We start from the raw sequence: 72089 nt of genomic DNA on the forward strand, positions 1-72089 counted from the left end.
TGACAAAATGCTTGTAGGGGTAGATTTTCATAGGAGCTGAGCACCTGCAAATTCAGGTGAAGTCAGTTGGAGCGGTGGGTGGCTAACACCTCCAAATTCAGGCCCATGTTGGGCACCCAAAATTGAGCCACACAGCAAGTCAGTATCAGAACCTACATTTGTCTGACACTGGCTTAATCCACTGGACCACAGTGCCTCAAAGGCAAATCGCTTCATCCCTGTTTCTTTGTACACACCTCACAATGTCTTATCAGTAAAACGGAATTAATACTCATCTAACAACCTACCCACCCCATGGCTCTCTTTCTTAATGCAAAGGGAGCTCATCTGTTGACTTAAGTAGGTTTGTGAAAAAAATAATTCACTTCAAGAGAGACATGTAGACCAGATGTCAGACCAGTTATTCTAGGAAATCCAATCTAAGGCGTAAAATGACTGCCAGTTATCACATTTCCCCCCTCCAAGAAGCATATGATTACCACCGCCATATAGGTGGTGTGTGTATATATGCCTATATACAGGTATGTATGCCTTATATACCACACTTTACCCATCTGTAAAGTGAATACAGTAATGTATACCCACCTGATTGGTGGAAAGGTATTCTGTGGTTTCATTAATGTGTGTAAAGCACTACAAAAAATAAATATATATAATTGACACAGAAGGAAAAATATCAAAAGCAGTCATTGTAGTAGCTGAGTGCTGTACACAGATATGAATATATTGTTAGTGTTCATATTTTTATACACACAATAGGAGAAATAGGTGCTATTCGGATTTAGGAGGACTCATGCAGTATTTCAAGTTAATACTTTTATAGTATGAAAGATGTGTCTGTTGTATACAACAACTCAAATCAGTATACTTAAAGGGGAGAAAAGGTCAAACCAAGGTTAATTGCATTTCTTGACATTTCAGAGAAAATATGAGTTCTTCATGTAGTAAAAGCATGAAGGAGCAGCTGGCAGTACTTGCAGAAGAGCACAGAGCAGTGAAGAAACAATCAATATACCAGCACAATGGGAAAAACTACCCTTTAAGCCTAATTAGAAAGGCATTGTGAAAGAGGGGGAATTATATCATTGTAAGCACTACATTAGCTCAGTAATGATGGAAGTAACCCAACTGTTTCCTCTGTATGTGATTCTCTCTTCCTTTTTTATACCACATTCTCTTGAGAAATTAAAGGAAAGGGAACAAAAACAGAAAAAGCCTCATTAATGGCTTTCAAAGTACTTTAAAATTCAAAAGCTCAACACACAAAAATACATATAATTAACAATGATTAAGCATATTTTAAAAGATTCTCATATTAAACAATCATTTCTCCACATACTTCTACTTTTGTGTCCATGTTTTCTAAGATTTGCAGCGTAAGCCTGAACTCGGGGGGCGGCGGACAACAAAAAGCTAAAGGAGACATGAAAACAGCTGTGAAAAATTCTGTTTGTGGCCAACAGCATCATGCACTTTTGATGGGCTAACAAAATAAAAAGTGTGTAGTACTGAATTAAGAAAAATCCACAACCAGCTTAAATTCTATTCTATCCAGGTTTCTGTACAGTACTACTACTATGGTATTGTGCATGTAAACTGTACGCACCTCTGAATTTCCTAGGTTTCTTTTTGTTTTCCTCAACTCCAGATTTAGGCCCCCTAGCCTGCCAACACTTACATAAATGCTTAACTTTATGCCCATGACTGATCCCATTGAAGTAAATGGAACTATTACTGCATGTGAAGTTAAGCATATCCTTGCAAAATCAGGAAAGCTGAAAAGTATTATACTTACTGGACCCTACTCACACAAGTAAAACTATTGGAACTATTCACATGAGTAAAGCTATCTAACTGTGTGCAGCATCAAGCTGAAATGGATTTGATACTTGTAAAATAACCATTAGTCCTCTTGTGATTTAAAAAAAAACCATAAGAGAACACAAAGATACTTGTTAAGGACCAGATCTGGCACTTCCTGTGCTCCCAGAACTCCCTTAGACTTCAAGGAGTGCATGCAAGTTCAGGCATGAGGTGTTCCCTGCAAAGAAACTTCTGGCTGAAATTAGCTTAGTAGAGTTCTTACTGGTTTAGCTTGATAAGGAGGATTCATTCTGACTCATCTGGAAGAACCCTTCTGTTGCCCGTAACTTCTCGTTCCTTGTAGTATGGTCAGCAAAACCAAAAAACAGTCAGGAGAAAGCAATTGACTTCTTAGGATACACACTGGGATTGTAAGGTTGAAAAGAGAATGAATTAAAGCAGAACAATCTTTGGGAGAGGAGGTAGAAACTAAAATGAGAAGCTGGAAGACTGAGCCAATGGAGGGGATGTTGCACATCTCTTCCTCCTACAACATGTGCAAAATACAGGTAGGCAATAAAATACACAACAAGCCTTAGCCTAAAATATTGCATATTTCTATGCATTTCCTAATCGAGTGCTGAAAAGTTTGCAAATAACTACCCATTCTAAAGAACCATATCAGATTCTTTTCTGAAGGCCATTTAGTCCTGGGACAGATGTCCGCTGGTCATTCCCTACCAGGAGAGAGGAAGGATGATCCAGTAGTTAGGGCACTAGACTAGGGTTTGGGACATTTTATTTCAAGGCCCTGCTTCACCACAGACTTCCTCTGTGATCTTGGGCAAGTCAATTAATTTAGGATCCACAAAGGTATTTATGCACCTAAGCCCCCAGACTTAGATGCCTACGTCCCAGTTTTGGTTCTACTGCAATCCACAAAATTCCGCTGAACCCGTTCGGCGCCTAAACTCACTTAGCACCTAGGTTTTCAAAGTAAAAATTCCCCACGTGCCTATGTATTTGCCTCTGAGCATGTGCACTCCTGCCTCCCTCTAGGCATCTGGATGTCTATCTCCCACCTAAGCACCAGAGTAATTCATGAACTGGGGGAAGAGAGGCATTTGGCAGCCTAGGCTGCATGCGGGGCCTGAGCTGGTAGGCATGCTCATAGGCTGCCTACCAGATCAGGTCCCATTCAAAATGTCAGTGGAGAAGGAGGTGCCACCCTGCACCATATGATTTTTAGCTCAGTGGTTGATGCACTCACTTGGGAGGTGGGAGACTCAGATTCTGCCAAAGAAAGGATTTGAACTGGGGGGAGGAGGGGTTCCCACTTCTCAGAAGGCGGCTCTAACTACTGAGCTATGGGATATTCCAATGTTGGTTTCCACCAGTCTCTCCTGTGGAAGCTGCTCCACTGTGGCTAAATAAAGAGTGATTGGAGCAGGGGGACTGGACCTGTGGTCTCCTGCCTCCTAGGTAAGTGCCCTTACTACTGGACTATGGAGTCACACCCACACCCACTGGACTATGAACTCTCACCCACACTTTCTATGTGGCCAAATGACTGTTTAAGTAAAGCCACCCCCCCACACACACACTTTTCCATTTTATGTGGAATGAAGCAGGCACCTCATTCCCTCAAGAAGTGACTTAGATGCCTAAGCAGCCTGGCTCCAGGAAGTTAGTTTCCCACTGTGGATTGCTAAGAAGTGCTCATAGACTCAGATACAGACACCAAGGTCAGAAGGGGCCACTATGATCACCCAGTCCGATCCCCTGCACAATGCAGGCCACAGAATCTCACCCACCCACTCCTGTGATAAACCTCTCACTTATGGCTGAGCTACTGAAGTCCTCAAATCGTGGTTTAAAGACCTCAAGGAGCAGAGAATCCTCCAGCAAGTGACCCGTGCCCCATACTACAGAGGAAGGTGAAAAACCTCCAGGGCCTCTTCCAATCTGCCCCAGAGGAAAATTCCTTCCTGACCCCAGATATGGCGATCAGCTAAACCCTGAGCATATGGGCAAGATTCACCAGCCAGATACCCAGGAAAGAATTTTCTGTAGTAACTCAGATCCCACCCCATCTAACATCCCATCACAGGCCATTGGGCCTATTTACCATGAATATTTTAAAAGATCAATTAATTGCCAAAATCATATTACCCCATCATACCATCTCCTCCATAAACTTATCGAGTTTAATCTTAAAGCCAGATAGGTCTTTTTCCCCCACTGCTTCCCTTGGAAAGCTATTCCAAAACTTCACTCCTCTGATGGTTAGAAACCTTCGTCTAATTTCAAGTCTAAACTTCCCAATAACCAGTTTATAGCCATTTGTTCTTGTGTCCACATTGGTACTGAGCTTAAATAAATCCTCTCCCTCTCCGGTATTTATCCCTCTGATATATTTATAGAGAGCAATCATATCTCCCTGCAGCCTAAATTAGGCACCTATATCCAAGAGACAGGTGGGACTTAGCATACATCCCTCTGGTTGGCATCTCCCCATCGGTTCGCGTTGGTGGCTCCCCCCCCACACACACACATAGTGTGCTGGCTTTTGTGGATTGCATTCTTAGGTGCCTCTCTCCCCATTCATTGTTTAGGGAGCGTAGGTGCCTAACTCAGCTTTGTAGATCCCAGTGTTGTTCCTGTGTTTTTCTAGCATCTAAGTTAGGCACTGCGATTCTGAGGGTTGCAAGTCTCTTCATGGATCCCACCCTTAGGCCTGGTCTACCCTAAAAAATTAGGTTGGCACAACTATGTTGCTCAGGGGTGTGAAAAGCTGAACGGCATAGTTTAGCAGACTTAAGTGCCTGTGTACATAGTGCTTGGTCAACGGACGAATTCTTGCCTCTCAGAGAAGCAGATTACCTATGCCAATGGGAGAATCCCGTCCATCAGCATGGATCGAGTTTACACTGAAATGCTACAGCTGTGCAACTGCAGCGGTGCAGCTGTGCCACTGTAGCATTAAGTATAGACAAGCCTTAGTCTCTCTGCACTTCAGTTCCCCATCTATAAAGTGGGGATATAGCACCTCCCTATATTGAGAGTGTTGTGAGAATAAATACACTGAAGATTGTAAGGTGCTCCATAAATATCTACAACATTTTACAAACACATAGTAAGACGCTATCCCCATCTTGAAGAGCTTACAGACATCACAATATAATGCCCCAAATAAATAAATGCACAGTGAAAACCCTTACTGTCCATACTGACCGTTTTGATATTCATGGGGTAGGAATGTAATTCAGAACGCTGACCTATTTACACATCTTCATCTTAATTACATTTTCCAGAATCACTGTCACAATTACAATTTATCCCTAAAAGGTTAAAATCATAAACCTATGCATAACTCCCTTTTGAGAATTTCCTCCTTTTTTAAATCAGATCATGCTGTGTTCACAGTACAGTAATGAGCCCAGTTCCTCATTTCCACTTTTGCTGACATGGAGAGTAAGACAGCATTTAAATAATTCCACAAAGATTGGCTGTGGATGACATGCCATGATTAACCCAAAACATACATTAGTGTAAGTAATACAGGGTGGAGACTGTAAATTCTGAGTAGCATTATGTTACATGATAAAAGCTGTAAGTTTGTGGGTATATCAAACAGATTATGGAGTAAAGTGGTTTAGGAGGAGTGAGTTGTATCTTAAAACAGAAATAGCTGGAGATAGATTTTGCCAGATGTGGCCTGGCCGTATTGAGCCCACTCGTGTTTGGCTAACGCATCTGCCAGAAAGGAAGGCATCTAGTCTTGACGTGGAAACATCAAGAAATAAAGAATCCACCACTTCCCTTGGCAGATCTTTCCAGTGGTTAATCACTCTCTCTATTAAAATTGTGCACCTTATTTCTAATCTGAATTTGACTTCAGCATCCAGCCCTTAGTTATTATACCTTTCTCTGCTAGATTAAAGAGCTCTTTAGTACCCAGTATTTTCTCCCCAAAAAGATACTTCTACACTATAATCACATCACCTCTCAATCTTCTTTTTCATAAGCTTAACAGATTGAACTCATTAAATCTCTCACTGCGAGGCATTTTCTCTAGCCCTCGAATCATTGTTGTGGCTCTTTTCTGCACCCTTGCCAATCTTTCAACATTCTTTTTCAAATGCGGGCACCAGGATGGATGCATTATTCCAGTATCCATCTCACCCAAAAAATCACCTCACTACTCTACATACTTCTCCTCTGTTTATACATCCATTAGCCCTTTCTCCCAGACATGCGAAAAGACAGACAAGATGCTTCTCAGGATATAATACTATTCTGTAGGTATGTAGTTCCTTTTGCTCTAGCATTTGGCTGTTAAAAAAAACCAAAAACAAACAAAAACCACCACACATTGTTTGAATGGGCACATTTTACAAATTGATTCAGATCACTCTGTATGACTGCCCTGTCCTCGTCATCATTTACCCATTCGCCTATCGTCATGTCATCTGCAGCAGTAATTTTATGTTAACCACCAGACCACTGATAAAAATGTTGAATAGCATTGGGGCTAGAACTCACCCTCATTAGAAACCCCCTTTTGCATTGGTGCAACTGTGTCCCCTCTGGCCAGCTGGGTTGAGGTCCCTGAGCTCATTCAGTCTGGTGGGGCTGTCAGTCTATTCCTAGTGCCCGGGGTCTGAAAGGCCTCTCCACTCTTAAGTTCATCAGGGGGTTGGTAGGGGAACCCCAGCCCACCCAATCCACTGGGTTCCAGCTCAGGGCCTTCAAGTAAGATAAGCTTGTTTCCTGCTGCCCTGAGCTCCTTCCAGCCTCCCCCAGTTTCTGCAGGCTCTTCAACCTGCTGGTCTGGCTGTCTCCTTCTAGGGCAGTGGTTCCCAAACTTTAACCACCCACGAACCCCTTTCATGAAATTCTGAAATCTCGTGAACCACCTCCTAAAAATGAATATTTCCAGGGATTTAAGTTTAAAATTTCCTCAGTGTGATGGATGGACTTGCTTTGCTCTGCATAGCTCTTGGAAGTTGGGAACCACTGGAGAAAATAAAGTCTCAGGTCTGGTTCGGCATGAAGTCTGTTTCTGTATTTGGTTTTCAGATGTGCATATGAGGAAAACACTTTCAAGCATAAGTATGTTGTTGAAAATGGTAACAAAACTGTAGTAGCTTTTTCTGCCAGAAGGGGGTACTCGTTTCTTAAACTCAGCAAAAAGTTGATCACTGACAGATTTCTGAAACTCCTTTTCAGTTCATAATCACAGGGGATCTCAATCAATTTCTCTTTTTCCTCAGTGTTCAATATCTGTGTTGAGAAGAGGTATAATCAAAAGGGTTGCGAATCCAGTCTTTATCACCTGACATAGCTGGGAAGTATTCCCTGAAAGTTGTGCAAAGTCCTTTTAGGTGTGCAGTTATATTGGTTTTAGTGCACTGATCCAACTGAAGTTTGTGTTCTGCCAGGAAGTCATGAAGATTACTGAAACACTCAGTTTGATTGTTTTCCAAACAACTTTCCCAGAACTGCAACTTCTTTATCATAGATTCAACTCGCTCTTGCACATTGAAAACTGTCATACTGGGGCCTTGAAGAGATAAATTTAGGTAATTAATTCTTGAGAAAATATCTGCTAAATAAGCTAGGCTCTGGAGCCAGACATTTTCTATACTGCTGGCAAGGTGGAAAGGGTGGCTGTTGAAAAAACAACAACCTAGGATTTCCTCAAACAAGCACCCAAGGATTTTGCCCCGTGAGAGCCATCTAACTTCGGTATGGATCAACAGAAAATTGTTTATACTACCAATTTCTTCACAAAGTATGTGAAATATTCTGGAATTTGTTGGCTGTGATTTTATGAAATTCACCATTTTCACTGCACTGTCCAGCACTTACTTCAGTCCCTCAGGCATGTGTTTTGTTGCGAGGGCTTGTCTATGGATACTGCAATGAGTCCAAGAGACTTTTGATGCAACCTTTTTTGTTCAAGCTACAAATCCAGTATACTTCTGCCGTCATTGATGTGGCCCCATCAGTGCAAATGCCTAGGCAATAAGACCAATCTATTTCCTTTTCTTGAAAATATGCATTAGTCAGATTGAAGATATCTTCTCCAGTTGTACGTTCTTCTAACGGTCAGCAAAACAACAAATCTTCAACCATAGCTTCATTCATATAACATACAAACAGTAGCAAAATAGCTAGATTAGCTACATCAGTTGATTCATCCAACTGTATAGCATAATATGAACTATTTTTCACTCTATGTACAATTGTAGTTTCTACATTATTTGACATGTCATTAATTCTTTGTGACAACATATTATTGGACAAAGGTACCATGTCAATCCTTTCTGCAGGCTTTTCTCCGAGCACGCAATGAATTATGTCTTTTATACATGGACCAATCAAACTCTCTGCTATGGTGTGGGCTTCTGATGCTTTTGCTACTCGGTAGCTCACGTGGTATGACGCTTCAAGTGCGTTTTCATTATCAGTACTTGCTTTGGATATAAAACTGGTAATGTCACTTTTCCGCTCAGCTAATTTTGGCTTGAAAAAAAAAATCAACAGGCTTGTCGAGTTGTGCAGGATGCCCAGTTTCTAAATGGCACTGAAATAGAGAAGATTTGAGGCTGCTGTTTGCTAGAACATACCATAAATTACACACAGTGGTTTTGGACGTTCTTGATCACCAGTGCATGTAAAGCCATATTTTATATTTTCATTTCTTTATAAGTGACTTTCCAGGACCATCATGATCATTAGATTTAGATTTTCCAGTGTGGACTTGAGGAAACGCTAGCTGAGTCTTGCATCTTTACACTTTTCTTTTTCAGCCACTTATCGACTGAATTTGTGTACAAAAGTTCTAATAAAAATAATAGAGAGAGAATGCTAACAACCAACAAACTAGAAAATGAGAAGATTCATTCACGTCTCACTGAAGCAAAACAGCACTCCAGAGAGAATTACTGAGGGACCTTAACGCTGCTACACTGGCTACAACGTGGTTCCAGCTGGTTTGGCGTGCAAACACCTTTTCTTCCGCCACCAGGGCCGTCCCTAGAGGGGTGTCCCGCGAGAGACAAATTAGCCTGGACGACTCCCCACATACAGCGTGGACCCTGCTCACTCTGCCCTTCATGCCGCCCAACTTCCCCTGTCTGCCAAGGACAGGGGTCCGAGCTGCCACCTGGGGTCCCAACTGCCGCCCTGTCCACCAAGGGGCTCAGGCTGTTGGCCCAGTGCCGGGGTCTGCGCTGCTGGTTCCGCACTCCGCGGGGCTCAGGCTGCTGGACCCCATTGACTGGGGCTCGGGCTGCCCTCTCAGAGCTCCTCTGAGCTCCCCGCTGACCACCAGGGCTCGGGCTGCTAGCCCCAACTGCCCGACCCCGCCCTCCATGGGGCTTGGGCTGCCAGCCCCGTGCTGACCGCTGGGGCTTGGACTGCCAGCCCCGCACTGACTGGGGCTCAGCTGCCTGCTCAGTGCTCCATAGGGCTCCGGCTGTCTGCCCTGCAACCGGGTCCCACCGGCTGCATCCCATGCCCAGGGTCCTCTGACCGCCATTAGGGAAATTTTTCTGGTGAACCCCCTGTAACGTTGTGCAAACCCCCAGGGGTTCGCAAACCTCAGTTTGGGAACCACTGTTCTAGGGTTTTGTCCCTGAGTGGCGCTTCAGCAGCTTGCTGGCAAGAGTTCCTTCTCCAGCTGGCTCACTCCTCTGGTAGCCACCACACTCCTCTGCTTCCGAGTCCTTTTATCCTCCCAGCTACTGTGAGGCCGCCAATCAGCAGCAATGTGTTAACTCTTTGATTGCTGGCCTGGCATGGGGTACATACACCCCATGACACCCCACATTCAATGATGATTCCCCATTGACAACTACTCTCAGATCTGTCAGCTCTTAATCCATTTAACATTTGCTTTATTAATATTGTATAGTGCTAATTTTTAAATCAGAAAGCTGTGTAGTACTAAGTCAAATGCCTTACAAAAGGCTGAGTATATTACCTTCAGTTACCTTTATCAAGTTTGCTTGATAACTCCTCAAACAACAAAATCAGGTTTGTTGGACAAGGCCTATTTTTCATAAAACTATATTGCAGGGGTGGCCAAACTGTAGCTCGCAAGCTGCATGCATCTCTTTTGCAGTTAAAATGCAGCTTGCAGAGCACCTCCCCACCCTGCACTCCCTACCTTTCTCTGCCTACCAGACTCGGGGTGGGGGAAGGGAGCTTGGGGCTTCTGGCTGTGGCAGGGTGATGGGGCTAGGGGCTTCTACACAATGGGGAGGAGGTCTTCGGGCTTCAGCCCCATGGTAGGTGCCTGCCAGGGCTTGGGACTTCTGCCCCGGGGGGAGGGGGCACCTCGGAGCTTCTGCCCTGCTGGAGGCGCCTGCCAGGACTTCAGCCCCAAGCCATGGCAGGTGCCTCCCATGGGGCAGGAGCTCCAGTAGGAGCACCCCACAGGGTGGAAGCCCCAAGCCCCAACAGGCACACCCAGCTCTCAAACTTCTGAAGATCATCATATGCAGCTTGGAGGGTCAGTAAGTTTGGCCATCCCTGCTATATTGAGAGGCATTAATTATATTCCCAACCTTTAATTAATTCTTTATTGATTGAATCCTGTATTGTCTTTGCCCATTGTCAATGTCAATATAATCAGCCTACAGTTACCCCAGTCAACCAACTTGCCCTTTTTGAATTGATACAACATAAGTACTCTTGCAGTTTTTTTGAATTTCTCTATTATTCCAAATGTACTAAAAATTCCTGTCAGCAGGCCAGATCTCTTCATCTAACTCTTTTAGGACTCTTGGGTGCAAGTTACCCGAGCCTGCTCATTTAAAAGTGTTTATCCCTCATAGAGGTTGTGATCCTCATTAATTACAATGAGCTGGAAAATATTTCATCATCCTCATGTGATATGAGTGCATCAGTCTTTTTTCCAAATGCAGAATACAAATATTATGGAGTATGGCTGCCTTTCCTGCATCACAATTAACAATTTTACTATCCCCATCTAAGAATGGGCCTATACTACGTTAGGATTTCCTTTGTTCTTCAAAAATCTAAACTCCTTTTTATTGTCCATTAGCCCTGTCAACCAGAAAGGTTCCTTGATGTCTTTAGTTTCTCTTGTTAGTTTCTACACTTCATAACTTCTGATTTGTATCGATTCCCATCTACTTCCCCTTTTACCCAAAGTTCTCCTCTTTCTTGATTGTGGAATTGACATTTTTCAAATTTATAATTTTCCTCAGTCTAGGGAAATTAGCCCTTTTAAAGCACCGAGAGAGAGTGTGTATGTGTGTGTGTATAACTAATTGGGACTGTCTTCTGTTTTCCCATATTGAATGTAATCAGGTTACAATCACTGATCCCTGGGCAACCACCAACTTCCACCCCAGTGATTACTTCATCTTTATCTATCATAATGAGGTTCAAAATAGAGTTATCTCATACTAGGTGCAATACTTCTGTAGTCATTTACCATCAGGGGCCTGATTTTCAGAAAGTGCTGAGTACCCACCTTCTGAAAATCATGGCCCTTTACTGTGCCTCAAAATTAGAAGCCAAAAAATTGAGACACCCCCCCCCCATATCACTAGACACTTTCTAAAACATTGGTCTAAATGCTTAGTTACAGAAGCAGTTTCAGAATGAATTTTAAGAAGCGTGCTCAGTCCGAGGAGAACCCTGAGGAATGGAATGCAGCCAACATATTATTAAAGGTGGATCTAAAAATACAACTCTTTTTTTTTTAATTTCAGTAATGGGAAAAGTCATAGGAATTATTTTAAGAGATTAAATATATATCCGAGGAAGGGTCACACTTTCCTAATTTGTTCAAAAGATCAAACTGCCAGAGCAATTTACAGAATGAAATAAATATCATGTTCTCTACACTCCAATCTTGTTAGAACATTCTTGTATTTAAAGCAACTGTACATTGATGCACATTAGAAGGATAACTTTTTGCAATGCTCTCTTTTTTTTTTAAGCTCTCAATAATAGTGTAAAATAGGGGCTGATTTTCAGAAGACATCAGGCAAAGTTCTAAGCTTTTAACTTTTAAAGCCTGATATTCCCGCACACCCTGCCCCCCCCCAACTCAAACAAGCTTTCTATATCTGAAAGTCCCCTTTTTTACTATTAATTAGAGTTATTTCCAAAAGCATTACAATAATCAATAAATAAATAGGGAAGCTATCCTTCCCAGAGTACTCTTATATAGTCACTCTTACACCTTATATATAGCTTAGAACCAAAGATTGTAAGACAGTTTTGATCAGGGGTGGGCAAACTTTATTAGCGGATCCGGCCCGCGAGCTCCCGCTGAGGAGTGGGGTCTGGGGCTTGCCCCACTCCAACCAGGGCGAAGGGTCAGGGGCTGCACCAGGCAGCTCCCAGAAGCTGCGGCATGGCCCCGCTCCGGTGCTCCAGCCGCGGCGCAAGGTTGGGGGCCGCACCACGCAGCTCCCAGAAGCCACTCTAGGACCTGTCTTCTATCTATGCTGATTAACAGAGAGGATGGATTCTCTTTCCAATCCCAGTAGTGCCTCCAAGAATATAAGGGGGTTTTATGGGTCTCCATATACCTAAGGGCTGCTAATCATCAACAGGAGCTGTTACAGTGTCCCTCTTCTTTGGCCGCAGTGGATGTCTGCATCCTGTAAACCCCAGGAGAGCTGAGGAACAATTTAAGGCCCTCTACATAAGTAAGACAGCAGGAAATTTCAGAGGAACCAGGTACGGGAGCAGCCTGGGTCCCATAACCACCTTTGCTCCCCCAAACTCAAAGATGTGAAGACTGAGTCTTTGCCTCCAATTATCCCAGACTTGCCTGAAGGACCGAGTGGACCAAAGTCTGAGGCTGGAATGACTATTCATGGAATAGAGTGCAGAGCTGTTCTAGATAGTGGTCTCAGGTCACTATCATCTTCAAACCCTTTTACTGGCAACATCTGATCCATCTTCCCCTATAGCCCTTAACCAGCTTGGCCATATGGGGGTTAGGAGATATCCCAGGTATGGATACTGGTTATGTGCTAGTGAAATTAAAATTGTGAAAGGATATGGGTGGAATTGAGAAAGAGACAGACACTCTTGCTTTGATTTGTCCATCCATTGGATATCTGAACCAGGTGCCTTGGAGTGTAGGAACAAATGCAGCCATGTTTGGACCCTTGGCTCAGCTATGTAAAGAGTTTGCTGGACCTAAGTATACACAAAGCCTGAAGATCCATGCACTGTTTGGAAGCATATCAATCTAAAGAAGGAGAGCAAGACCAACGTGGACTTGGAGGACTGGTGGGAACAATCAAACTAAGATATGGACCTCTAATTATTATTCCTACTAGGACAACCCATCTAGTGGATGGAATTGCTCAAGTGGATCAGAAGGCCACCAATCAGTTAATCCTGGTTGAAGTACCAGATACAGACACATTGCCAAGTGGATTGAGGGTGAAGAGAGGTGTAGCCAAAACCTCATCTCATAAGCAAGTGGACCATACTGCCCCTAGCAGGAAGATCATGCCCACATTTGACCTAGAGAAGTTGAAATTTAGGAACCTCAAGGCCTCTAGTGTGGAAAGAGAAATTGAAATGGGAGCCGGAGTGGTGCCATGCTAGCACAAAGAGCCCAAGTGTTCTCCACCTTGAGTGGGACATGGGTTGTGCCAAGGGAGCTGAACATCACATTCAGCTGAATGATGATAGACCTTTCCTTGAAAGATCAAGGTGGCTAGCACATGCTGATGTCAAAGATGTTTGGAAACATACCCAGGAGCTGATGGTTGGGAATCATCAGGAATTCTAGAAGTCCTTAGGCTGCCTCAATTGTTGTGCCCAGTAAAAGAATGGGGATGTACATATGTGCATAGATTATCATGCAGTGAATAGATATACATACAATCTAACCAATATACCACCCCTAGAGCTGATTATGTTGGACTGTGTAGTTGGAAGCTGTTGGTTTTCCATTTTGGAACTGAGAAGTGGATACTATCAGGTACCCATACAGCTGATATGGAAAAGACTGCCTTCATTTGTCCACACAGATTCTACAAATTTCAGCAATTGCTCCAAGTAATATCTGGGGCCACAACCACATTCCAGAAATTCATGGAGCAGACAGTTGGTGACATGAACCTTCTGGAAGGCCTGGTGTATCTGGATGACTTCATAGCTCTTTGTCACACTTTGGAAGAGCAGGAAGAATGCTTGTTGACAGTGTTGGACTGCTTGCAGGAACAAGGGTTGAACTATCCCTAGACAAATGCTAGTTTTGTCAAGAAAAAGTAAAGTACGTAGGGCATATCGTCTCTCAAGATGGAGTTGCTGCAGATCTGGACAAGCTGGAAGCCCTGAGGATATGGCCAAGACCCAAAACCTTGAAAGAATTGCAGAGCTTCTTGGGATTCTGCAATTACTACAGGCAATTTGTAGAGGGATTTTCTGCCTCCACAAGAAGTGGTCAGGCTCTGCATCCACATACCAACTATTACAGAGTCAGAGAACCCTTTGGAAACTAGTGGACTCCAGATTGTGAGACTGCTTTTCAGATGTGAATAGATGCACTTATGCATGCTCCTGTGTTAGCTTTTACTGATAATAAAAATATGTATCTACTACACATTGTGTTAGTATGGAAGGACTTAGAGGAGTCTTCTACGAAAAATATAAAGATGGATGGAGAGCAGCTGCCTATGCCAGCAGGAGTCTAGCACAAATTAGAGTCCTTAGCATTAAAGTGGGATGTGACGGAGAAATTCCATGATTAGCTCAATGGAGCAAAATTCACAGTCCATACTGATAACAATCCCTTAACTTACATCCTGAAGTCAGCATCATTTGGATGCCATAGGTCATAGGTGGTTAGCAGCATTGGCCACCTAGGATTTCCAAATACAGAATTGGCCAGGACACATGAACTTGGATACCAATACACTATCCCAAAAGCCACATAGAGAGGTGTCACCAGACCAGGAATGGATTGACATCCCAAATCCTGGAATGAGAGCTTTGTGTAAGATGGCCAAGAGCCCAGCCTACTGATGCCACTGTGAACCAGATTAGGGCCATCAAGACACTTGGCATCCCTCTCTATGCTCTACTTGAGCTGTAAACAAATACCACCCATCTGGACCTTACTTCCTTACCCAGATTGCATCAGCAAGACATCCGCAGACCCCAGCTTTGGGATCCTAGCCTGAAAGCGATCCTGACTGCCAAAAGACTGGGGAGTCCTATGAATACCATACAGAATATCCATCCATATATATATCAAACAGATTTTGAGACAGTAGGACTGGTTAACATTGAAAGGAGGCCTGCTATATCAAGACACTATGGATCCTCTTAATCACCATCATCATCAGCTGGTGTTGCCAGGAGAATGCAGGGACCTGGTGATGAAGTCCTTGCATGACGGAAGAGGGCATTCTGGGGTAGAGCAGACACTTTAATCTGGGCAAATAGAACCTTATGCTTACCATTTGGTGAGGGATATAGATGAATATTATAAGAATCACACCAGATGTTTAGCTTAGAAGATGTTACCCAGAGCATCTGCCCAATTAGTTAACATGCAAAGCCAGGAACCCATGGATCTGTCATGTATTGACTTTGTCCTTAGAACCTGACAACAAAAAGAACACTAATATTAGTGGTCACAGATCATTTCACTCAATACTCCCACGCATTGCCTATGAAAGATCAGCAGACTACCACTATAGCCAAGATATTATGGGACAAGTACTTTGTACACTATGGTTGGCCTGCCAGAATTACTTCGATCAGGAAACTTATAGAACTACTACAAATTGGGATAAAGAAATCCTGGACCTGTTTGTATCACCCATAAGGAGACCCACAGCCAGAACATTTCTACAGGATGCTTTTGAACATGCTTGGACTTTCAGTCCAATACAAAAGCACAAACAGAGCTAGTACACTTCACAGCTAGTACACGCTAATAACTGTACCAGGAACAACGCTACTGGATATTCCCTTTATTATCTAACATTTGGAAGGGAAGCAAGACTACCTGTGGATATTTCTTTTGGAGTGTCACCAAGATGGAGGTTGCCTTGAAACATAATTCCAACATATAAAGAAATTAAAGCAACAACTGGAGAACACTTATTGACTGGCTACAGACACAGCAGTGAAGATAGCAACTCAGAATAAGATCAGACATGACTGGTGCATAAGGGAGCAAGATCTACTCGCAGGTGACCAGGTTTTGATAAGAAACTTGGGAGTAAAAGGGAAGACCAAACTGGAAGACAGGTCATTCAGACATTACCTGGGATTCCCATATATCAGCTCCAGGTGGATGGACAGAAGGAGAAATGTCAGAACTCTTCACAGGAATCACTTGTTGCCTATTGGGCAATTGGTATCAGTCCCTGAAAGTGAGCCTGGGAAAGAGATGGCAACTATGCCTATTACTAGAAATCAGGCTGTTCCACATAACTATGATGGTCTGGCTCTGACCGAACAGGGACATGAAGATGAGAGTATCTCTGGCGATGAATCTGATTACTGGGGTTTAGCTACTTTTGTCAACCCCCCAGAGCCTAGGATCACAATGCCCTGTGAGGCGTAGCATCTATGGGTCCCCTACACTACAGCCCCCAGTGGCAAATACAGCTGCAGAGGGTAAGGTGCCCTTAGAGAGCCCCCCCCCCCAAAATAATAATGAAGGGACAGTCTTTCTCCCACCAGTCCCCTTTTTTGGGTTCTCAGAAAGAAACTTTTTTTTGCAGGTGCGGGGGGTGTGTGTGTGGTGGAAGGCTGGTTACCACAATGTTTGTGACAAAGAAGGTTAAGGCGCAAGCTTCACTATCAGGGCTGTTACCCCAGACCTTCTTCACCCCACTCCTGAGAGATGTCCTGACCAGACTAGCCCAGAGAGAGGGAGCCAAATGACATCTCCACCACCACCAACAGCTCCTGCTAAATCCCAACCACCACCTGGAATGGAAGCCTTTGTCTCACACCCCTCCCCCACTTCATGTGTTCTTTCCTTCCCCAGCTGAGTTCTTCTGTTTCCTATCACTCTCCTTTTCCTTTTGTGTAATAAGTCTGGGTTAGCCAGCCGGTACTGTGTATTTTGCATCACTGCTGTAAGCTGGTGACCAGAAGGAGGCATGGTAAACTGCATGGTGCTGGTACACGCTAGCTCAATGAGAACTAGTGTGAGTAGAAATAGCAGCGTAGCCATGAAAGCACGGGCAGGGGCAGCAGCCATGCTGGGTAAGCGTTCATGGGATTCAGGAAGGTTTGTCCTCAGTATAGCCATGCTGTCGCTGCCTGTGCTACCATGGCTACACGACGATTCCTATTCGTGCTGGTGTGTGTACGCAAGCTAGGAATCACAGTCCTAACTCCCAGTGTAGATGTAGTCTGAGAGTGAATATCAAAGACAGAAACTGCATTTTCCATCTTTCTGTTCTTTTCCTCACCTTCTTTTCTGCGGGTTCATTTTGTTTGGTCTTTTAGGAAATGGGACTGGACTTTGGCAGCAGCAGCAGCAACTACCACAGCTCCAGCCCACCACAACTAACTTTTGCTTACCCCACCCCCACAAAAAGGAGAGTTATTAGCATCTAAAAGACTGTTAAACAGTGGGGGCCATTTCTAAAAAAACTCAACAGAAAGGGAACAAGGGATGTTAAAATGAAAGCCTTATGGAATACTTTATATGTCAAACACTTTAGCTGTTTTTCCTCTCTTTTCTGTATCTTTTTTTTTTTATAAAGGTACATGGATTTTAATAATGTGTTCCCCATGGTACTCAGCAGGCTGAAGTCTCTGTATATCAAATCCCAAACCTTCTTTAAAACTGTTTATTGTCAGGCAGTTTTGGGATCAGTTTCTCTTTTTGGGCCCTTTATTCCATCTCAATTAATACAATACCTCCGTTTCTGAACCATAGGCGCCGGCTTCCTCTGGGTCTGAGGGGTGGTCAACCTCCCTACTCTGCCCCAGGTCCTGCTCCCACCCCACCCCACCCCTTCTCCCAAGTCCCCATCCCCACCCTGCCTCTTCCCACTCTCACTCTGCCTCTTCCTGCCCAGTTCTGCCCTGTCCCTGCTCCTCCCCCTTCCTCCCAGAGCCTCCTTCCCACTGCAAAACAGTTGATTGCAGCAGGTGGTAGGCACTGAGAGGGGGAGAAGTTGACCAGCAGGGCTGCCAGCGGGTGAGAGGCGCTGGGGGAAGTGGGGAACTGGCTGCCAGGGGGTGCTAAGCACCCCACTCATTTTTTCCCTCTGTGGGTTGGCACCTATGTCCAGAACCATCTGGTTCCCTCCTAAAAGAGGACGGGGCCTACTCACTCCACCTCCTCCCAGTGGCTGGCCTGCTTTTACTACTTCTCAGATCAACATTCTTCCCTTTCACCTAATTCTGCCCCCACTTCCTTGAGCCAAAAAAACCACAAAAGCTGCTCCTACTTAGCTATAGTTTACGCATAGGATCTAGTTGCACCGCAAAGAGGTCAGTTAATTTTCTTGGTAAACTAATCTAACAAAAATAATAATTTCATGACATAATACTGGATTGTGACATCTGTGGGCAAGCGATGAGACTAGTTGCAATCTAGAAGCCCTTTACCAGGTGTAGAATTAGCTTTTGTGTAAAGTTTTAACAGATGCACAAACTATGATCAAAAATATTTTACGACCATCAAGGGAGTTGATAAATTAGCTTTATTTAACAAATATTGCCAGAAATTTGCATGTTATTCAGCTTTACTGGCAGTGAATGAAACAGTCTAGACCTTCTGTCAGTTACACAGAAGTGTGGTAGAATACAAATGCTTTATGAAGAGAAGAGTGACAGATAACTTGACTTTTGAGTGGCTAACAGGAAAAAAATTGTAACCCGAATACTTTGCACTCCAATTATTCACTATAGTATACCACTGCTGGTTACTTCAACCATCTCTGGTTTTAGAGTCGTTGGTGCTAATATCAAAATGCAGAACAAAAGAGCTAAAAAACCACAATGAGCAAAGTCCTGTATTTTCCTAATTTTCTGCTATTGTTACTTTCTTGGGGTAAAAAAGTATCTAATTGAAATTTCAAATGTGCTTTTCTGTACAGTCAGACACAAAGCACAGTTGAATATTAACTCCATTATGTCTTTCCTGGGTGTTCCTTTACAGAACTCCTTGGTAATGAAAAAGGCAATGATATATGTAAGTAGCTTGAGTTTACTTGCAGAAAACATTTAATCTTCGCAGAGCCATTTCACAAGCTATTAGAATGCTATACAAAATGCAAAAGGGTTTAATTCCAAATTCTCTTCCTGCCAACAATATCAAGTATACACTGTATGTTCCCTATATCTTGCTATGAATATTGAAATAGCTTTAACAGTTCTTTGAAATAAAAGGCACTTACGCACTGACAGAGTAAGTTACCACCCCCAGGACTTTCTGATTTTCATTAGACAAATTTGTAGATATAATTAAAAGCAATATTCTGCATTCCTTTCTTTTTTCCAAATTAGCAGCGCATTTTTATATCAACGTTAATCCTTTCAGAACTATCATTTAAACATATTCAGAGAGCTTAGATTTTGCATGGATTTGGCTTAATCTTTATATATGTGATAAATATGCTAATCTAACCTACCAATCCCACAAGATGGTAAAAACATCCTTTCTATGTACAGAAGCTAGAGGAAATGAAACCACTTAGAAAATCTCTCAGTTTATCACTATTCTTTTATTTTTATGGCCTTCACCATGGTATATCACCATGGAAACAGAGTTCATAGGTCATCCATGCCTAAAATTCCCTTCAGAATTAAAGGACTCTAATCATCAAGATGTCTGGAAAGAAGTGATTGCTGCAAATCCTAAGTGTAGTACTTCAGAAACTTAATTTCTTCTCCACTGTGATTACAGAACTTGGACATCAGACTTGCCAGTGCTCTCAAAGCTTTGCATACCATCACACCGGATCATATGGATATGGTCTAGTTTCCAGCTGTGTTAGTCTCTGTTAATATACAGACTGAGATCTCTTTACATTTCATGGCGATCACATACCTAACAAAATTGAGTGTCATTGATTAGTCATTGGGGCACGCAGGCACTGCCTTAAAGAGAGATGGATAAAGCCATCTCTCTTTCTCTTTTTTGCTATCAGGTTCTTTTCATGCTCTACTTGTTTATGCCTGGAAATATGGCATTTAAGCAGAAGTCAACACCTTGGTTTCATATGTTATGCAAAATGCAGAAGGCAGTTATTATAAAATGGTTACATTCGTCATTGAACTGTTATTGTTGATCTGACATCTCCATCTTGCTTTCAGTTTTCTGAAGGCACACACTGTCATCATCCTCCACCTGCTGAGTGCATAGATGAATGGGATCTCACTAGCTTTGTGTAATCAGAGTTCATTAGCCACAGATAAAGTAGGTATATAGGGTCACCTCCATCTGTGGGGATGGAGACATCATTAGTATCAATTTAACTTCTTGTGAACAGATTCCTCCACCCTGTCCATTTTTTAAAAAAAGTCCACAGTTTTTGAAAGTTTGGGCTTTTGTGCTTTGCCTGGCCAGCTTATGTACTTGCCACATGCCCTCCAATATCTACATCATTGAACAGTACTCCTTCCTGGTCTCTTTTGGAAGGGTGGAGTAGAATGCGGAGAGGCCACTGATAGCTCCTATTCCAATTGTTTAAATCCCTCAGTGATTTCAGGGACAAGGGACATCTTATACACACACAGACCTTGCAACATTCTATGTAGTGCCATGCAAACCTTCAAGACACCACCCACCCTGGGATTTCCTGACACCAGAATAGTACTCAACTGACCAGTACATCACCAGGGTACCTAGCCGCCTCAGGGCAACAGATATTCATGGTGATCAAAGCTCTCATCTTCCTGGGGCTGCACTGAAATATCAGGATGAGCTAACCACAAAGGTATAGAAAAGTCTTTCTTCATTCTAAAGTTATGTAGCTATTGCTGCTTCTCCTGCATTTTGAGAACACAGTCCCCAACAGCCTGTAGTCATGATCCAGACTCAAAAGCAGCACTTCACCAAATGAACCTTCAGCATCATAAAGCCAGTTTCTTTGAGGGTGAGTGTGCACAACTGTTGCCACACAAACTTTGTGAACTGCTGGTCTCTGTATCTGGCTGTCTACGGTATTGCCAGAACACCTTCACCAGCTTGCTTCAGATATCACACAACTGCTTTTTAAAAAGCTTCTGCAGAAACCTTTATTGCTGAGCAAAAATGAGAGACTTTTCACAATTCCTTTCAGCCTTTTCTATCCCTTTCAGGTTTTTATACCCCTGTCACCACAACCCTATCTGAGCACCTTTCAGTAGTGCATTAAGCTACATGACGAATATGTCACATCATTCTTTCACATTTCCTCTCCCCATGGGAAATTGTGAGGATTTTTAAATTTAATCTATGTACACTCTGTGGAGTGCTTACATTAGCAACCGCAAAGCTGAAGTCGTCTGCCTGGCACTTGGAGCACACCAGAGAGAAGTTTTTGGTAGTTCTTAGATTGTGTGGGCATTTGTTACACAATCTTGGACCAGCCCCCAAGAAAGCTTCAATCTCCTGCACAGACATGTTTTACTTTTGTAGTGCACTATTCCATTATGCCTGAGGAGGGGAAGCTGTTAACTCCAGTCCTCACCACCAATCAGTTTAGTCAGGCCCTTATGAACACCTTGGTGTTCTATGGGTTCACATGAAATCTATTAGTTTTGGCTCTGGTTTATAGTATTACACAGGTAAATTCAAATTACCTTGTCTAACCCAATGTGATTTTTTTGGATCTGAAGTTCAAGGAGAAGATGAAACCAATTAGGGTGGCTTTTTTGTCCTTTCAAGGCTTATGGGAAGCTGAATAGCTTGGAACGTCTAAGTCGGCTAAACATAGGACTTGAGGGGTCATCAAGCCAATTTTGAAATCTCCCTGATGCCACTGCCAGGTACCTAGAGAGCAGTGTAAATGCAGTGGTGTAGAACAGCACAAACATATGTGGGGCAGAACTGAAACAGCATAGCAAACACTGATACACTACACCAGGGGTCAGCAACCTTTCAGAAGTAGCGTGCCGAGTCTTCATTTATTCACTCTAATTTAAGGTCTTGTGTGCCAGTAATACATTTTAACATGTTTAGAAGGTCTCTTTCTATACGTCTAATATATAACTAAACTATTGTTCTATGTAAAGTAAATAAGGTTTTTAAAATGTTTCAGAAGCTTCATTTAAAATTAAATTAAAATGCAGAGCCCCCCGGACCGGTGGCCAGGACCCAGGCAGAGTGAGTGCCACTGAAAATCCGCTCACGTGCCACCTTTGGCATGCGTGCCATAGGTTGCCTACCCCTGCACTACACCCTACAGTGCTGTCCCATTGGTTCAGCTACCAACAGTTTGATTTTCGAATCAAGAGACAGCACTAGAGACCTTTATCCAGGGCAGGGGTAGGTGGCAGAGAGAAAACAGCAAGAAATCCCACAAGCTACACTGAATGCTTCCTTATGTTGCCCTTTACATTCAGCAGCAAATATCTCATAAAGAACTTCACCAATCACCAGGCTTTATAAGATGCCCTTATCTCTCTGTCTCCATGTACTGAAGATCTACCTAGAGAAATGAATAGCCTGGAAGGCCACGAGTTGTTCTGTCAATGCATATAGTTTAAAATTCAGCAGGCATCATCAATTTACAAAAGATGGGTTAGCAACTGTAACAAAGTTCCTGCTCTACCTTGGTGGGTCTTGCACTTATTGGCGGATTTGCTCGCCTTGGAGCTTCACAGCAGCCCTCAGCTTGGCCGTTTTTCTGAATTCACAGTTCAGGTCGACTCCTCCTGTGTCTGACAAGGAGTTGGGAGGATTTGGGGGGAACCCGGGCCCGCCCTCTACTCGGGGTTCCAGCCCAGGGTCCTGTGGAATGCAGCTGTCTAGAGTGCCTCCTGAAACAGCTGTGCGACAGCTACAACTCCCTGGGCTACTTCCCCATGGCCTCCTCCCAACACCTTCTTTATCCTCACCAGAGGACCTTCCTCCTGGTGTCTGATAATGTACACCTCGGTCCTTGTACACCTCGGTCCTTCAACAGTCCACGTTCTCACTCTCAGCTCCTAGTGCCTCTTGCTCCCAGCTTCTCACACACACATCTCAAACTGAAGTGAGCTCCTTTTTAAAATCCAGGTGCCCTGATTAGCCTGCCTTAATTGATTCTAGCAGCTTCTTGATTGGCTGCAGGTGTTCTAATCAGCCTGTCTTAATTGTCTCCAGAAGGGTTCCTGATTGTTCTGGAAACTTCCCTGTTACCTTACCCAGGGAAAAAGAGACCTACTTAGCCTGGGGCTTATATATCTGCCTTCTATTACTCTCCTATAGCCTTCTGGCCCAACCCTGTCACATATCCCTCCCCTCTGCTCAACACTACGGGGTTGGGCAACTTGGGACGTCAGGCAGTGTACTCATGACAAGCCATCTGCATTGCCATGGTAGCTTCCAGCCCAGTGTTGTATGGTGAATTGGAAAGGTTGAAGGGACAGGAACCATCTGGTGACCCTTGCATTCTTCTCTTTATTTTGCTGCATCCACTGGAGGGGTGCATGGTCGGTCACAAGGGTAAACCGTCATCCCAGAAGGTAAGAACGTAGTGTTTCCATGGCCCATTTCACAGCTAGGCACTCTCTTTCAACCACGGCATACTTCTGCTCTCTCAGCAGGAGTTACCTGCTGAGGTAGAGGATTGGGTGTTCTTCATCTCCGACCATCTGCGATAGGACAGCTCCCAATCCTACTTCAGATGTATCTGTTTGCAAAATGAATTCTTTGTTGAAGTCTGGGGCTATAAGCACGGGGTTACTGCAGAGGGCTGTCTGTAGATCCATGAATGCTTTCTCTGCGACATCTGTCCACTTCACCGTGTCTGGACCCCGGGCTTTTATCAGGTCTGTCAGCGGACTCGCTCTGGTAGCAAAATGGGGAATAAATCATCGGTAGTACCCCACCACACCCAGGAATGCCTGGACTTGCTTTTTCCGATTCAGTTGGGGCCAATTTTGGATAGCCTCTAATTTGTTTAGTTGGGGCTTGACCATGCCCCTTCCTACAATGTAGCCGAGGTATTTAGCCTCGGCTAGCCCTATAGCATACTTCGCTGGGTTGGCTGTGAGGCCAGCCCGTCTTAGCGTGTCCAGAAACGCTTCCACCTTTCCTAAGTGGGTTTCCCAGTCGGGGGTGTGAATAACCACATCATCCAGGTATGCCGCTGCACAACTGGTAGGGGCAGTAGGAGCTTGTCCATAAGACGCTGGAAGGTGGCAGGTGCCCCATGCAGTCCAAAAGGAAGAACAGTATATTGAAACCGACCTTCTGGTGTACAGAATGCCATCTTTTCTTTCGCATCTTTGGCAAGGTGAATCTGCCAGTATCCCTTTGTTAAATGAAGGGTGGTCAAAAATCGGGCATTGCCCAGGCGGTCAACTAACTCATAGATACAGGGTATGGGGTATGCATTGAATTTGGATATCTCCTTCAGCCAGCGAAAGTCATTACAAAATCTAGTGGTGCCATTGGGTTTTGGCACCAACACAATCGGGCTTGACCACTGACTGTGGGACTCTTCGATGACTCCCAACTCCAAAATTCTTTTTACCTCTGCCTTGATCTCCTCCCTTTTTGGTGCTGGGACCTGATAGGGACTTCAAGTTACCTTTGCCCCAGGGTCTGTGATAATGTGGTGATATGCTTCCATGGTCCGGCCTGGTTTGGTTGAAAACACGTCCTGGTATCGGCTGATCATCTCTGTTACCTCCTTCTTCTGGTTTGGTGTCAGATCAGTGGATATCCTGATCTGCTCCTGCATGTTATTTCCCTGGATCAGGGTCTCTTGGGCCACTACACACGCCTCTCGTTGGTGCCAAGGCTTTAAGAGATTAATGTGATAAATTTGTTCTTGTTTCCGGCATCCTGGCTGCCGCACCTTATAGGTTACTTCCCCCATGGGTTCAACCACCTCATAGGACCCCTGCCATTGGGCCAAAAGCTTGCTTTCTGCTGTGGGTACCAACACCATCACCCGATCCCCTGGTTGGAACTGTCGGACTTTTGCCTGGCGATTGTAATGGGTTCGCTGGGCCACCTGTGCCTTTTCCAAATGTTCCCGTACAATAGGGGTGACCCAGGCTATCCATTCTCACATCTGCAACACATGGTCAATTATATTTCTCCCCTCATTGGGTTCCTCTTCCCAGATTTCTTTTGCAATATCTAGTATGCCACAGGGATGGCGTCCATATAATAATTCAAAGGGGGGAAACCCAGTTGAGGCCTGAGGTACCTCCCGGATTGCAAACATAAGGTAGGGTAGTAGGGTGTCCCAATCCTTCTCATCTCAACTTACCACTTTCCTTATCATTGCCTTGAGGGTTCGGTTAAACCTTTCTACCAGCCCATTGGTCTGCAGATGATAGACTGAAGTTCTCAGGGTATGTATATGGAGCAGCGTACAGAGGTCCTTCATTAGCTTCGACATAAATGGGGTACCTTGGTCCATTAATATCTCCTTTGGTAGCCCCACTTGGGCAAAGATCCCCACCAACTCTTTAGCTATCGTTTTAGAGGCCATGTTTCGCAGGGGGACGGCTTCTGAGTAGCGAGTAGCATAATCCAGAATGACAAGTATATATTGGTGGCCCTGGGCTGTCTTCTCCAGGGGTCCCACTAGATCCATGGCTATGCCTCGAAGGGGACCTCTATGATGGGAAGGGGTACTAAAGGTGCCTTCAAGTGGGGACGGGGACTGTGCAGCTGACACTCCGGGCAGGACGCACAGTACCTCCGCACTTCTTCATGTACTCTGGGCCAGAAGAATCGTTGCAGGACCCGTGCCAGGGTCTTCTCTACCCCCAAATGCCCCCCAAAAAGATGACTATGGGCCAGACTTAATACAGCATTCTGGTGTTTTTGAGGTACTAGGATCTGCTGTACCTTCTGCCCCTGTACTGGTGCAACCCAGTATAAGAGATTCTTCTTCATTATGAAGTAGGGTCCTGGTCCCTGGGTTTTCCCTTCCACGGGGATCCCATCTATTTCAGTCACCTCCTTCCTAATGTTGCCGTACCTTGGGTCTTCAGCCTGGTCCTGTCCAGAATTTCCTCTCCCGGGGCTAATCTGCCAGAGATCTAGGGGGCCAGTCTCTGTTGCCTCTACCGGTTCAGAGGCGTTAGGGTGTGGGTCAGACTTGGGTGCTTCTCCCTCCTGGGTGGCCTCCTTTTCAGCTGCTCGGGTCCGCCTACCTACGAGAGTGACCCTCTGGCCTTGGGCCAGTATTCGGGTTCCCAAGGCCTTAGCTGCCCTTCTTTTCCTTTTCATCTTTCTACGCTGTCTGGGAGTGGAGAACAAATCTGGGGATATTTCAGAGAAGGTTGGGGGTTGACAGTCTACTGTGGATGCCTCACTACTTTCCGGGCTTCCCCCTTTCTCCAATTCCCCTACCGGGAGTAAGTCTCCAAACCCTGGGAAGTCCCTCCCTATGAGCACTGGGTATGAGAGTTTAGGGACTACACCAGCTGCCACCTCAGTAGTGTTCCCCTGAATCTCGATTTTTACTGGGATGGTGGGGTAATAACCAACTGTCCCATGGACGCATGTTATCCCCGTACGCTTAGCCCACAGCAGCTGACTACGCTTCACGAGCTTCCCTGAGACAAGCGTGATAGCACTCCCTGAATCAACCAGTGCTGTGGTCTCTACCCCATTTAGCTTCACTAGTCTAGTATACATAGGTGGGGTTAGTGAGACCCTCACAAGGTGGATTAGGGAGCATGGGTCTGCCCAGTTCCCCAGGTTACACTGCATAGGCTCCTTGGCATTGGGACATTGTGCAGCTATGTGTCCCCACTCCTCGCAGGCATAACATCTGTATGGAGCCCTAGGCATTCCCCGGTCTCTTGGTTTCGGTAGTCTAACATCACGATCCTCTTCCCCCTCAGTGCTCTGACTCTTTGTGGCTTCTGGTGGGCCTTCAGCCCCTCTCTTTTTCTACCTGGGCTCTCCTGGTGGCCCAGTCACCTGAGCTCTAGGGCTTGGTGCTGCTAGTTTAACCCAGGGTGCTTCTTCCTTAACTGGTTGGGTCAGCTCCCTCGCCGTCCTTTGCCTTTCTACCAGCGCGACAACCTCGTCGTAGGTGGAGGGTTTGTTCTGGCTTACCCAGGCACGAAGGTCTGGCGGTAGTCCCATGATGTACCGGTTGATGACCAGAACCTCTAGTATCTCCTCCGGACTCCGGGACTCAGTTCATAACCACTTTCGTGCGAGATGGATGAGATCATATAATTGGGACCACGGGGTTTTGTTTTCCTGGTACCTCCACTCATGATATCACTGGGCCCGCACTGCGGTCGTTACCCCAGATCTGGCCAGGATGTCTGCTTTCAGCTGGGGGTAGTCTGCGCAGCCTCTTCAGACAAATCAGAGTAGGCGTTCTGGGCCTCCCCACACAGGAATGGAGCGAGGATGCCAGATCACTGTTCTCAGGGCCACCCCTCCCGCAGGGCTGTCCTCTCAAAGGCCAGGAAGTATGCCTCTACATCATCCTCCTGCATCATTTTCTGCAGCCAATTGCTGGCCCACATGATCTGTGTCCCATCATGGCGGCAGTTCAGCTCTGTAAGGGCCTTTACCTGGTTTACCAGTTCCCGCAACATAGCCCGGTCTTGAGCAGCCTGGTCCATCAGCAGGTGATTAGTGTCTTGCTGCAGCCACACTGCGTCCTGTTGGGCGGCTGCCTGGACATGAGTAGCCTCCTGCTGCGCAGCCATGGCTTGTATTGCCCGCACTACCTCCTCCATTGTGATGAAAAAAAATAAAAATAGACTCTCTTCCCTTTTTTTTTTTTTTCCTTCCGAACACCCTCCTTCTTCCGCCGCGCTGTGGACACCAGATCCCACTTCCGACACCAGTTGTGACAAAGTTCCTGCTCTACACCTTGGTGGGTCTTGCGCTTATTGGCGGATTTGCTCGCCTTGGAGCTTCACGGCAGCCCTCAGCTTGGCAGTTTTTCTGAATTCTCAGTTCAGGTTGACGACTCCTGTGTCTGACAAGAGTTGGGAGGTTTGGGGGGAACCCGGGCCCGCCCTCTACTCGGGGTTCCAGCCCAGGGCCCTGTGGAATGCAGCTGTCTAGACTGCCTCCTGGAACAGCTGTGCGACAGCTACAACTCCCTGGGCTGCTTCCCCATGGCTTCCTCCCAACACCTTCTTTATCCTCACCATAGGACCTTCCTCCTGGTGTCTGATAATGCTTGTACACCTCAGTCCTCCAATAGTCCACATTCTCACTCTCAACTCCTAGTGCCTCTTGCTCCCAGCTCCTCACACGCACACCTCAAACTGAAGTGAGCTCCTTTTTAAAACCCAGGTGCCCTGATTAGCCTGCCTTAATTGATTCTAGCAGCTTCTTGACTGGCTGCAGGTGTTCTAATCAGCCTGTCTTAATTGTCTCCAGAAGGTTCCTGATTGTTCTGGAAACTTCCCTGTTACCTTACCCAGGGAAAAGGGACCTACTTAGCCTGGAGCTTATATTTCTGCCTTCTATTACTCTCCTATAGACATCTGGCCCGACCCTGTCACACAATAGATTAGTGCTTCCACACAGAGCTTCTTGGTGCTATGTTGGCTGCCTCTGAAACTATGGACACTAGACATCTATACCACAGAAAGACACTCCAGTCAGCTGGTGAGAGGGCACGCTGCCATCCAAACATATTGGGATGAGCATAGGTAGCCAAGAGACCATCCATGAGCCTCAAGTCGGTGTTGAGTGATGGCAGAATTCCCAGCCTGGACTGTCCAAAGAGCCATCTGTTCTATGGAAATACACCTGTGGTTAGGGGAATATTCTAGCACTAATCTATTACTCATTTACAGTGAATTCAAAAATTACATATACAGCACATGTATCCATCAGATGTGCTAGTCTGTAGCGGGCGGGGAAGCTCTGTATAAAGGAATACAAGGGAGAGAAGTATTACAATGGAGTTTTCCCTCTGATTTTTTCATAAGACAGCCACCAGGTAACAGAGCCTGGCATCCCTACAAGATGGCTTTTATCCACCTGCTGGTTCTCTGCTTCAGACTATAATTCAGCATGGTGGAGACATATGTTTGAATCCCATATATTTTTACAATATAAAGCTCTGCTTTATTAGCTAATAAAGGAGTTACATCTACAAGTAAAGGATAAAATTAAGGTAATAAATGAAAATTTGCAATGAAAGTGTCCTCACTGTGAGATCTGCTCCACTGAAGGATATTTCATCAAGCCCATTGCTGGAGTCATTTTAAAATGGATTGGACAAAGCACTAGAACAGTGGCTCTCAGCCTTTCAAATTACTGTACCCCTTTCAGGAGTCTGATTTGTCTTGCATACCACAAGTCTTACCTCACTTAAACTACTGGCTTACAAAAAAAATCAGACATAAACATACAAAAGTGTCACTGCACACCATTACTGAAAAATTGCTTTACTTTCTCATTTTTACCATACCATTATAAATTAAATCAATTGGAATATAAATATTGTACTTACGGTTCAATGTATAGTATATAGAGCAGTATAAACAAGTCATTGTCTGTATGACATTTTAGTTTGTACAGACTTCGCTAGTGATTGTTATATCGCCTATAGTAAAACTAGGCAAGTATCTAGATGAGTTGACGTACCCCCTGGAAGACCTCTGTGTACCCTTGGTTGAGAACCACTGCACTAGAATACACTTTGTGCTGGCAAGGAGATGGACTACCACTTTTCCATGATTCTACTACACTTTAAGCAGAGCCATCCTTTTCAATTCTTAGTATTCTGCTAACCATTAAAATGGAAGTTACAGGGTATCTGTGGAGACTTTTCAGAGAATAATTACTTTGTTGCATTGTCTAAGAACAGCACTTTCTGTTATCTGGCTAAGGAAAGAATGGCAGATACCAGCAGCTCTAGTATTCATTTGTCATGAATATCTATTTAGAAGTATTTCATTATTTAACATTAATTAATGACGTTCAGCAACTCTATTTTCAAATAGTGTTAATGAGAGAAGAATTTGGCCTTAAATATTTATGAAGCTACTTAGTTAGAAGAGTACTGTAACTAAGTTAAAAGTTAGAAATTGAGTTCTGCTAATTGGGTTTATCTTTGTACATTAATTATATTCTAGCTCTGATGGGGCGTTCACCCCACACCAGCATGGATCAGGTTAAAGTGGCAAGAGAGGCCAATTAGCCTTAGGCTGAACCTGCTGGGGAGCTGAGGGGCACTGAGACTGCAAACAAAAAGTTCACCCAGGCAGGACTTCTATAAAGGAGTCGAGGATGGAGGAGGTGCAGTGAGGTGAGCCTGCAGTCATGCTCCCTGATACAAGGGGGAGATGAGGAGCCTGAAAAAGGCAGGGCAGGAAGCAGCCAGATCTGAGAGGGATAGACCTGAACTGCTGGTTCAAGGGTCCCTAGATTGGAACCCGGTGTAGCAGGCAGGCCCGGGTTCCCCTATCACCCAGTGCAGGGGTGGCACAGTCAGCACAGTGGAGATGGAGATGGCCTGAGACTTTGAGGAAGGAGACTGTTAATACTCTGAAAGGGAAGGACTCTTGTGACTGGTCAGAGGGCTAAACCATGAAGGAGAGGCACTGCAGCTCCTGATGAGCAAGAGAGGGGCCACAGTCACTCAATGGGTTGAGTGACTGCCAAATGGGGTGTGGACAGTGGTGAACTAATTCCCCAGATGAGCCATAAGGAAGCGCTGCTGAGTGGTGAGTAGAAGACCATTTTACACTAGCAAATCCATCAAAGAACTATAACGTTTCCCTATGTGTTACCTGCATGGAGAGCATTAATACCTTTCTGCTATGGGTCAAACCCAAGACTTTACTACAAGCCTAGGCAAAACAACCTTTCAAGTGACAATATGACACAGCTTGCAGTATCTATTTACCTAAGAGTCATCCAGTATTTCATATATTCAGGTTTCAGAGTAACAGCCGTGTTAGTCTGTATTCGCAAAAAGAAAAGGAGTACTTGTGGCACCTTAGAGACTAACCAATTTATTTGAGCATGAGCTTTCGTGAGCTACAGTTCACTTCATCGGATGCATGCCGTGGAAACTGCAGCAGACTTTATTTATACACAGAGAATATGAAAAAATACCTCCTCCCACCCCACTGTCCTGCTGGTAATAGCTTATCTAAAGTGATCATCAGGTGGGCCATTTCCAGCACAAATCCAGGTTTTCTCACCCTCCACCCCCTCACACAAATTCACTCTCCTGCTGGTGATAGCCCATCCAAAGTGACAACTCTTTACACAATGTGCACGATAATAAAGTTGGGCCATTTCCTGCACAAATCCAGGTTCTCTCACCCCCTCACCCCTCACTATTACCAGCAGGACAGTGGGGTGGGAGGAGGTATTTTTTCATATTCTCTGTGTATAAATAAAGTCTGTTGCAGTTTCCACGGCATGCATCCGATGAAGTGAGCTGTAGCTCACGAAAGCTCATGCTCAAATAAATTGGTTAGTCTCTAAGGTGCCACAAGTACTCCTTTTCTTTTTTCATATATTCAGAATGCCCAAATTCTATACGCTGCATGAGGAAGAAAGCTTTTAAGAGCCCCTACTCCACTCTGCATATTGCACTCTCCCATGGAAAGAGGGATTTACACCTCTGCAGCATGCTCCTTTCTCCGCAACCCTCCAAAAGCTTATCTGTGAGGTTCTAGCTATGTGGAGTTGTAAGATGCAAGTAAGTTCCTTAAGATTCTCCCATACAATCTCCACCGGATTGGAAGTGGTTAAGGAACTGGCCTGGGACCCATAAGACCTGGCTCAAGTCCCTGCTCTGCCACAGGCTTCCTGTGTGACTTTGGACTTCAGTTCTCCAGCTCTAAAACTGGGGATGATAATACTTCTCCACTCTACAGAGGTGTTGTCAGGACAAATACACTAATGACTGATGTGCTCTGCTGCTAGTGATGGGGGCCCTAAGCAGACAGGGGAACACACAGGAAGTTCATACAGCTAGGACCGTATTAACTTGAATTGCTTCATCCTCTGCACTGTGGAACCCTTCTTTGGGAGAGGCTCCAGGGACACCGCAAGAGCAGCATTATCCCATACCCATTCAGTGTGTGGGTGGGACAGTGCTCACTGAATGAGCTGTTAGACAACATTTTATCCTCTTTGTTCAATGTAGGCCTCATGCCTTATTTACTCCACATTAGTCAAACCCTGCTCTGAAGACAGATTTATTTAATTTCTTCCTGGACTTTCTATGCCATTCCTCACTATGGCATCTCAGGGCTTCCCAAACATTATTTATCTTCACAACACCCCTGTGAGCTGAAGTTTTGGCTAAAATCATTCAGACATTTCCAAGAATGAGATTAGAGGAGAAATAAGTGTGGTAGGGGTTTTTTTTGTTGTTTTTTTTGCCCATGTTAAAAAATATTTTATAACCATTTTTGCTGAAACCCTGTAGTGTCCCAATGCTTTGGAGCAGAGTATTGAAATTTGTCAGGGAGAGGGATGTCTTTTGCCATCCTTGTGAAAAGTCACCCAAATTTGGCCAAGTTATACGCCTCTGAAAAATGACAGTTTGCACATGTTCAGTCGAGACTTGTTAGAATTTGGCAGCTACATTCCTGGAAGATTCCATCTGCACTGAGCATGCTCCATCCCCTCTCCGCTCCCATGTGTGATTGTCCTTCCTCTCCCACCATGTGCATGCATTGTGATACAGTTTTTAACTACATGATTGCATACTGTTTTTTTTCCACAGGACCCCAGTGCATATGCTTGACCTGCTCTAGGGATGATTCAGGGTTGTGCAGTTGGAAGGTCTATAGTGAATCAGGTAGGGGACTGCAGGAAGAGAAAGGACAGTCTCATGGTTAAGGCAGTGGAGTGCTCTCCATGAGAACTGGATTCTATCCCTGCCTCTGCCACAGAGTTCCTGTGTGATGCTAGGAAACTTGCTTAGACTTTTCAGAGCTGGTTCCTAATTGTGTGTTTCTTAATTTCTGAGTGCCCAACTTGACCCTGGTGTCTGATTTTCAAAAGTGTTTTGTACTCACAGCTATAGCTGAAGTCTACAGGATCAGTGCTTTAAACATATAATGTGCTCTATAATGCTATTCTGAAAAATCCGGTTTTAGGTATCTCAAACTGGGCACCTAAACTTAGCAGACACTTTTGATCCTAATCAATTTGTGCCTTAGCTCCTCATCTATATACAAAAAAACCCCTACCACACTTATTTCTCCTCTAATCTCATTCTTGGAAATGTCTGAATGATTTTAGCCAAAACTTCAGCTCACAGGGGTGTTGTGAAGATAAATAATGTTTGGGAAGCCCTGAGATGCCATAGTGAGGAATGCTTAGACTCTATGGGAGACAGGCCAGTCCTTGCCTACAGACAGCCCCGCAACCTGAAGCAAATACTCACCAACAACCACATACCACACAACAGAACCACTAACCCAGGAACTTATCCTTGCAACAAAGCCCGTTGCCAACTGTGTCCACATATCTATTCAGGGGACACCATCACAGGGCCTAATAACATCAGCCACACTATCAGAGGCTCGTTCACCTGCACATCCACCAATGTGATATATGCCATCATGTGCCAGCAATGCCCCTCTGCCATGTACATTGGTCAAACTGGACAGTCTCTACGTAAAAGAATAAATGGACACAAATCAGATGTCAAGAATTATAACATTCATAAACCAGTCGGAGAACACTTCAATCTCTCTGGTCACGCAATCACAGACATGAAGGTCGCTATCTTAAAACAAAAAAACTTCAAATCCAGACTCCAGCGAGAAACTGCTGAACTGGAATTCATTTGCAAATTGGATACTATTAATTTAGGCTTAAATAGAGACTGGGAGTGGCTAAGTCATTATGCAAGGTAGCCTGTGTCCTCTTGTTTTTTCCTACCCCCCTCCCCAGATGTTCTGGTTTAACTTGGATTTAAACTTGGAGAGTGGTCAGTTTGGATGAGCTATTACCAGCAGGAGAGTGAGTTTGTGTGTGTATGGGGGTGGGGAGGATGTGAGAAAACCTGGATTTGTGCAGGAAATAGCCCAACTTGATTGTCATGCACATTGTGTAAAGAGTTGTCACTTTGGATGGGCTATCACCAGCAGGAGAGTGAATTTGTGTGGGGTGTGGAGGGTGAGAAAACCTGGATTTGTGCTGGAAATGGCCCACCTGATGATCACTTTAGATAAGCTATTACCAGCAGGACAGTGGGGTGGGAGGAGGTATTGTTTCATATTCTCTGTGTATATATAAAGTGCTGCAGTTTCCACAGTATGCATCCGATGAAGTGAGCTGTAGCTCACGAAAGCTTATGCTCAAATAAATTGGTTAGTCTCTAAGGTGCCACAAGTACTCCTTTTCTTTTATAGTTTAGTACAGTCTCTCATATCCATCCAGTCCATGGTCTCTCTTATGGCACTGTCAACAAGAGTGCCATTTACAGAGATATGACATTTGTTGAGAGTGCCCCTTTGTTGAGATGGTTTTTGAGACACACATCCCTCTAGTATCTAGACAGAGGCCACTAATCAATTTCACATATATCTACCAACAGCCATCAGGGGATAACTTGGTAACTACCAAGCTGGAATTAAATTGATAACCTAGAGTGGTCAGTTTGTTGCCCTAAAATCATCCAGATCCACTAGGGCAATTTGCTTACCATCAAACAGATGGTGCTTTGAATTGGGACGCCTACTTGATAGGATCCAATGTACCTACAGTTCTGTGCTGTGTTAACCAATGTGCTTCCCCTTAAACTGTGTCACATTAGGAGTTCATGTAGTTTAAGATTTTAAAAGAATACTTTAATATTAAGACTATTAAAAGGTTTCCATTTTAACATGAGAAAGATCACTGAAATTCCTAGTCATTCCACTGCTTTTATAGCAAGATTCTCTAAAGTTGTGACAGCAATAGTGTCTGGGTGTGAGTCAGAGGTGAATGGCAGATAATTGAACAGCTGTGATGCTACTGTTAGTTCATTTTTCTGAAGGATTGAGCCCATATTTATAATTAAGCAAAATGCAACTCTCCTCCTCTCCTAATTTTTGTTTTCCAATCTAAAGAGATTAATTAGTGTAGATTGGTACGGGAATTATGATAATAGACACAGCTGCTTCAATGGTAACTGGATGTATGTTGTTAAATTTAGATTTAATGCAGATTAAACTCATTACTGTCTCTTACACAGAAACTTTGACTATGGCTAAATATAGGAACCAACTGATAGAAAAGGAAAGCTTTGTTTCCAAACTTTGATACAAGAGCAACCCCATTTATTCTCATTTCAATTCTCTACCGATCCCACCCAGATATCTATTAGAACTGCACCTTGTTTTAGAAGAGTTTAATTTATTAACCAAATACTTCTCATTTGTATGTGCTGAGTATTCAGATACTTGAGGAGAGAATATTTGATTGATATAGGTGCAAAATTACTAAAAAAGGTAGGATGGTTAAATCCATAATTTAAATGAAAAACTAAATTTAAGGGTTTGGTTATATCCCAGCATGTGGTGGACTTCCCACTCCTCATGAAACATCTCCAGGAATAGTTGAGAAAATAGTTTGGGAAACCTTAGCATCGCTTCCCCTTTGGAAGATTGTGAAAAATGGTCTCCAAAAGATTTGTGCAACTGTTTGGCCACTCCAGTGAATACATTTATTTTACAGAGAATAGATTAGATTAGCATATTGTGCCTATTAAGCACAGATAAAAAATCAAGAGAAACTACATGACATGAATAAAGTAGAAGTTTACCCATTTTCTGAAGATTCAGCCTTAATATTTATTATTTGATCCTGAGCTTCAAACAGTTGAACTATTAAAACCATCAATGAGGAAGAGACACAAAAGTCAAGAATGAATTTTGCTGTTAGAGAGAAAGTTGAGACTCTCTTCCAAAACGTGATTCTCATAACACTCAATAGCATGACTTCTCAAAGAATGGAGCAGAAAGGAAGATTTGAGGGTTCATATATGCATGCTCCATGGGAAACAAGTGAGCTGGCATATTTCACTTTAGGCTACAAGTCTTGCAAACATGCCTTTAATAGCAAATCAAAAAGATATTCAAACATTGCAACTGCATAATGAGAACTCTCCCCTGAAGTGTGTAATGCACAGCAGTAATTACTGTGAAGGTATCTGGAATCCCCCCTACTGGTAACATGTCCTGGGCATTGAATTAGGTGGTTAATCAGATGTGTAACTTTGAGCATGTGAATAGTCCCATTCATGTCAATCAAGACAATGGAATTGCTCATGTGCTTAAACTTACGCATCTGCTTAAGTACCTTGCTGAATAGGGACCTTAATACAATGAGGCACAGGTTCTCAAAAAGCTATTTAGGCAGAGTTTGGCACTTCAGTAGCTTTGAGGATGTGGGCCTAAGTGTCTGTTTGACAACACAACTCAGAGACCTTTAAAATTTGGAAGGAGCAGAGCTGGACATTAACAAAGTATGGTAATAGCAACAAACCACCCAGCCTCTCAAAAATCAGAAGTAAAGTGGGAAGGGGAAAGTTGTGATCTAACAGATTTATGAAGCACTGAAATCACCTTGCCATCTTCTGAACTATCTATGGCAAGGCATATGCCCACAACCTAATCTGATTCAGGGAATTTGGTCTCATCTGGGTGCATGAGAGGTGTTAGGCTTTCACTCACTCGTTTGGGCCACCTTTGCTGCTTCATGAAGTGCATGTAGCTTGTGCAACTCACCTGCTAACCTGGTTTGGAGACATCTGAATGGGGAACATTAGCAATTTAAGACTGTAAATTCTTCAGGACAGGGATTGTCTAGTTGTTCTGTGATTGTACAGCACCTGGCACAATGGGGTTCTGGCCCATCACTGAGACTCCCATGCACTACTACAATAGAAATCATAAATATGAATACAAATAATCTCCTTGCCATAGCCATTTAGAAGTATTCACAGCTATTCCCGCAAAGAAAGGAAGATACAAACAGTCCTTACAGGCTCAAAATAAATTCTCAACATTGCCTCTCTTGGATATATACTGTGATCATCATATTGACTAAAAGGTATAGCCAACTGTTTGACTACAGCTGCAGTTCAGTCTTAAAAATATTTAAGAGACCAAATAGCCAAACTTAGCTATATGTATTGTCTAAAGATAAAGCAGTACAATATGAAAAGGTGACCTACCTACCCTCTTTTCAGGGAGCAATTCTTATCTAATAGCATGTTCACCTTACACAGGTGCGCTTCAAAGATGCACATTTCAGCCAGTAGCATTTTAGTTTGTTTGGGAAGGTTTGTTATTGTGGGAATCAAAAAAATCAGTTTTACATTTTAATTTAAAGGCCAAGGCTCAGCATGGAAAGTTTCAGCCCTAAAGGAGAATTTTTGAGACCGTTCTGAGCGAGTGAAAGCAGGAGGCTATAACAATGAAAGTCAAGTTATTAGGTGTATTATCACAGAGCCTACATACCAAAATTGGTATCCTATTGTGCCAGTCAATGCAACCAGACCTAGAGCTTCCCCACCCTGATGGGCTTACACTCTAAATAAGTTATCACCTTACCCATTGGCATCACTATGTGAAAGCTGGGAGGACATGCAGTATACACACAAGTTAGATTTTAGTGATAGAAGGATATTTTTACTTTTGTTTGTTTGTAATCATTTCTATCGCTGTTCCTTCTCTACTTGGTATCACTTAAATCTAAGTTCTATTGTTAGTAAAACTTATTTTACTTTTACAAAAGCATCTCTGTGTAGATTAAACTAAAGGGTAAAATCCTCTGTTTATCTAGCAGGCTGTTGTGTCTTCTGTCTCTTTGGAGGCAGCGAACTTGATAACTTCTGTGAGGGTCCAGTGAGAGGGACTGAACATTACAGGAGAGACTGGAAGGGTTGTTGAGTCACCTGGCGAGCAGTAACCAGGCTGGTAGAAGCCAGGGTGAGGCCATTCTGCTGTGAGGACACTGCTTGGCCAGGGCTCTGAGCCTAAGCTGCACAGCACAGAAGTGTTATAAAGAAGGTGATGACAAAACCCCTTACTGATCTAGATGAAACCCCAAAGCATCACAATGGCTCCATCTGGAGCTCTTTAATGACCTGAAAATCAAAAAGGAATCCTAGAAAGAGTGGAAACATGGATGAATTTCTGAGTAGAAAAAAAATAGCACACACATATAGGGGCAAAATCAGAAAGGCTAAGGCACAAAATGAGTTACATCTAGCAAGGGACATGAAAGGGAATAAGAAGAGGCTCTTTAAACTATGTCTGTCAATTAATTGCAATGAACGCCTGCAATTCTGAAAGCAAAATTAGCACGTTAATTTTTTTAACACCTTAATCCCATACCTGTGGGTGGGACAGGAGGCATCAGCGGCAGGGGGTTGAAGCAGCCCTAGTCCACAGCCCCAAGTCCCTAGAGGGGCTGGAGCCCCAAGCAGGAGAGAATCTGAGAGCCCCCAGCTTTGACCTTATATTTGAAAATATAGAAAACTCCAAAATATTTAAATAAATATTAGAATACCATTTAACAGTGCAATTAAAACCGATTAATCACAATTGCTTTTTAAAATCCCTTTACAGCCCTACTTTAATGCACATTAGGCACAACAGAAAGATGAAGGAAAGTATAGGTTCTCTATGCAGTGGGGAAGGAGAGTGGATGACTGAGGTGATTAATGGAAGCACAATATGTAGAAGTCCAGTCTGTTGTTTTGACCTTCAGGAGGAGTCCACCTAGAATCCTTCTTTTTGTAGTGTTGGTAGGAAGGTCTCTGTGGATTAATAAGTTGTTCAGAGGTGTGTTGGAAATATTCCTTGAGTCAGAGACGTCGAAAATAGGATTCTAGGTCACCACAGAACTGTATCATGTTCGTGGTGGTGGAGGGGCAGAAGGAGAGGCCCCAAGATAGGACAGCTTCTTCTGCTGGGCTAAGAGTATAGTTGGATAGATTGACAATATTGCTGGGTGGGTTAAGGAAACCATTGCTGTGGCCTCTTGTGGCATGTAGTAGTTTAGATAGTTTAGTGATCTTTTTCTTTTGTAGAGAAGCAAAGTGCGTGTTGTAAATGGCTTGTCTAGTTTTTGTAAAGTCCAGCCACGAGGAAGTTTGTGCGGAAGGTTGGTTTTTTATGAGAGTATCCAGTTTTGAGAGCTCATTCTTAATCTTTCCCTGTTTGCTGTAGAGGGATGTTGATCAGGTGGTTCCGCAGCTTCTTTGAGAGCGTGTGGCACAAGCTGTCAGCATAGTCTGTGTGGTATGTAGATTGTAATGGATTTTTTACCTTCAGTCCTTTTGGTACGATGTCCATCTGTTTGCATTTGGAAAGAAAGATGATGTCTGTCTGTATCTGTACGAGTTTTTTCATGAAGTTGATAGATTTCCACTTCATATGGCTAAATGCAGTGCCTTGCATAATGACAGGTTTCAGAATAACAGCCGTGTTAGTCTGTATTCGGAAAAAGAAAAGGAGTACTAGTGGCACCGTAGAGACTAATCAATTTATTTGAGCATAAGCTTTCGTGAGCTACAGCTCACTTCATCGGATGCATTCAGTGGAAAATACAGTGAGGAGATTTATATACACACAGAACATGAAAAAATGGGTGTTATCATACACACTGTAAGGAGAGTGATCACTTAAGATGAGCTATTACCAGCAGGAGAGCGGGGGGGAGGGGGAAGAAAAACTTTTTGTAGTAATAATCAAGGTGGGCCATTGCCAGCAGTTAACAGGAACGTCTAAGGAGCAGTGGGGGGGGAGAAGGGGGAAATAAACACGGGGAAATAGTTTTACTCTGTGTAATGACACATCCACTCCCAGTCTGTATTCAAGCCTAAGTTAATTGTATCCAGTTTGCAAAATAATTCCAATTCAGCAGTCTCTCGTTGGAGTCTGTTTTTGAAGTTTTTTTGTTGAAGAATTGTCACTTTTAGGTCTCTAATCGAGTGACCAGAGAGATTGAAGTGACCAGAGAGACTGAAATGTTCTCTGACTGGTTTATGAATGTTATAATTCTTGACATCTGATTTGTGTCCATTTATTCTTTTACGTAGAGACTGTCCAGTTTGACCAATGTACATGGCAGAGGGGCATTGCTGGCACATGATGGCATATATCACATTGGTAGATGTGCAGGTGAATGAGCCTCTGATAGTGTGGCTGATGTGATTAGGCCCTATGATGGTGTCCCCTGAAGAGATATGTGGACACAGCTGGAAACAGGCTTTGTTGCAAGGATAGGTTCCTGGGTTAGTGGTTCTGTTGTGTGGTTGCTGGTGAGTATTTGCTTCAGGTTGGGGGGCTGTCTGTAGGCAAGGACTGGCCTGTCTCCCAAGATTTGTGAGAGTGATGAGTTGTCCTTCAGGATAGGTTGTAGATCCTTGATGATGCGTTGGAGAGGTTTTAGTTGGGGGCTGAAGGTGATGGCTAGTGGCGTTCTGTTATTATCTTTGTTGGGCCTGTCCTGTAGTAGGTGACTTTTGGGTACTCTTCTGACTCTGTCGATTTGTCTCTTCACTTCTGCAGGTGGGTATTGTAGTTGTAAGAATGCTTGATAGAGATTTTGTAGGTGTTTGTCTCTGTGTGAGGGGTTGGAGCAAATGCGGTTGTATTGTAGAGCTTGGCTGTGGACGATGGATCGTGTGGTGTGGTCTGGGTGAAAGCTGGAGGCGTGTATGTAGGAATAGCGGTCAGTAGGTTTCCGGTATAGGGTGGTGTTTATGTGACCATTGCTTATTAGCACCGTAGTGTCCAGGAAGTGGATCTCTTGTGTGGACTGGTCCAGGCTGAGGTTGATGGTGGGATTCCAACACACCTCTGAACAACATACTAATCCACAGAGAACTTATGGAGGACAGGTGAGGTCCCAGAGGAGGGCAAACATAGTACTTATCTTTAAAAAGCGAAACAGACAACCGAGGGAATTACAGATCAGTCAGCCTAACTCAGATACCTGAAAAGATACTGCAATAAATTAAATAATCAGTTTGTAAGCATCTAGAGGATAATAAGGTTGCAGCAGCCAGCATGGATTTATCAAGAACCAACCTGATTTCCTCTTTTTGACAGGATTATTGGCCTAGTGGATGGGGAAGCAGAAGATGTGGTAGATCTTGTTTTTAGTAAGCCTTTTGACACAGGGTCACATGACAGTCTTATAAGCAAATTAGAGAAATGTGATCTAGATGAAATTTCAAGGTGGGTGCACAACTGGTTGCAAGACCACACTCAAAGAGTAGTTAGCTATCAATGGTTTGCAGTCAAACAGGGAAGGCATATCTAGTGGGGTCCTGTAGTGGTCAGTCCTGGGTCCTACTATTCAATATTTCCATTAATGACTTGGATAATGGAGTAGAGAGTATGCTTATAAAATTTGCAGATGACAGCAAGCTGGGAGGGGTTGCAAGCACTTTGGAGGACAGGATTAAAATTCAAAATGACCTTGACAAATTAGAGAATTACTCTGAAGTCAACAAGATGAAATTCAATAAACAAATGCAAAGTACTACACTTGGGAAGGAAAAAAATCAAATACACAGCTACAAAATGGGAAACAACTGGCTAGGTAGTTGTACTGCTGAAAAGGATCTGGGAGTTATAGTGGATCACAACTTTAATCCATCAATGTGATGCAGTTGCAAAAAAGGCTCAAACCATTCTGGGGTGTATTAACAGGAATGTTGTATGTAATTGTCACAGTCTACCCAGCACTCATGAGGTATCAGCTGGAGTTCAGTTCTGGGTGCCACACTTGGAGAAAGATATGGACAAACTGGAGAAAGTCCAGAGGAGAGCAACAAAAATGATAAAGGCTTAGAAAACCTGAACTTTTAGGATAGTTAAAAAAAACGGGGCATGTTTAGTCTTGAGAAAAAGACAACTGCGCTGGGGGTAAGGGGAGTGGGAAGAGCCAGTAACAGTCTTCAAATATGTTAAGGGCTGTTACAAAGAAGGTGTGGAATCCTCATCATTGGAAGTTTTTAAGAATGGATTGGACAACATCTGTGAGGCACAGTAAATTTACTTGGTCCTGCCTTACTGCACAGGACTGGATCGGATGACCTCTCAAGGTCCCTTTCAGCCCTATATTTCTATGATTCTATGCTTAACATTAAACAAGTGCTGAACAGGTTCTCTCCCTCTGGGGTACCTGGCATTGGCCACTGTCGGTAGACAGGATACTGGGCTGGATGGACCTTTGGTCTGACCCAGTATGGCCATATGTTCTTATTCCCATTGTCTCCAATATGACTTGTGTACCTTTAAATGTTTTGCTGAACTGAGGCTTTAGAGACATAACATTGTAGTAACAGTTGCTGAGTGTCAGTCTAAGTTTTGTTTTAGTGAATTGGACTTGAGCCAGGGGCAGAAGCAAGCTAGGAAGCGAAACTGGGTCTTGTTTTCAGGGAGGGGACTAGAGGAGCAAGTGGTTGTTTGGGACTTCAGAACGGGGCTGGCTATCTCACAGTACTGGCCTTTTCTAGCTTTCTTGCTTCTAGTCAGCCTAGTACAACAGGCCTTCTGGCCATGGCAGAATGCCAGTAAGCAGGGCCGGTGCAAGGATATTTTGCGCCCTAGGCGAAATTTCCACCTTGCGTCCCCCCGCTCCTTGCACATCGGTTCATTGAAGGGCAAATCCCAACGAGCCTTTATAGACCCCAGGGGCTAGCCTTCCCAGGGGCCAGCCGTGTCCAGGGGCTGCTCCCCAGACCAGGTTCCCCCCTCTCCGCCCTCTGAACTCCCCTGGAGGGTGCACAGCCCCCCCCCCCCACGAGCCCTCCCCAACCCACGCCGGCGGCCCCTGCCCTGAGTCCACTCACTGGCTTTGCCAAGGTCAATTTCATTCCCCATGCACCTCTGCAACGACCATCCGATAGGCACTTGCAGAGCCGGTGTACTAGCTGTGACAACCTGGCTGCAGTCACATACATTACACTCCACAGCAGCTGCAACAGTCACGCACACTCCACATTTGCACACAAAAAAACCCAGCCCACAGCCACAACCAAACCTCAGACAGCCTGAATCTGTTAACCGGCCACTTCACCTTGAACGGTCCCTTGAAATGCATGTTAACTACTTATGCTAAACAATCTATTTAGCAGTGACTGAGTATATTTCCCAGAGGGAAGAAGAACTCTGCTTGGCTCGGAAGCTCATCTCTCTCACTAACAGAAGTTAGTCCAATAAAAGATATTATCTTGTCCCACAACCACACCCACCAACTCCAGGCACAGACTCTCACCTCTCCCTGCTGCCCGCAGTGTGCCACACACATGCAAGTTCAATGTTGCGCAACTGATTTGGCTACAGCCGAAAGTTCCTGGAACTTGTGTGAGTCATTTGGGATGGGATGATCCAGTTTTTACTCCCTCCCTTATCTCAATGATATGAAGGAGATGGCCCTTTCTTTTGCCACATGAGACACTCCAGATCCTGAATCCATGTTTTTCAGCAGACCCAGGACTGAGCTCCAAATAAACATCCTGATTTTTGATGCTCACCAGAGCGTCCTAAGGTGCACCCAGTGCTATCAGATATATCAGCTCTGCTGCTAATCCTCTGAGCATTCACACAGGCAGAGACACACTCCCCCCAGGCCACATGTGATACATCACACACACAAGGATACATGTCACTCACATCACACATAGAGGGACACAGACAGACATGTCCCATGGACAGACATGTCACTCAGAGAGACACACACGACACACAGAGACAGACGTCAAAAACAGGTGGACTCACATGATACACAGAGATGCCCATTGACACAAAACGGATGCGTAGAGACACATCACGCACACAGGGACATACGTCTCTCTCTCTCTCTCACACACACACACACACAAAGCAGGGGCACAAATTCAGCCCTTATGTGAATTCCCAAGTCAGCCTGTTTCTGAGGTCCTTCATGCAGCACTGTTTGTGTACCTAGGATTGAGCCCAGTTGAGATGCCAGAGGCCAAAGCAGTACCAGGCCCCGAACGGTGTGTTCTCAGCACCTTCCTCCTGGACACTCCTGGCTGCTGCCTCAGCTGGTTCCTCTCCCCTGCTTGGCTGCTTCTTGGCACCCGCACCAGGAATTCGGAGATCATTGGACAGCACTCATCCCTGCATGTGAGGAGCTGCTGCCACCGCCGCCGGGGCGCAGGACCCTGAGCCTGCTCTAGGAGCGGCAGCGGCGGCTCACACGCCCAGGAGCTGCAGAACCCGAGCGCAGTGAAGGGAAAGCCAGGGGGCGCACCTGCCTGGACTGTGGCCTGGTGCCCCCGCAGCCTGCAGCCCTGTGTGCCCCCCCAGGGGCTCCTGCAGCGGATGCATGCAGGCAGCGGCCCCCCATGCGCCTCCCTCGCCACGCTCGGGCTCTGTGGCTCCCGGGCGTGTGAGCCGCCGCCGCTGCCCCTCCCGGAACAGGCTCAGGGCCCCGTGCCCCGGCGGCGGCTCACACGCCCGGGAGCCACAGAGCCAGAGCGCGGTGATGGGGAGCCGGGGGACACACAGGGGCCGCTGCCCACATTTATCTGCTGCAGCCTGCAGGAGCCCCTGGGGGGGCACGCACCAGGTCGCAGCGTGGGCAGGAGGGGCAGGAGGCATGGCTGCTCCCAGCTAGCGGCACCGCCGCCTTTGCAGGGCTGCTGTCCCCCCCGGGCCGCACCAGCTCCTCCATGGCTGGGGCTCGCTGCCCCCGCAAGCCAACACTCTGGCTCTCTGGAAGGTGGCTCCTCCCTGCCGAGCCAGGGCACCGCTTTTTGGCACCCCCAACCACTTGGCGCCCTAGGCGACCGCCTAGTTCGCCTAGTGGTTGCACCGGCCCTGCCAGTAAGTCTTCTGGAAAATACTTAGTTCCCAGTTTAGTACTTAAGGACTGACTAGTTTTTAAAGTGTTTTTGTAGAGCTGATAACTGACAACATACCATGGAGTGTTTCTGGCCAGTAGTGTATTGCATATTAACCCTGGGCTCTGACTCTGGTTTAGGCCCAAGCCGCCTTTCTGTCCATACAGAAATCAGTCTGACTTGGGAAAGAATTCCTCTGGACTCCAGCCCACAAACTTTGCTAGGGGGGTGTATCAGAGCCCGAGTCGTGCTGTGAGCAGGTCAAAGCCCAGAAATTTTGCTCAAGTCCAGACAGAGTCCACCACTACTATTGAACAGTCCCTGGGGGCTGAACTGCCCTCTGCCTAACCTTCCATCCCAAAGCTTTCTATTCACTTCCCAGGAACCAGAACCAACTTCAAATGCAGCTTCTTGATGTTTAACCTCCCAATTCCAGATGGACTCAATTGGAAACACAGTTAACCCTCATGTGTATTTACTGTGGTCAGTTCTAAGAAGCGATGCATCGAGTGCGCACATAACCAGATTCTGATTAACCTCTGATGCGAGGCAAGCAAGACGTTTGCCTTCAGCAAGAGCACAAGAAATGATCATATCCACATACCTATATGCAAGTGGCTGGCAGCATTGGAGATAGACAGGACAGCAGAACAATGCAGAGAATGAATAAGGCAGCTGCAAACAGATTACTGCAAAGTCAAAGATTCTAACAGTACCTCTGGGAATGCCCCAGCTTCCTGCCTCTTTTGTGAGAAATTAGACCAGGTCGTGAGAACTGTGGTAGCACTGAGCCCACAGTGGTGCATGACAACATGCTGAGCAGGGGGATGACCCCGTCCATCCCCCCCAGTCAAAGGCACCACCAGAGGAGAGAGAGCCACCGGACGAAGAGCAAGAGTTGACCCTGGTACTGAGGCCAGTAACCAAAAAGACTATGCTGCCAGAGCACCTACAGCATCCTGGATCTGTACTCAAAGGAGCTGTCTGGATACAGTCCTGGGGAGCAGCTCACTTCAGAACCAGCTACAGAGCAAGTGCTAAAGCCAGAGCCTGGTAAGTTTCTTCCACCATGTTTGTTTGTAATGCCTGAGTTTTGGTGTGCTTCTGTTCAGGGCAGAACCTATGCCACACCCCTAACACTCCCTCATGCCCCCTGATTCCATGTAGGATTCAGAATGGACCCTGTGAAGTGAGGAAGAAAGCTAAACAACTAGTTATGACATTTTTACTAGTTACTCGCTGACTGGCATATGTACAGGTTGGGTACCCAAAATTAACAGCCTTACGTACCCATCCTGTCTAACACAGCACATCTTATAATAAGTGGGCCATGCCCACACCATCCTGGAGCACCTGTAAATGGAGTCCCCCCCAGCAAAACAAAAAAAAACCAAAACAGAGTCCAAATGCCAATGGAGGGTGGCTGTCTATATTAGGAGTCCATTTGGCAGTCAGTTGGGTCTGTGCCTGAACTCAGGGTGCTTTTAAGAAGGCTTTTCTGCATCTCCATGCCAAATCAGCATCTTGTTGTTTACCATCACATAAGAACATAAGAAACATGACATTTCACCCATTGCTGGCGGGTGATGAAAGCAAACTTCTCATGGAGTAGGAACTCCAGATGTTTGATTACTTTCCAGGGTATGACATTAGGCCCGCCTCTAACTCATGGGCTCTGTCCATTCTGAAATATGCTGGTCACTCACTAGAAGATTAGCACACACAGATGACTGTCCTCCACCTGCCTGGAACAGAAGTTCCTAATTCTGCTTGGGGACCTCCAGAATATCAATATTCTCCACAGCTTGCCCCACCTGAAAGGATGGAAAAACCATAGCTAGTGACTAGACCACTCATAAGTCCCCCCAGCTCCAGAAAAACTGAAGGGGATATATAAATCATTTCAATTCCAATTTGAATTTTGTATGGGTATCTTACCCTGATGTGTGATGGCTTTCAGTGCTGCTCCAAAGGATGACTAAAGTGGCCAGGGTTTGTGTGACTAAAATAAAGCCCATTGATAAAAAGGATCTTTGACCTTGAATGTAAGCAGCCCCCCCTTTGATAGAGTGGCAAGTGTAACTTTTTATCATGGTCAGACAACAATGTGCTGTCATTTTCCTTTCAAGGCCCTTCTACCTCTGCAGGACAAATACATGGCACCAGGAGCTTGGGGGAGCAGAGCCACCTACTGAGGGCAAGGAGAACAAGTCCAAGATAAGCTGATGAGAGATTCCGGATAAAACAAATCTGCAGATAGCGTTCCAGAAGGACAAGGATGCAAGAAATGTGGAAAAACAGAGGTCGCACAGAGTGGGAATGGATTGGCTGACAAATTAATGTTGCATGACTGCAGGTTGAGGGAGGAAGACAGTGTGCAGCAGCAGGAGCTGTTAGAGTGATTACTTCTGCTTGTGGCTACCAGACTGCACTGCCACCTTCAGCTCATGCTCCAGCCTATGCAGGCTGTGGCCAGTTCTGAGGCTGGCTGGACCATGTCACAGGCCAGGAGCAGTAGCACTTGGAATGGACAAATGTACCCTGTGCACTCATCCATTCCTGTCCAGCCATGGCCTGTAAGTGCAAAATGCACCAGAAAGGCCAAGCAGAACAGAGGGACAGAGGACTCCCAAGAATGCTGGCCGTGTCATTTGGTAACATTGATCTTTTGCTGTTTTGGCACTTGAGCTTGTTTATTGTGTTGTAGGTTTTGAGGACATCTGGTCTGCCTATCTGGTTGTTACACTGATGTGTAAGTGTATGTAAAATAAATTGTAGCCTTGTGTGAAAATTCAACAAAGTCAACTCCTTTAGGATGGACACACAAGTTCTCTCACAACCCACAATGAACCAAACCAAAGAGCAGCTTCAGCTGGCAAGGATGCTAGGAACCCAGGGATATGATGGTACATGCTCCCAGAAGCCAACGTTCTGATTCCAGTCTGCACAGTGCAGTATGGATGCACCAGCATGGCTGTGAGGCTCAGGTTTCCAATACAATGTGGATGCTCAAACACAGGCTTGGAGACACCAAGTCTGTAGATTCTGGTCAGACAGATACTAGGTGGGAACAGGGTGGTAATAGAGGATCATGTTTGAACTCTTGGATGGGTCTAGGCCTTTTGGACCCTTGCAGAAGCTCCCCTCTCCTGATATGAGCCAACTGGCCTTCAGGCTGTGAACCAATTGCAAGGGGAAGGAGATTGTTTGTATCTTGAGTGGAGGCCAAATACATGGAAAGAACTGACAGAGCTAGCAGCAGGAGACAACTGAGAAGGGATTTTGGCGGAAAGGAAACTGAAGCAGTCAGTCTGCTTGGTGATGCTGGGGATATTTGACACTGGGGAATGCTGTAGAGGGGTTATATAGATGGAAGAGAGAGTGCATCTCATGGCAGAAGAAAAGCATGATTCTCCTTGGGTGAAGCAAGGGAGGTGCGGGGAGATGGCCAGAGTTCTAATGCACAGTTTCTCAGCATAGAACTCCAATGTATTTGTCTTTACTGCTTTCAGGGCTAAGGAAATTTTTCCCAGAATGCTTGCTCTCCCTCATTTCCTTTTATACATTCCTATTTTACTGCAGAATCCAAACTCCCTGATGCAGTTTGAAATGACAACAAACAAGCCAAGCTGTTAATACTTTAGCTCAAACCAAATATTACACAATCAGCTTTGCCCTCACCCTTGACAAGCTCTCCTCTTCCCACTACAACCAGTTCCTAGCCTGACAGTCATTTGGGGAACCAGAAGCAATGGAGGTGGCTTCCCTACAATGGGGATGGGTTGTATAAGGAGAGGGTGTTCCTGCAAGAGTGGGGAAGAACTGACCCCACACAAGTGTGCACAGTGGGGTTGGGCAGAGGGAGTATTTTGGATAAAATTCTCCTTCCCTGTAGAAGGAAAGAAGTCTTTTGCTTTAAGTAAATTCTGTTAGTTAAAGGCAGAAAAAAACCCTACAAATCACCAATCAGTTCCTGGAGATCAGCCAAAGAAAGATATGCCTGAACCCATTAGGCTGAGAGGGTTTCATTGTGTACCTCTACTATAAGATTAAATAGCCTGGCTGACTTCAGACTAAAGAACCTGAATTAGAATTATGATGTCCATTGATATAAGTGACGAACAACAAGCTGCAGATTGTATTTCACAGGCCAGAGCTATATCCTGCCCTGATGTAAAAGTGACTCAGCAGGCCAATGAGCAGAGAACTGGATTTAAAGATAAAAGTCTGCACATTTGAACTAGATTAGAAAAAAAACAAGTTTTGATTTTCCAACAGCAATTTACAAAAAGTATATTCTCTGCCCATAGTATCTCAGTTTACCTGGACAAAACCTGACAATCCTAAATCACTCTAATTCCTCATGTAATAGATAGCACCAGCAAAAAGAATCAAGAGCATGTATTCTTTCTTGTCTCTTCCTAGCTATGTCATGGGGGCGAAGATATGGAGAATGGTGAAAAGCAGCCATGATTTGGCATGGACATGCAAAGGAGTTTGACTCCATTCATTCAAAGTCACTCTTCTTTTTACACAGGGGTTTGGAGTGAGACAACAAAAATTGAGACCTCCATGCATGCAGGAATTATGACTGGTCAGTTTGGAGAAGGGTCATAGATAGCATTCAGAATAATGAATGGTACAGACCAGTTTGTCCTGGCCCTTCTAATTATCCTTTGCCAGAACAGGACATCCAATACAACTGAAACGCAATAAATGTAGGCATGATAAAAGGAAATAGTTTGTTCTACACAGTACATAATTAACCTGTGGAACCTATTACAATAAGATATCAGATTCACATTCATAGAGTTTAAGGCTAGATCATCTAATATGACTTTGTATCTCGCAGGCCATTAACTTTCATTCAGTCATTCCTGCACTGAGCCAGTAACTTGCATTTGGCTAAAGCATAACTTCCAGAAAGGCACCAAGTCTGGATCTAAAGACTTCAAGAGACAGTGAATACACCACTTCCTTTGGTAGTTTGTGGCAATGATTAATCACCCTCCCTGTTAGAGCTTTGTGCATCATTTCTAATTTGAATGTCTGGCTTCAACTGCTTGCCATTGCTACTTGTTATGCCTTTCTGTGCTAGAACACAGAGACCTTTAGCATCTGATATTTTCTCCCCATAAAGATACATTTAGCATGTTCTTTGCTGATGTTGTATCGTACTAATTTTTAAATGAGAATGTTGTGTGGTACTTTGTGAAATGCCTTATGAAAGGCTAAGTATATTACATCTACACAGTTACCTTTATCAAGCAAACTTTTAAACTTCTCAAAAAATGAAACCAGGTCTGTTTGACAAGACCTATTTTCCTTAAAGCCACGTTGACTGGGCATTAAATATCTCCCCAACCTTTAATTCTTTGTCATTCTTTGTCCAGTCATTTGTCATTCTTTGTCCAGTCTTCTGCAATTTACCCAATATTCCAAGAGTATTACAAATTAATATCAGCAGTCCAGTGATCTCCTCAGACAACTTTTAGGACTCTTCATTGTAAATTATCCAGGCCTGCTTCTTTTAAAAAAGTTTATCCCTCAGATATTGTCTAACACCCTCCTTGGTTACAAGTGGACTAGAAAGTACCTCTAGGTATCAGTCATTGAGTATATTACTGAGGTCAAGGATTTGCTAGGAATTTAAAAGATTAGATAGTTACTGTATATGCAAAAGAATATCTGCATTTCTTGTACATAAGCTAGGATAAGATGTATAAGATTGTCATGGATCAGACTTTTAGTATCAGAACTCAGCTGTGCCTTAGTTTCCTCACCTTGGTGCCCCAGTCCTGCTGCCTCAGAATTTGGTCTTTTAGCCCTCCATCCAAACATAATTCAGAATAACATGCACATGGAGGTGAAAGAGATGCGGGGCTTCACTGGGTTCAAAAAAGAATTAAATAAGTTCATGGAGGATAGGTCAATCAATGGCTATTAGCCAAGATGGTTAGGAACACAACCCCATGCTCTGGGTGTCCCTAAACCTCCAACTGCCAGAGGCTGGCACTGGATGACAGGAATGGATCACTTGATAACTGTCCTGTTCATTCCCTCTGAAGCATCTGGCATCATCCACTGTTGGTAGACAGGAAACTGAGCTAGATGGATCATTGGTCTGATCCAGTAGGGCCATTCTATGTTGTTCATTCCCCTCCCCACACTTCCCAGAAACACCAACCTAGAGTAGGACCCCTAAATGAGTGCAACCCCACACCATACCACTTCATTCCAGGCCAAAGAATCCTTCTTTGGGATGGTGAGAGTCTCCATTCTTCGGGACAGGGCTCATATGCAGTCTCTGACTCCACTGCAGCCTACCCCATCTCAGGGTTTCTTTCTATGTCCTGCCTCTTCAGGCCTTCAGCAACCTACAGGCTTCCTCCTAGACATCATCTGGGGATATGTCTATGTTGCAGCTGAGAGCAAGCTTCCCAGCCTAGGTATAGAGACTAGTGCTAGCAGGGCTTGCAGTAGCATGCTAAAAATACCATGGTGGATGATGCCCACTCCAGTGGAGACTTGAGTTGGCCACTCAGACTCTGAGTTGGAAGGGTGGGCTACAGTGTGAGCTACCGAGTCACAAAGTGCTATTTTAGTATGCTACCTGTCTACCTGTGCTGGGAGGCTCACTCCCAGCTGCAGTGTAGACATAGACCTCCAACAGGTCTAGTCTCTCTCTACCCACTCCCCTGTTGACTAATATATGCTGGCTAGCACATATGTATCATAATAATAGGATTATCCATTACATATAGTATATATTATCTGTACCATATACACACAAGGATGCATTAAGCACAAGTACCATTAAGCACAAATATTGTAACAGTGATATACCCTAAACTGGCCTATGCCATTGAAACACACACATCTCCTGGGTGTGGTGTTCTATCACATCTAGTGGCACCAAGACCACTTAGAGAGAGATTAAGGAGTCTGCTCTACAGCCTTAGCTAAGGGCCATGTGGCTTTTAGCTCATGCAGTATAGGCTCATGCATTTAGCTCTAGAGGGGCCAGGTTCGATCCTGCCTGCTGATGACTGGGGTCTGTCGGTGTTACACCATAATCCTGTCCACTTATGTTAAGTATCCCATAGCAACTTGCATTTGCTGAAGCAGCTAGGAAACGTGTCAAAATAAAGATACATTTGCCCTATGTCTTAGTACAAGCTAGGGAAGTACCTTCATGGACCAGTATCTGGAACTCTAATAGCCAAAACAAAGAAACGGAAGAAACGGAACAAGAAGTTAGGAACTGGGTTGGATTTTAGTGGTGTGTTAAGAAATGTGTAACTTGTAAAATCATCATATAAACAATACCACCTGAAATGAGCAACTTTGGGAGCACACCTTTTGTGTAAAGTGAATGCAACACCACTGACTGAGACTGCTCCCTGGAGACTGGCACCTTATTGAACCTTTTTCCTGTACTATATTATTGGCTTAGAGCAATAACCTGACTGACATTGGTTATTTGGCCTCTGGATCATTATGAAATATATTCAAGTGTGGTCAAGCAATTGACTATACAATTTATCACCACTCCGTTCTGAGGGAAGGCTGCTCCTTATATTTCTCAGCATGCCTTCCTGCAGCCAACAATACCCAGTTATGGATCCTTGATTCTCATGATAGAGATTTTGCCTAATGATAGATCTGTGCCTGCCCTGTCACAGGTTAGACCAGCAGAGGGACTTCCAGGAGACTGAAAGAAAGTGAATGTACCAATATTTTAAAAAGGGTAAATGGGATGACCAAGGTGTTTTTACGCCTGTCTGACATTGAACCCAGTCAAGATAATGGACCCCATTAATAAATAATTAAAGGAGGGTAATCTAATTAATGCCAATTAACATTCGTTTATGCAAATAAGAGCCTGTTAAAGTAACTTGATTTTTTTATGAGATTACTAGTTTTAATGTAATATACTTAGACTTCTGTAAGGCATGACATGGTATGTGACATTTTGATTAAAAAAATAGAAAGGTAAAATCAACATGACACACATTAAATGGATTAAAGCTGGCTAACTGATAGGTCTCAAAATGTAATTGGAAATGGGGAATCAATGTGTGGGTGTGTTTCTAGTGGAGTTCCAAAGGATCAGTTCTTGCCCTTCGGCTAATTAGAATATTTATTAATAACCTGGAATATAAAATAATTCCTGATAAAGTCTGCAGATGACACAAAAATCGGGGGAGTGGTAAATGGTGAGCACATTGTCAGAGGTTATGTCCCCTACACTAATACAGAGCGATCTGGATTTCTTGGTAGGCTGGGCACAAGCAAACAATATGTTTTTTAATATGGCTAAATGTAAAGGTATGCATTTAGGAACAAAGAATGTAGGTCATACATACTCGGTGGGGGACTTTATCCTGCAAAGCAGTGACTCTGAAAAATATTTGGGGTGATGGTGGAGAATCAGCTGAACATAAACTCCCACTGTGATGCCGTGGCCAAAAGGGCTAATGTGATCCTTGGATGCATAAAAGAATCTTGAGTAGGAGCAGACAAGTTATTTTACCTCTGTATTTGGCACCAGTGTGACTGCTGCTGGAATACTACTGCTATTCACAATACACACTTTGCTACAGTAGATATTAAGGGGTGAAGGGCAAAATAGGCTTGGTTTTAGCCAAGAGATGACTCAATATGTCCCTGCTCCAAGTCCTGTAGTCCCAAATACAATTCAAATGAAGGCTGCATTGGACATAAGAGATAGTCCATGCCTACAGATGATTAAGTGGTGTGCAATTACCACACAGAAATGAGGCTGCTGAAGAGCCGGACAGGTTTATCCAATTGTTAAGCCATACTGACAATCTCCTAATGGAAGAGTTGCAAGAAAACATCAGCACACAAGAACACCAAATAGATACTCTTCAGAGGTTATGTCCCCTCCACTTTATGAATTATCTGGCAGCTTGTGACAGGTACAGTTCAGATCCTATATATTGTACACAAGACCACAGGAAAAAAGGACCGAAGTGTTCACATCAGTAGGCAAAAATGTAAAAAAAAAGTCCTCTCAGCAGGAAGACACTCAAATGCAGCAGAAGAACATGACTGAGTCATCAATGAAATTTTCATGCCTCAGTGAGGAGCCAGATGGGGACATAGTGAATGAGACAGTCACCATACGCCATGTGTGAGGGAACTCCACACCATGGCAAATGCCATTCACAACATGAGAGTTTTGTGGCAGGCTAGTTGGCAAATTGTCCTGGCTTGCATTATTATATTTGTATAAAGAGAGAGGTTTGACCCTTGTGCCATGTTTGACACAGATTTTTATTTAGCCTATGACATCTAAAGTCTTGGAGCTGTAAAACTCCTCCTGTCTTGTAGAAAAACAGTGACTTTAAAAAAGAAATATTAAACCCCAAAGAGGAACTTAGTCCTATTCAGTGGAAACCCACAGCAGAACTGATGGCATTTGTTAAGGTTCTAGTGTGAAGATTAGGATGGATTTTGTACTATTGCTGCCATTTCCACCTTGGTTTTAATAAAGCGAATACATTACTGTTATTCTGTAGACTGTTTAATAGCATTGGGTCTTAACTGATTGACAGTCTTGCAGTATTGTATGGTATTTGCCCATTCTGGTTAATTATTAGATAGACTTGATATGGAAAACATTTATCATGATATTAGTTAGCTGAAAGCCTGTGCTGTCGCACAGATGTGGCAGTTGGGTCAAGTAATCCACCATCTGTGCAGTCTACACCTCATACAACCAATGAAATTGTTGCATGCAAATTAGCTGTAGAGTACGGATGGTGATTGGGTGAGTTAACTCTAATATCACAATGGTCTAAGACTCTTGGCATGGCATAGATGCAGGTCTTATTGTAGCTGTACACCACATGGGTATAATTCATAAAGTCAAAATGGCTGAACTTTAAAACTGGACTGTGGCAGACTGTGAATCCCAATGATAATTCATCCTAGTGATATTCTGTCTCAGCCATCCATGTAGCTGTTTCCATCCTCTCTCACTGACTCAGATATTCTAGGCTTCAGAGTGACACACATTGAGAATCGTGGAATCTTATTGCATAGATTTTGTATGGTCCACAGTATTGTTAATTCTCACAATTTTGTCACATGTTTTGCAACATTTGATCTTAAAGCCCCAGCTTTTGGAGACATATTAGGAGAGAATCTCCATTTTCATTTTAAAAAGTGAGCTCCTAGCCCTCGTGATGGCAGAGGGAAGCTTGAAAACATGACTCCATGTGTACCCTAAAGACCCAGAAACAAATAAAAAGAATCCCACATTTTTTTCAAGTCTTTTTTGGGGGGGTGGGGGGGTGAGGGGGAGGAAGAGAGCTGACATGATTTTTGACCACTCAGGGGTGGCAATATTGCTGTTACTTAAAGACACAGGTGACTGTGGCACTCATCCCTGTCTAAGGTAGGATGATCCTCTATGAAGGCCAGTCCAGTAAGCTGAAGCAGAGAATTCTAAACCAAGAACACATGTATAAGCAAACACTCAGTGCCAGCTTAACTATTAGCCGAAAAGAGATGAGAGACTAGGAATAGGGTAAATCTCCAAAGACAGAGAGACACAGACATTTCAAGTTTGAGGGCTTGCTTATCTCACAAAGCAGTCACCTCCCGCTTTAAGCCCCACTGAAAGCATTAGTGAAATCCACTCAGTGAAAACATTCTGTTGCAATACAGGCTGCATTGTTACCGAATTGCATATAATACTCCCATCTCATTATAGAGGAAATTTGGAAATTAACGATACAGCAGATAAATAGCTTGAACTCCTCCCTCCCTTTTTTCTGTGAAATCAAAATCCTCTATTTCCCTTGTAATCAATCCGTTTAATTTTCTGACTGTCAAAACAACTATCCTAATACACTGTACAGAGCTATGACAGTGCACAGTTGTAAGCCCCAGTATTCATAGATAAGAAACATGACTACACACCCCCTATGTATTGTTTCATTATATGACGAGTGTTGTGGTTAGAAAGAAAATTTGGGGGCTTTAAAAGTCTAACTGTCTCTTTAAATGAAATAGAAGGGGTAAAAGATACAAAAATTAAGCAGCACACTCTCACACCAATTCATTGCTTTGCAAAATTTTTTTTTCCAGTTGCATCTCAGATTTGCTAGGCACAGTACAATTCTAAATACATAATTCAACCAAATCATTTTAAGGCAACCATAAAATATCCAGTCTTCCTGAAAAACCTCCCAAGCACCAAAACAAACTCCCCCCATCAATCATCTGTGAAAACAAGTGAGTCTTGCAGCTTTTCCCCAGGGTCAACAAATCCAGCCTCTGCTGCACTCAAGTGAATTCCACAGCCAAAGTGGACTCCAACGGAATTTTCTCCTCCCACAAAAAGTCTGATCTTCAAAGGGGTTATTTAAAATGAGGTTTTTTGTTTTTGTTTTTAAAAGGATTCCTCTTATTTTTTGCACTGAGATCTATTTAAATGATGGGTCACAAATAGCTCATTGACAACCATGTTTATTGAATTCTCACTCGTGAAAGAAAAAAAAACTATAGTATTTCTCATGGTTTTTTAATATGCATTTGAGTAATCATTGTGCTCAAACAGATGAAGGGGCTGACATGATTGAAAACTGCAATGCTCAGTTATAATGGTCTGATTCAAGACAGCTTTAGTATGGGGCTTCTGTCACTGTTCTGCTAGTCCAATCCAATCTTTATTTTATAGCATCTATTATGTATGCATCCCAAGGAACTTCACATAACAGATAATTAAAACTCCCAATACACTGAATAAGCCTTTAGAAATGAAAATATCTTTTTATCGGCAGTCCTTAATACCAGAGCCAGAGTCATCTAGATGCTGAGCTGTTTAGCCAAAATCTTTATTAGCAGGATGAATTCTAGCAACACTTAACTGACATGCATCTAATGAACACAAAGAACCAATAATTTTATATTCAACCTCAACCACAGGAGCAAGACAATGATGAATTTGATGTGCCAGCTAGACCTTAAAATCAATTTCTGCTGCAACTGACAGCCAATGCAGCTGAAACAGAGCCAAAGTTACAGCATGTGGGATAGAATGACTTTGAATTAACATGTGTGCTATTGAATTCATTACCATTTGGGGTCCTGAGATAGATGCAAGATCAAATCTGGGGCAGGAGGCAGCATTCTCCTTGTCTCAGACATATTCACAGCTACAGAAAATCCAGATAGTCACATGGGATGCACACCCATTGACTTGGGATCTCTGTGTTTATCTTTGTAAGATTTGGCAGCCCAGCATTGTGTGATCACAGTGCTGAATATATGCAATGAATAGCTTTACTTAAATAAATGAGATGGAGCCCCCACAGAAAGACTTAACCACAGAGACATCATTTCAGTAAAATGCTGGAGGCGGGCAGTAAAGTTGTGTCAGCAACTAGAACATTGTATGTGATATTATGGGAGTGGAAGACATAACAGAGCATACAGACCCATGAAAAGCCTGGGGAATATTTTTATTTTGGGGTTATGTTTTCTTTTAAATGCCTTTGAATTTGATGGAATTTGAATAGCAGACACATGAGCCCTTGTTTTTTATTGGAGTCATCCTAGTTTACAGAAGCATTCAGTATGACCCAAAAAATGTTGATTTAATCAATCCAAAAAGGTACCTACCTTGAGGTATCACAGGCCTGACTTTCACTGCTTTTGAATGACTTTCATTGCTTTTGATTCTATGATTCTATAAAAGGGTGAGATCAGCATTTCCAAGAGTGACTTGTCATTTTTTGTGCTTCAGTTTTTGGGGTGCCCAACCTGAAATACATAAGACCTGACTTTTAGAAGTGCTGGGCACCCACAGCTCTCATTGATTTTAATGGGAGCTGTGGGTGCCCAGCACTTCTAAAAGTCAGGTCTTATGTATTTCTGGTTGGGCACCCCAAAAACTGAAGCACAAAAAATGACAAGTCACTCTTGGAAATGCTGATCTCAACCTTTCATAGAATCATAGAATAACAAAGTTGGAAGGGACCTCTGGAGGCCATCTAGTCCAACCCCCTGCCCAGAGCAGGACCAATCCCAACTAAATCATCCCAGCCAGGGCTTTGTCAAGCCTGACCTTAAAAACTTCTAAGGAAGGGGATTCCACCACCTCCCTAGGTAACGCATTCCAGTGTTTCACCACCCTCTTAGTGAAAAAGTTTTTCCTAATATCCAACCTAAATCTCCCCCACTGCAACTTGAGACCATTACTCCTTGTCCTGTCATCTGCTATCACTGAGAATAGTCTAGATCCATCCTCTTTGGATCCACCTTTCAGGTAGTTAAAAGCAGCTATCAAATCCCCCCTCATTCTTCTCTTCCGTAGACTAAACATCCCCAGTTCCCTCAGCCTCTCCTCATAACTCATGTGTTCCAGACCCCTAATCATTTTTGTTGCCCTTCGCTGGACCCTCTCCAATTTCTCCACATCCTTCTTGTAGTGTGGGGCCCAAAACTGGACACAGTACTCCAGATGAGGCCTCACCAATGTCAAATAGAGGGGAACGATCACGTCCCTCGATCTGCTGGCAATGCCCCTACTTATACACCGCAAAATGCCATTGGCCTTCTTGGCAACAAGGGCACACTGTTGACTCATATCCAGCTTCTCGTCCACTATCACCCCTAGGTCCTTCTCTGCAGAACTGCTGCCTAGCCATTCGGTCCCTAGTCTGTAGCGGTGCATTGGAGTCTTCCGTCCTAAATGCAGGACTCTGCACTTGTCCTTGTTGAACCTCATCAGATTTCTTTTGGCCCAATCCTCCAATTTGTCTAGGTCCCTCTGTATCCTATCCCTACCCTCCAGCGTATCTACCACTGCTCTCAGTTTAGTGTCATCTGCAAACTTGCTGAGAGTGCAATCCACACCATCCTCCAGATCATTAATGAAGATATTGAACAAAACCGGCCCCAGGACTGACCCTTGAGGCACTCCGCTAGATACCGGCTGCCAACTAGACATGGAGCCATTGATCACTACCCGTTGAGCCCGACAATCTAGCCAACTTTCTACCCACCTTGTAGTGCATCCATCCAGCCCATACTTCTTTAACTTGCTGACAAGAATACTGTGAGAGACCGTGTCAAAAGCTTTGCTAAAGTCGAGGAATAACATGTCCACTGCTCTCCCTTCATCCACAGAACCAGTTTTCTCATCATAGAAGGTAATTAGATTTGTCAGGAATGACTTTCCCTTGGTGAATCCATGCTGACTGTTCCTGATCACTTTCCTCTCCTCTAAGTGCTTCAGAATTGATTCCTTGAGGACATGCTTCATGATTTTTCCAGGGACTGAGGTGAGGCTGACCGGCCTGTAGTTCCCAGGATCCTCCTTCTTCCCTTTTTTAAAGATGGGCACTACATTAGCCTTTTTCCAATCTTCTGGGACTTCCCCCGATCGCCATGAGTTTTCAAAGATAATGGCCAATGGCTCTGCAATCACATCTGCCAATTCCTTTAGCACTCTCGGATACAACGCATCCGGCCCCATGGACTTGTGCACGTCCAGTTTTTCTAAATAGTCCCGAACCACTTCTTCCTTCACAGAGGGCTGGCCACCTCCTCCCCATGCTGTGCTGCCCAGTGCAGTAGACTGGGAGTTGACCTTGTTCGTGAAGACAGAGGCAAAAAAAGCATTGAGTACGTTAGCTTTTTCCACATCCTCTGTCACTAGGTTTCCTCCCTCATTTACCTTTCTGGGCCTCTAATTACTTGTCAGTAAAATGGGATTAATAATGCTTATCTATCTTGGTAAAACATTTGTGATCTATCAATGAAAAGTCAGAGTCTGATCTTGATTACTTTGTTGTAAATCAGGAATATTTTTAATGAAGTCAATGGAATTAAACTGATACTAAACTGGTGAAAGTTGGATGAGATTTGGGCTAGAACACCACTATATGCATGTAGAGTATTATCTCAAAGCTCTTTATTAAAAAATATGCTATACAAATTCCTTGGCTCACAGGAATTTGTAACAGCTCCATTACACAGAAGGGAAAACTGAAGCGCAGAGAGGTAAAGTGACTTTCCCAAGGTGACAAGATGTCCATGGCAGAGACAAAAATATGACCCAAGTCTGACTCCCAGTCCAGGACTTCAGCCACAAGACCATCCATCCTGTCCTTACTATTCAGGACCGCATTATGTGCTCCTAGATTTTTAGTAGTATATAAATGGGATTTTGTTACCTGATTTAAGACTCGCCTGAAACTGGCCCAAAGCAGAAACATTAAAAAGAAAGGGAAAGAAGAAGAAACCAGAAGCAGAAATTGCAAAGTAAGAAAGAATGGAGGAAATGAAGAATTCATGAGACTCCTCACAACTGCTGCTTACATGGTTAGTTCATCTGCTGGAGGCAGACAAAACACTTAGTAAAAGAGTAGTAACTATTGAACTAATTAATCTCGTCTCTGTGAAAACACCGCCACCACTTCCCTTTCAGATGCCACAATCCTGATTGTTCAGGGAATACCAATCTTGATCACTGGCAATTTTCTGGATTTCCAGTAACATATAATAAGGTGGTATATGCAAACTACAACTGTACCCAGCGAACTCCAGCTTGAATCACTCAGCGTGAATTAGAACAACCCATAAATCTGTCAAAGTAATGAAGAATTATTACTTTTGAGGAGTCCATCCAACTAAAGCTAATGCATATATGACCTGATGACATTCAGTCTGAACCTGCAATATCACCTTGCAACTCTCAGAACAAAACAACGTTACTAGTCTTTCATCGTTTCCCTTAGATCTGAAGTCCCCACAGATTACATGAATCAGAGAACCTTGGAGTCATTTTTTTGCCTCCAAAGCTTTCTTTAGCAAACCAACATTGTCTAAAACTACAGGTATTTTATTTTTAAACCTCTGAAAAGTCAATTCAGTGCTATCAGTTTCATAGCTAATTCCACCCCACCCCACCCGCCTCAACTACTGAATTAGCAGCTAATGGAAGTTTTAACCCTCAGACCTGGCAGGCTTTCTGACAATAATGAGACTTGAAAGCTCTAAGATTTATTTAAAAGGGGACTTCAGAGTGGACTGCTAAGGACTTCTATGCACAGAATAATGGAATTAAAAGAAGGGAAGTTTTTCCGTTTTTGTGTCAGTCATGTTAAAAATAGTATTATACTGCTATGTAGTGTTTTTTTTTCTGTGACCACTATTCTCTCACACATAGAATGCATTATAAACAATAAAACACTATTGCTATGTAAGCATACCAATACATATAAAACATATCAAACTTTCACAAAATCTGTTAGCACTCATCCTCACAGTGACATGGTCTACTCACCCTCTTCTGTTTGAATTGTTTTCCCATCTCGTTTGTCTATCTGTATTAGAGCCAAATCCTGCACCCACTGAAATCTACAGGAAAACTCCCACTGACTTTCATGGGCAGTTCCTTAGATTACAAGGTACTTGAGCTGGTAGGCATTTTTTGACCAACACATTTTCCCAACAAAATACAGCAGTTCATTAAAATAGAATTTTTTCTAGGGAAATGTCAATTTTGACAAACTTTTCAATTTTTGATGTAAAAATTAAAACCAAAATATTTTGTTTTGAATCAATATGTCAGTGTTTCAAAATTCTGAAAATGTTGATATTTTAAAAATGTGGAAAGTGTATAAAATGTTGACATTCTAAATGAACTGTTTCCTTTCCATTGAAAATATCCAAATATTACATTGTCATTTCCAAGGAAGTTTTTCAGAACTTTTTTCTGTGAAAATTTTTGATATTTCAGCTTTTTGTCCTGTTTTGGGATGAAAGTAAATGTTAAAGTATTGACATTTCCCACAGGATGGAAATTCACTTTTTCAAACAGCTCTGCAAGGTACCATGCTTCTTATTTGACTGTAATATATTATGTACTTGACAAAATGATAAAATACATTGTGTGTTGTGGTGGTTCAATGATGAGACAGAACACAACTTTATGCAAGCAAGCAGGCTGGTCAGCTGAGATGGGCTGTTCTGCCCCCCCGCCTTCCACCTTCTCCTTTTATTATATTTCTCCCCCCTAAGCATTACACACTGCTACCGCAAAAAGATACCCAAAGGAATGTATGACGTTGATTAATATACTTATTTGCCATCCTTTATCTACTACAATCCTGGTTCTCAGGCCTTGAGCCCAGGCTAAGAAAGCCTCCCACAGTTGCTGTCCCAACAATCAAGTTCTCATGGTTCATATCTAGCCCTTGTCCTTGGATAGAGCAATGTGTGCATTGCTTCTACAGAACAGTCAGGGTGTGCCCTGCCTGCTTCCAGGTGGAATAGCTAAACATGAACCCTTCAGTGTGTATCCACACACACTATACATCTTCCTGCTAGTAGGGATATGCAGATTTCAGATTTATTAGTATCCTGTCTAGTCTAATTTTAAAGTGCTAAGTGAATAGCTCTTACACCATTTCCCTTGGGAGTTTTTCCTCTTACAGGCCAGTAGGTATCATATCCTATATATAGATATACATATTTCTATAGATTTATTTCAGGAGTGAGGAATGTGATGTAATGGTGTGGTACCCAGGTTTAACTGCATGAATTTGTGATGGACATGTTACTTGAGTTATATAAAGGCACAAATGGGTTATGCTGGTCATCGCAAAAGAGCGCTAATAAAAGCTTTATGCTATACTGTATGAAGATGGATTTGTTTGTGCCAAATTGTGTACAAAACAGCTATTTTAGAAGTGCTTTGAAAAAAAGCACAGATATGTTTCTTCATAGCACTCTGTCCATTAAGCCAGGTAGCTTTAGTACCAAGAGTCCAAGTGTAGAAGTGTTGGAGGAAGCAAAATGTTAATTAAAAAATTAGAAACCTCTAGAAATGATCCAAAATAGCTTTTCTATAACTCAATGTGATGTGTAAGGTCTGATATCTTTGCTCTCATAGAAACAAGTGCTGCACCTTATTAAAAAGGAGGGGATTTCTAGCATTCCAGTGTTTTAAAGTACCCATTCCTAGCCCTGAGGACTAACAAGCTAGTGATTCTTAAAACTGCAAACAGTTCAGAACCAATCTTGCATTTCAGATCATGTTGGTTTATTGTTGTTGGTTATGAGGTGTGGGACATTTCTGTGATAGGCCATTTTTTAAAAATAATGACAACTCTTTAAAAGTTGCTCAGTGATTTGCAATGTTGTTAATATTTCTGATCGAGGTAGGTAGATGGATCAGTGAACAAACTGCCAGCAAGACAGCCAAAGGTGCCATTTACAGGACAGCCTCACCAGCACCTAACTTCAAAGAGTAGCCATTGTTTTCTAATTCAGCCCACCAGAGAAATGTTTCTTTCTTTACCTCAATTGGGGAATTCCATCTTCTTTTCCCCCAAATTAAACCTACATAATTTTAGGTAAAGAAATATGAGGAGCAGCATGAGCAATTCAGCTTCAGCTTTGGCTAGTGACAGGCTTAAAGTCCAGCATCTCGTGACCAATTAAGCAAACTGAAGGGGGCGGGGGGAAGAAAGGTGTTCTGATCAAGATTGCTCAACAAGAAAGCTAATTTTCAAGCTCAGGTCTCATACTCTCAGGTAGATTAAAATGAAATACTGTTGTTGTGATTGGCTAAAGGCATTTATCTGCATTCTGCTTGATCCATTATGGACTACTGTGCCAGGGGCTCAGTTCTGTTCTCTTGTTTTTCATCTGTCTGACTTGCAGTTGTGTGCTGTTTAGATGATGCTTGTAATTATTAGAATTGGGAGCACTGGCTGTTGGAAGTCTGAAAGGACAGGAAACAGGTGGGCAGAGTTCATAGAATATCAGGGTTGGAAGGGACCTCAGGTGGTCATCTAGTCCCACCCCCTGCTCAAAGCAAGACCAATCCCCAATTTTTGCCCCAATCCCTAAATGGCCCCCTCAAGGACTCACAATCCTGGGTCTAGCAGGCCGATGCTCAAATAGCTCAAACTGAGCTATCCCTCCCCCCCATTGAAGAGGCTGAGGGAGAGCTACTGAGGATGCAGCAGCAGCTTGGAAAAGAGGTTTCCACTTTAAAAAATAAAGTCCTGTTGAAGTTTGTTAGTACCTTGCCTGGCTACTACAACATTTTGGCAATGAGGATGGATCTTTTGCCTCTGAACCCACCTGTACCCTTTCTACAAAGCCCAGGTGAGCCTCCAATTGCTTTTACTGCCTGGATCCATATGTTTGAGACTTATCTGCTTGCAATCAGTGCTACAGAGATTTCTGAAGTAAGAAAGCGTGCTCTGCTAATTCACCGCCTTGGAGCAGAAGGGCAGCGTATATTTTACACTTTTCCCCTTGCAGACAATAAATATGAGACTGCACTCACTGCATTAAAGAACTTTTTTGTACCAAAAGTGAATGTAGTAGCTAATCGCTTCAGATTTTGCCAGCGTGAGCAGAAACCAGGGGAGGCTATAATGCAGTATATTGCTTCCCTGTGGAGTCTGATTGTAACTTGTGAATTTGGGAATATGGCAGATGAGATGATTAGAGATCAGCTCATTGAGAAAACAACCATGCTTCGTGTAAGAGAATGTTTACTTCTAGAACCACAACTTACCCTAGAAAAAGCAAAAACCATTGCTACCCAGATTGAGTCAGCTATAGCTGAAGCCAAAATAATGAGCATGGATACAGGAGGCACAGTCCAGACTGTGACTCCTTTGCAGAAAAGTTCACTATCACTGCAGACAAACAATTACAAGAGAAAAACTAATGAAAAGCCACCGAATCAGGAAATTCAAAATACATTAAAAGCATGTTTTCGCTGTGGATCCCCACAACACCTTGCAAGCTACACAGGATGTCTGGCAAAAGTAGCTCAATGCAATCATTGCAAAAAGATTGGGCATTTTGCTAAATTATGTCGCATCAACCAGTTCAATCAACAGGTGCATGCAGTTACAATACCAGATGTTACTGTACTGAGCGTGGACAAAATCACTACTGCACATATTCCAGAACAAATAAAGCGCACGGTAAACATTTCTGCCACACCCTCAGGCAAATCATACTCTATTCAGCTAATGTTGGACACTGGCTCAGCAGTATCTATACTACCTGATTCCATCTATTTGCATTACTTTAAAGATGTGCCTCTTACTGAACCCAAGCTTCGCTTGGTGTGCTATTTGAAAAACCATATTCCAGTACATGACTGTCTGCCAGCAATAGTTACTTTTGGTGATTGCTGTGTAACTGCAGAGTTCTACATTGTCCACAAAGGCACTCCTATCCTTGGCAGAGATTTATTGGCTGCTTTAAATCTCAGGGTAGTTAATGGACAAATTGATCTTCCTCAGCAAGGCACTCTTGTGGTACTCACACCAGTTTCAGCTGGGACCCAACACCAGGTTGAGGAGAAACTCGGCTGTGCTTATGGGTTTTTGCATAAAGTTAAAATTCGGAATAATGTGATGCCTGTAAGACAGAAATTACAGCGCTTACCATTTTCAGTCAGGGAAGCGGTTTCAGAGGAACTTAGAAAACTTGTTCAGAGGACATTATTGAAGAGATTAACTCCTCAGAATGGGTTGCACGCAGCAGCAGTTTGGAAAAGAGGTTTCCACTTTAAAAAATAAAGTCCTGTTGAAGTTTGTTAGTACCTTGCCTGGCTACTACAAAAGTTGGTGTTATGTTTAGTTGGTCCTTTACTGTAAATTATGGCACCACAAGTCAGGGAAAGCCAATGAGCCAAAGCCAAGACTAGATCATAATTTTTTTCTAATTCAAATAAAAATTTGAATAGCTAAATAATACAGATATAATCATGTGCACATGGCTGAAATCTAGGTCTGACCATACAGAACAGCAGCTGACTACACCTTCACTAGCATTATCAGTTATTGTTCCCTGTGGTAATGTCTATGAATATGTTTTGTGTTTGGCCATTCCCCCATATTTGCAAAAAAAAATCCTGGAGTGGCTTTGCTACATACACTGTATTAAACTTGTTTTAAGTTAGTCAGTCATATTCTATTACTGCAAGTATTTCCCAAGGCAAGAACCCTGTGCCCTATCATTAATTGTGGATTTCATGGTAGTTAAGGCCTGCTCTACACACAAAGTTGCACCAGTTTAATTGAAGGTCCTACAACCCAGGTTAGTTAAACCAAGGTAAAATGCAGATATAAATCTTAAAGTGATTTAAGAGTGTCTAGCAGTTTAGTTTGCATTGGTAAGTGTACAAGCACAAACTAAGATGATATAACCAGTTTTAAATACAAGTGTGTCCACAATGGGGTTTGCATGGGTTCATTTTAAAGCCACTTTTGTGTGAGCTAGTGCAACTTGTATGTGTTGCTAAGGCCTTAGCATACGCTGAGAAGCAAGCAGTGATGAAGGGCAATTGTCTTCTTCTCACTCTTTTCCTGCATAAAGTGGTCTAGTAGGCAAATTGCCATTTATTTTAATTTTTTAAATCAGCAGGTAAACTGATGGCTGATGTAGCCTGGTGATCCCCTTGTTCAAGCAATCAAGTCATTTCAGATCCTGTGACAAACTACTACATGAGCTCCAATAATGTCAAATCAACACATGTGTATTGCTGGCAGCCACGGGCTATTATGCTCATACTTCAACTTTAAGCAGGGCCCACATAGGGCAGCAAACTCAGCCCCCACGTCCAAAAGGAAAGCACATTAGCCAGAAGAAACACAGCAAATACAAAAGTTCCCATACCAGGCCTACCTGTTCCTAGTGTTGCCAGCAACCAGTGCCAGAGGCGAGCAACAGCAGGGGGAGGAGGGGTTCGCTACCCGGTGTGCTTCACCCAATAATCACAACGGGGTGGAGAAGCAGAAAAGTTTATTTGAAGCTTCAAAAAAGTACAGGGAGATTAGAATCTCGAATCCTGTACCCAGAGCAGGAAGTTACACAGGCTTTTATACATCCTTTCTTCAGCATACTTATCCAGTAGCAAGCTGCCCTAAGTATCCATATAGCCAGCCAATCCAGTTCCCAGCTAGTTCCCTTGTTCTCTGTATCATTTGTATACATAAAGCTGCTTTATTCAGCATTGTTCTTCCATATCTGCCCTGTTTGGCCTTGTTTAGTTTCAGGCAGTCTGACTCTGCAACATATTGCTGCAGATCCTCAGCATAACTGCTGTGAGTGCCTCCAGGCGGGGGGGGCAAGGACACTTGGGCCTAGTGCGAGGGGGCTTCATCAACACTCGTGGTCTTCCATCCCCTCGAGTTACCTAGTGGCCATGCCCCAGTGTCCCCAACAACTCCCTCTGAAAACACTCAACAGCCTTGGCTCTGAGTTTTCTCACTTGGGCAACTTATTTCTTTACAATAGAACTTTGCATAAGCACTTTCTGATAGCCCTGAAGAGAATGACTTATTAACTTTTGCAAAAGGGCCCTGACACATGATACTGCACAGCATAATACCATTAATACAAGCAATACAGGAAAGAGAAGTTTCAATAACAGGCTAAATAAACCACCAAGCCAAAATGACAAACCCCAGCCTGAAAACAAGGTTTGCAACCAAGCGCTCTCAGGGGCAGTATAGGCAACCTGTGCTCCGGCTCGGGCATGGGCCTCAGCCTGTACCACCTTTTCATAGATCTCATAACTGCTATCATTTACATATATACAACATCGGGGCCCGACGAGGGCACAAACCCCTCCTTGGGATGCCAAGAGATAGTCCAAAGCCAGCCTGTTTTGGAGGGAAAACATCCTGAGCTGCTGTACCTCTTTATTTAATGTTTTTACTGCTGACCCTAAATCACTAACTGAGTCCTCTAACTCTAAGGCAACTTTCTCAAGTACCATTTGCAGCCTTACAGTATAGCGGCCTATGCATGCCATGGCTGGCCCGGTAAACAGTGGCGCTATTCCCAGTACAGAGCACCCTACAAGCTTCTCGGTTGTGAGGGAATTCTTCATATTGCCCTCCAATGCTGTAGTCAGTCGCCGCAGGGTCTTTTCTCGTGACTCAACACAGGTGTCTCAGGCATTTCTAATCTTTCCTTTGGGCAGCGTGGCAGTTATTGACAGATGAGGAACTCCATGAGCTACATAACAGCTACCTGTCCAGTTGGCTGGCAGCACCTTGTAAGCCTTTCGGCCACAAACAAAATAGTGATCCTGTAGGGCCCAGTAAGGACTGTTTCTTAAGGGGATTCCTGGGATATTTAAGGCTGCTTTGGCTGCTTTTCCAAACAGTTCATATGCCCCTAAGGGGGCATCCCATCCTCCTGATTGGGTACAAGTGGGGGTGTTTCTAATTGTGCCATTCAAATTACACTCACCATAGGGACCACTACAAACCCACCACTGGCTTGCTACATTGGAGATATTAACTGGACAGCAAGTTATATTTCCAAACCCTTCTTTTGTGGTAAGGTTATTTGTAAGAGTTTTCCTAAAAGGGGAGGAACCATTACACCCACACTGCTGACCTCCCCTCTTGGTCTTTATCCAATACCCATCAGCCCACTGTGTAATAACACAGGAGCTTTTTCCCACAGGACGCCCATAGTGATCAGATTGGTTTCTGGTAAAACATAATACTCCCTCAGTGAGTACTGCAACTGAATACTTCTGGTCCTGATAGGTGGCTTGCTGTAAAGAGGTCTTATTCCAGAATGGCAAGTCCGTTCTTTTTTGCTCTTTGGTGGCGGCTAATTCTGTTAGGGTCAGGGGCAGCATGTCAAGGGGCATTCCCGTTTTGGGGGACAGTGGAGTTGGGGGACAGTGGAGTTGGAGCACATACCCAGCAATCAGTCTGGTTTATTAAAGTAGCAACATGGTGCGCAAGCGAAACAAAGGAGTTATGCTCCCGATATGCACAGTTTGGAAATACCAATACAGAGAATAACAATGTTACCCAATTAATTATCACCAGAGTCTTCCCAAACCAGGGTCTCCAGCACCTGGGTGGGCCCATTTTAGCATTAAGGTGCCCGCTATTTGCGTCTTTTAAACAGTAGCTTTAGCCTGAGATCGTCACTAGATGAGGAGTCAGCAGGTTGGACGGCCCACTGTCCTGCTGACGAGGGGCCGGGTACTGCCTTCAGACGAGAGTGATGGATCCAGTTCTTGTGTCCCTCGATCTTTGCCGCTGTATGGGAGACCAGCAGGACGGTATAGGGTCCTTTCCACTTTTGCTGGAGAGGCTCGTCTTTCCAGGTGCGAACAAGCACAGAGTCACCGGGCTGTAAGGAGTGGACGGCAGAGTCCAAGGGGAGAGGCTGGGAATCCTTGGTATACCTGTGAAGAGACAAGAGAACAGCAGACAGGGAACACATATACTGTGACAAAAAAACATTACCCAACTCCCATTCCCCTGACAGAACTGGGGTGCCATTCATAGGCCATGCCCTTCCAAACATAATGTCAAAGTGACTAAGCCCTAATCTACCCTTTGGGAGAATGCGGATGCGGAGTAGGATGAGGGGCAAAGCATCAGGCCATTGCAGTGAGGCTTCTTGGCACACTTTTGAGAGATGCCATTTAAGGGTTTGATTGGTACGCTCCACTACCCCACTGGCTTGCGGTCTCCAGGGCGTATGGAGTTTCCAGGGGATCTGTAAGGCATGTGAGATGCTTTGAATGATTTTTGACGTGAAATGTGTCCCGTTGTCAGATTCCATCCACAGGGGGAGTCCAAAGCGAGGAATGATCTCCTTAACAAACCTGAGGGCCACTGTTCTGGCAGTGCAATTACGGCATGGGAAAGCTTCTGGCCATCCGCTGAACCAATCCACTATGACAAGGAGATATTTGAACCCTTGGATCCGGGGAAACTCAGTAAAGTCTATTTGCCACACTCGTCCGGGGCCCAGAGTAGGTTCTAGGGCAGCTGGTGACACAGGATGTCCTGGTCGGGGGTTATTCTTTTGGCAGACTAAGCAGTCCATTTGTACCTGGGCAGCCAGTGGTCGGAGTCCGGAAGTGATAAAGTATTTTCCCATTAGCTAGATAAGTGCTTCCCTGCCAGCATGAGTGGTTTGATGAAGTTTCTGCAGCACCGGCTGGATCAGGCCCTTTGGTAGGAGGACCTTCCCTTCTGGGGAATGGAGCCATCCCTCCTTTTCCCGGAGACCAAGTTTGTCAGTTAGCTGTCTCTCCTCCCCAGAGTACTGAGGGGTTGGAAGCTCCCCTACTGATGCGATAAGGGCATGCATATGGGCGTTCTCAGTCTGAGGGGATGGCAGGGTGGCAGCATGCTTAGCCTCTCTATCTGCCCAGGCATTACCTCTGGCCACATCTTGATCTTCCCTTTGATGGGCTTTACAGTGTGCCACCGCCACTTCCGAGGGAAGTTGTACGGCTTCTAGGAGCCGGAGGATTTGGGGCCCGTACTTGACTGGGGAGCCTTGGGCTGTCAGCATTCCCCTTTGCTTCCATAGGCCAGCATGAGCATGCAGCACACCAAAAGCATACTTTGAATCAGTAAAAATGTTGACCCGCTTTCCTTTTGACAGTTCAAGTGCACAGGTCAGGGCTATTAGTTTGGCAAGCTGGGCAGAGGTCCCAGCAGGCAAACCTTCAGCTTCCACAGTGTCATGGAGGGTCACAACAGCATAACCCGCCCCCCTTTGCCCATCTATTACAGTACTGCTACCATCAGTGTACCACTCATAATCTGCATTTGGGAGAGGTACATCCATTAAATCTGGACGGCTGGAGTACTGGGCATCTATGATCTCTAAACAGTCATGTTTCTGTTCCTCTGTTTCTGGCAAGAGAGTGGCTGGGTTAAGGGAGGGGCAAGTCTGTAAGGTGACTTCAGAGTTCTCTAACAGCTTAGCCTGGTACCGAGCAATCCGAGCCTGGGTGAGCCAAAGCCCTCCCTTTGCATCCAATAAGGCTCGGACCATATGGGGAGTATAGATTTGCATAACCCCTCCCAATGTTAGCTTCTCAGCTTCCTCAAGCACTAGGGCAGTAGCTGAGACCGCCCGTAAACATGCCGGCCAACCCTTTGCAACCTGATCCAGGTGCTTAGAAAAATAAGCCACGGGACGTCTCCATGCTCCTAACAGCTGTGTGAGCACTCCTAGGGCCACCCCCTTTCATTCATGTACATACAACTGAAACGGCTTAGAGAGATCCGGCAGGCCCAGAGCCAGGGCTTCCATCAACTTCCTTTTCAAGATTTTAAATGCCCTGTCAGCCTCTGGGGTCCAATAGAAGGGGTCATGATCTGCTCCTTTTACACAGTCGTACAGGGGTTTAGCCCATAGTCCAAACTCTGGGATCCATCTCCTGCAAAAGCCTGCCATCCCCAGAAATGCCCTGAGCCGCTTATGAGTGCTTGGGGTAGGGACTTGACAGATAGCTTCCTTTTTTTTTTTTTCGCTTGAAAGCTGATGCTCCCCTTGCCTTAGCTGTAACCTTTTTCCGCTCTACCTCAGACAACAGGGTTCTCAGGAGGATATTACAGTCGTCTCAGTCCGGCTTGTGACTACTGAGGCACCCCTCAAAGACTGAAATAAACCGGCTTGGGTTCATGGAGAATTCCCCAGCCTGTGTTTTAAAAGCTGCTAAATCTATTGGATTGAATGGCACATGGGTGTAAACTTGCATAGTGGTAGCCTGACGTCAGTCTGCCCCTGGGGCAAGCCACAACAGTCTCGGTAATCAAAGGATAGAGTCCCACCGAGGGGGGCAATCTCTGTAACCCGAGGCATCCTACCCTTATAAGGTGGGGGTGTGGGGGCCGAAGGGGACACCAGCTCTGCCATTACACTGGGGGTGGGGGTCTGGGGACTAACATTAGCTGCTACCGAACCAGTCGGAGTCAGATTACAGCTCTGCAGAATTACAGCTCTGTTTTATTTTTTAAAGCCACAAACGCTTGTGCGTACAAATGTTCATTCCATTTACCCATTCACTGACAAAACAAAACTAACTGGAGGATCGTGTTGTAATTAATTGACTCTCCTGGTGGCCACCACTCCCGGTCCTCTAGTTGATATTGAGGCCAGTCAACTGTACAGAATCATTTTAATTGACTCTTAGTCATCGGATCCGCACCAAATACCTTCCAAATACCTTCCAGTTTGCTAGAATGCATTCTAGTGGCGTACACCGTGCCCTAACCCCCGAGCTCTGTCCCTGTCCCATACCTACAGGGTAACTCTGGCGTCCCCAGGTTCCAACAGAGCATACAATCCAGATTTCAAAAGGTTCCTACCTTACCCAAGGGACCGGTTCCTCACCGTTGCCCACAGCTGCTTCTCCACTATATGTAAAAAGAAAAGGAGTACTTGTGGCACCTTAGAGACTAACCAATTTATTTGAGATGAGCTTTCGTGAGCTACAGCTCACTTCATCGGATGCATGTCGTGGAAACT

Source organism: Lepidochelys kempii, chromosome 5, assembly GCF_965140285.1.
Source record: "Lepidochelys kempii isolate rLepKem1 chromosome 5, rLepKem1.hap1, whole genome shotgun sequence".
NCBI lineage: Eukaryota > Metazoa > Chordata > Testudines > Cheloniidae > Lepidochelys > Lepidochelys kempii.